This window comes from Neophocaena asiaeorientalis, unplaced genomic scaffold, assembly GCF_003031525.2.
Source record: "Neophocaena asiaeorientalis asiaeorientalis breed wild unplaced genomic scaffold, Neophocaena_asiaeorientalis_V1.1 scaffold136, whole genome shotgun sequence".
In the NCBI taxonomy this organism is placed as follows: domain Eukaryota; kingdom Metazoa; phylum Chordata; class Mammalia; order Artiodactyla; family Phocoenidae; genus Neophocaena; species Neophocaena asiaeorientalis.
The window spans coordinates 1622955-1694872 of NW_020185333.1; the positions used below are offsets into that span (position 1 = coordinate 1622955).

The 71918-nt window shown below is 41.6% G+C and overlaps 2 protein-coding genes across 7 annotated transcripts in view; one reads left to right on the forward strand and one right to left on the reverse strand.

Annotated features, from left to right (window-relative positions):
• Nucleotides 1-4180: 4180 nt before the first annotated feature.
• Nucleotides 4181-28492, forward strand: USF3 (upstream transcription factor family member 3). Of its 2 annotated transcripts, none has more exons than XM_024735378.1 (6): nt 4181-4306; nt 5725-5789; nt 7521-7549; nt 9653-9735; nt 17455-17551; nt 20161-28492. In XM_024735378.1, exons 2-6 carry the CDS (start codon nt 5743-5745, stop codon nt 26589-26591), a joined length of 6687 nt encoding a protein of 2228 aa, XP_024591146.1. In that variant the 5' UTR covers nt 4181-4306; nt 5725-5742; the 3' UTR covers nt 26592-28492. The 2 variants fall into 2 exon arrangements, with proteins under 2 accessions (XP_024591146.1, XP_024591144.1); XM_024735376.1 differs by having other exon boundaries at nt 4182-4297.
• A 19232-nt stretch (nt 28493-47724) lies between these two features.
• The window catches only part of SIDT1 (SID1 transmembrane family member 1), an 84641-nt gene continuing 60447 nt past the window's right edge, over nt 47725-71918 (reverse strand). For 3 of the 5 annotated variants that reach the window (XM_024735349.1, XM_024735347.1, XM_024735346.1), the window contains 14 exons: nt 71900-71918; nt 70424-70490; nt 68640-68713; nt 67533-67656; nt 67208-67325; nt 64754-64890; nt 64012-64123; nt 61119-61133; nt 60147-60223; nt 56966-57012; nt 52493-52598; nt 52298-52408; nt 50966-51079; nt 47725-47842 (listed from right to left, as the gene is read on the reverse strand). The exon at nt 71900-71918 is cut by the window's right edge and continues 55 nt beyond it. In XM_024735349.1, the coding sequence (XP_024591117.1) occupies nt 47780-47842; nt 50966-51079; nt 52298-52408; nt 52493-52598; nt 56966-57012; nt 60147-60223; nt 61119-61133; nt 64012-64123; nt 64754-64890; nt 67208-67325; nt 67533-67656; nt 68640-68713; nt 70424-70490; nt 71900-71918 (1184 nt within the window). In that variant the 3' untranslated portion in view covers nt 47725-47779. Of the gene's footprint in view, nt 47843-50965; nt 51080-52297; nt 52409-52492; nt 52599-56965; nt 57013-60146; nt 60227-61118; nt 61134-64011; nt 64124-64753; nt 64891-67207; nt 67326-67532; nt 67657-68639; nt 68714-70423; nt 70491-71899 lie in introns of all 5 variants that reach the window. The other 2 variants (XM_024735345.1, XM_024735344.1) reach the window with 2 other exon arrangements.

Consider the following 71918-nt stretch of genomic DNA (forward strand, 5'->3'; position numbering starts at 1 on the left):
ATAAAATGGAATATAGCTATTGAGTAGCAAATCTGAGACAGAGCTCAGGTTTCCTAAATCCAGGTTCACTGGTCTTTCCAAGTGGACCCTAATGTGTAAGCTCACCAATTTGTATCAGTTTTAGAGGAAGGAGTGTTAAAGTAATGTAATACTTTCTAACTTTGGGGTGTATAAGAATCAACAGGAAGCTTGTTAGAACTGCATATTCCTGGACCTCTCCCTCCCCTGATTCTGATACATTAGGTCTGGGGTGGGGTGTAGGAATCTATATTTTAAACATAAGCTTAATCAAGACTGTGTGGTGATAATATAAGGATAGATCAGAATATAGAGCAACAGAATAGAGAGCCTAGAAACAGAACTGCACTGTTACAGATATTTGACTTTTAACAAAGATGCCATTGAAGAAAGGAAATCTTTTCGAGCAATGGTGTTGGAACAACTTAAATATCCGTATGAAAAACAAAGAACTTTGACCCCTACCTCATGCCGTAAATAATATGGATCATTGACCTAAATATTATAATTAATTAGTAATTAATTTATAATTATAAACTTTCTAGAAGCAACCATAGGAGAATATCTTTGGGATGGGTAAAGGTTTTTTGGACAGGACACAAAAAGAAATAATCATAAAAGAAAAAATTGAGGGGCTTCCCTGGTGGCGCAGTGGTTGAGAGTCCGCCTGCCAATGCAGGGGACACGGGTTTGTGCCCTGGTCCGGGAGGATCCCACATGCCGTGGAGCGGCTGGGTCCGTGAGCCATGGCCACTGGGCCTGCGCGTCCGGAGCCTGTGCTCCGCAGTGGGAGAGGCCACAGCAGTGAGAGGCCCGCGTACCGCAAAAAAAAAAAAAAAAAGATGAGAAAAAGTGATGTTATATTTCATCAAGAATTATGCTCACCAAAAGGCACATTTAAGAAAATACATAGGCAGGGACTTCCCTGGCAGTCTAGTGGTTAAGACTCCTTGCTTCCTGTGCAGGGGGCGCAGGTTCCATCCCTGGGTGGGGAACTAAGGTCCCATGTGCCCTGAGGTGGAGCCAAAAAATCAATCAAATCAAATCAAATCAGAGAATCAATGAACTTGAAGAGAGAAAAAAAGAAAATAAGAAAAAGCATAGGCAAGCCACGTAATAGGAGAAAGTGTTTGCAAAATATATTTCAGACAAAGGACAGGTGTCCAGAAGATATATCAGTTAATAACTCAGAATATATAAAGACTTCCTATAAATCAATAATAAAAAGATAAACAGTCCAATTAAAAAACTGGTTAAAGATATGAACACACAAAAGAAGATCTACAAATGGTCTTAATAGGCACATAAAAAAGCATTCAAGGGAATTCCGTGGCGGTCCAGTGGTTCGGACTCTACGCTTCCACTGCTGGAGGCATGGGCTGGATCCCTGGTTGGGGAACTAAGATGCCGCAAGCTGCGTGATGCAGCAAAAAAAAAAAAAAGCATTCAATATCATTAGTCATGAAGAAGTGCAAATTAAACTATAATGGGATACCGCTATATACTCACCAGCATGGCTAAAATTAACAGGCTGACAAAACCCAGTACTGGCGAGGCTGTGGAGCAACGAGCAATTCTTCTACATCGTGGGTGGTGCAAAATGGTACTACCACTCTGGAGAAAGCGTGACATCTCTTGGGTAAATATCTAGGAGTGGAACTTAAGGGGACGTGATAAACAATTATACTTGTAGGTATTTACCAAGAGAAATGAAAGACTATATCCACAAAGAGACTTACACAACAGTGTTCTTGGGTAGCAGCTTTATTCATAGTAGCCAAAACATGGAAACAATCCAGGTGGCCATGAACAGAAAAATGAATGAACAAATTGGGTTATAAATTCACACACAATTATATATTCATACTCAGGAGTAAAGAGGAACAAACTACAAATGAATTTTAACATGTTGAGTAAAAGTTTTAAACAGTAGCATTCTCAGTTAATACATTATAAAGCTCTATGGTGAAAAAAATGAGAAGGCTGGTCACCTCTCTGGGAGTAGGGGGAAGGCACTGATTAGGAAGGGTCATGAGAGAACTTTCTCTGATGATAATAATCCGTACCTTGCTAGGGGTTGTGTTACACAGGTGTGTGCATTTGTCAGAACTCTCTAAATGTTACACTAAAATCTGTGCATTTGACTAATATGTAAGCTTTACCCTGAGGGGGAGAAAAGTTTTAAAAGATGTAATTTTGATGCAGGTGATCTGAAGGCCACACTTTGAGAACCACTGGGTTTGACTGATTTCAGAAATAATTCTTTCTTACCGTGAAAAATAGTAATCCATAGATTACTAATATAACATTTTGACAATTTTCAAAAATTCATGGCACTTTAAAATTTTAAAGGGTATATTTGTATTTAGTTACATAAATATTGTATTAAAAGTGCCATTTCCTTATTAGTAGGTTAATTAATAAGTGGACAAGGATTTATGACAATATTATATAGTTCTTCATTCCAGTAAATGTTCTTTTTCAGTGTCAGGAATGCAATTTTAATATCAGGAGGTAATGGACATGGAAATAATTTTGCACTGAATTAGATTAATTGAATTGGTTAAAATGTGCTTTGAGATGGATATTTATAGTGACATTTGGTAAACTGGATGATTTTGATTTGCCGTTATATTCCTCTTTCAGTAAACTACTGGCTTTCACCACAGTGAAATTTATTGAATGTGTTTACTTATGTGATAGGCCTCTAGTGTCATTTACTTTAAGATTCTAGATGTTAAAAAAAATTAAAACTTTTACTTCATGTATCTTAATTGTAACATGAATCTGTAGACTTGCAAAAGGGCTACAGGGGAACAACTGGAACTGTGATATTAATGACCAAATGCTGACTCATGTGGGTATGAGGCAAATCTGACCTTACTGGTTTATAGGTAAAATTATCTGGTCAACTCTCATACCACATCCCAAACAATCTCTCCTATAGTAGAGTATTGGTCAGGTCCCTGAAATTTCACCAAGATACCTGCCTGTGCTTTCAAATTGTCCTGATAAGAACCACCTGGGGGCACTCATTAAATTTCAGATTCCTCCATCAGAGATTTGAATTCCTTCCTTAGAGATTGATTCAGTGGGTCTGGGATGGACTATTTTTAAACTAGTACCTTCAGATGATCAGGAATGTTTAGGAAATATTGCCCTAAAGAGGAGCTAAGTTTGTCCAAAAAAAAAAAGAGAAGGGCTTCCCTGGGGGGGCGGGGGTTGAGGGTCGGCCTGCCGATACAGGGGACCCGGGTACGGGCCCCGGTCCGGGAAGATCCCCCATGCTGCGGAGCGGCTGGGCCCGTGAGGCATGGCCCGCGTACTGCACAAAAAAAAAAAAGAGAAGGGCTTCCCTGGGGGGGCGGGGGTTGAGGGTCGGCCTGCCGATACAGGGGACCCGGGTACGGGCCCCGGTCCGGGAAGATCCCCCATGCTGCGGAGCGGCTGGGCCCGTGAGGCATGGCCCGCGTACTGCAAAAAAAAAAAAAGAAGAAAAGAAAAAAATCACCCAGAGACCTTGTTGAAAATACAGATTCCTGGGCCCCACCTAGCACTTCTCATTTGTCTGGGATGAAGCCCCCATATGTCTGCTTTTTTTTTTTTGCCGTGCTGCAAGGCTTGTGGGCTCTTTGTTCCCCGGCCAGGGACTGAACCCAGGCCCTGGCAGTGAAAGTGCTGAGTCCTAACCACTGGATCACCAGGGAATTCCCCCCCCCATATTTGCATTTTTTAAGAGCGTAGACAATGCGCAGATCTGAGGGCTGTCTTCCTGGTGCCTTAGTGGTAGGTTCTTGAGTAAGTTTTCAATCATTCACACAAGAGAGAATGGGGAAGTAGGAGATTGAAGGAAAGATAATTTTAGAATTGAGGACAGCAGAGGGCAAGGAAAACTGAGCATGCATGAGAAAGGGGAGAATCACCTCCTGGAGACTGTCCAATGGCTGCTGTGCTACCATCTTTGTGCAGGGTGGAGCACTCGTAACCCACGGGGAAGTGACTTTTGAAAGCAACCAGGTTCATTAACTTTTGAGAGGTGGGGAGAATTCAGGATCATTCTGTATGCCACAGAAAATCTGCCTGCCTGCTCTAGGTTGCTAGTCCTTGTTTTCCATGCTGCTAATGGAAACCTATAAACATTCACTGATTTTTCTCTTGTGTAGTAAGAAGAAAACATAACTTATAGACCATCTTCTGGCAGAAGATGATAGATTTGGATCAGAAACGGGAGGCGTTGGAAGCCAGGAATCAAAAGTGAAGAAATTCTTCAAGCCCTTGGGTGAGAAAGGTGACGGGGATTGATTTATTTACTCACGTGTCCCGCATTGTCAGTCTGTGGTTATCTAACGTGAACTTGTTTTTTAGGCTGATCTGGACCTTCATAAATGTTAGGGAGAAGGTTGGAATAAGCTGCTGGAAATGGGTCTAGAGCACACATTTCTCCTTAGGCTGCTTCAGTTAGTACTTTTCTGTCAGCACCTTGTCTGCATCTACTTCCTTCTTTCCCAGGACCTTCCCCCTCCTTTCTAGAGCTAAAGCCTTAACCTGAAATACCTCATTAATATCCATGGCCAATGTTGATTAAATTCTTACTCCAGCTAGGCACCATGCTGTTGTCCTCTCCCTGCATTATTTCATCATTCCTTTCTTGAAACAGCCCAATAATCTAGATACTGTGATTACGATCCACTTTCGAGATGAAGCATCTGAGGTTCCAAGACGTTACATAACTTGCCCAGGACCTCACAGCTAGGGAATGGCAGAACCAGATTTTAAACTCACGCTGACTTCGGTTCCTTACTTGCTGCCTTCTTTTTCTCTCAAAGAGAAAATAGGAAACTGCTCTTGCAGCCTCCTCCAGTGTATCAGAACAGGTATCCCAACTTGACAGACCTCTTTTGAAAAGTTGTCAATCCCTGGGATTTAAAAGCATTAAAGTTGTCATTACAAAATTCTGAAAAATCAGAAAAGAGAAAGAAGTCACCTATAATATTCCTGGCCTTATATAACTGTGATTAATATTTTAATGTATTTGCTTTCAGGCTTTTTTGGCATAGGTGTATATTTCCATATTGTACATATATTCTTTAGTATCATGGTATTTTAAATATAAATAGAATTTTCAAACTCAGATTTTTAACGATTCTCAAGTGGTAATGTTTAAGACTTCTAGCAGTTTGAAATGAAAGAAGCCTGGCAAATGAGTGAATGAATAAATGAATGAATGCTTGCTTCCATGTATGGAATATTATTTATTTGTGTACTTGTCACTTTTGTTTTTTCTGCATTCAGAGAGGAGGACCATTGTTTTAAATTTTGTGTCATGAACAAACAGTATCATGAACAAAGAACATACTCTCCCAACAAGTGTGTTTTACCTGTCTTTCCAGGTCTTGCTCAAATCTACACCCCCCTTTAGGCTTTTCTTGATTTCCAAACCTATAATGACCTTTCTCTCCTCCAATCTTCTCAAGCACTTTCTGGCTATACCTCACATTTGACATTCACCATGTTCTCCACCTGCTGGTTATAATATTTTTTGTCCTATCTTCTTATACTTATCTACAACACCTAATCCAGTGCTTTTTCATGATGTCACTTTTATTTCTTAGCGTCTTGGTATTCAAACCAAATTGCTATTAATCAGTTTCTCCAAGATACTAGAATGCCTTTAGACTTTCTGACATGTCTTTCCATGCCTTGTAGGTTCCTATCACTGTAACCATGCCAGAAATGTCAGAGAATGAGACTCCTACAAAAAAGCAGCACAGGTATGAAGACACAATCCAAAAATAATATAGTTTGGCAGATAAGAGGCAGAATTAGTCCCCACTTTGCTAAATAGTAGTCCTTTAGGGAACTTTCATTTGGATGCCTAGAAAACCATTACTCTTCAAAAATAGGTGTGGATAAATACAAATAGATTTACTGAAAGGGGTGCATAATTAAGATTTACCTGTCCTTTAAATTCTACTAGGAGTGTAAGAAATAAAATGACTATCAGTAGTTAAAATAGTGTAATACCTAATCTATGCTAAATGTTTAGTTTCTCCTGAAAGTTTTACTTGCATTCAATATTAGTCTTTGTGGTGGATACTAAGTTCACTTAGGCTGCAGTCAGTTTCAACAGACATTTTGTGACATGACAAACCATTAATGCCAATATGCACATTAGTACAGTATTAGTTCTGGTTCTTTGTATAATACCTCCTTCAAAATTTCTAGCTCTTTGGGCAATGTTTCTGCTTAGAATTGCATGGCCAATGCTTCCATTATTAAATATTGAAATCATTATTTTCTTTCCTTACCAAATAGCTATTAGAGAATTCTTATATATTGAGTAATTGTACATAAAAGGGAAAATTGGTGTTTTTAGTAGATCAGCTTTTAAGAAAATGTAAGAGTTTGGATAACCTAAGGTACATAAATGCAAAAGATGGCTCAGATGCCAGTCACTAGTGCGTGAGTGCTAGTGACTACCACACTTCCCTCCCTGGGGATTACAAGTTTCTTCTGTACCATTGCTTGTTTTCTGTACATACTCATCCCTACCCCTGGCCAGGTGCCAGAGCAAACATCAGAAATCACCTACAGGGACTTTCCTGGTGGTGTAGTTGTTAAGAATCCACCTGCCAATGCAGGGAACATGGGTTCAAGCCCTGGTCTGGGAAGATCCCATATGCCCCAGAGCAACTAAGTCCGTGCACCACAACTACTGAGCCTGCGCTCTAGAGCCTGTGAGCCACAACTGCTGAGCCCGCGAGCCACAACTACTGAAGCCTGCGCACCTAGAGCCTGTGCTCCGCAACAAGAGAAGCCACTGCAATGAGAAGCCCATGCACTGCAACAGAGTAGCCCCTGCTCACTGCAACTAGAAAAAGCCTGCGTGCAGCAATGAAGAGCCAATGCAGACAAAAATAAATTTAAAAAAATAAAATAAATTTATAAAAAAAAAGAAATCACCGACAATTGACCCTTGAACAGCGTGTAGCTAGGGGTATAGCCAGACTTCCTGTTCACAGTTCTCCACATCCATGGTTCTATATCCATGGATTCAACCAACTGTGGATCCTGTGGTACTGTAGTATTTACTATTGAAGAAAATACAAGTATAAGTGGATCCGTGTAGTTCAAACCCATGTTGTTCAAGGAGCAGCTGTACTTGACACATCACTTAGAGAGCTGACTAGCCCCTTAAGTACATTTTTCAAATAGGTAAGATTTTCAATGATTGACTTACTTCCAAACCAATGACTTCTGGGTATGGAAAAATGGAGAATTGTAGTTACTTTGAGAAAATTGTGAATTCTAACTTTATATTGATGTATCTGCAGTTAGGTTTTTATACCATAATATATTATTAAGAAAATTTTCCTTCAAATGGTTTCTCATTGATACAACAAATACAAATTCATAAAATTAATTTTTATGGTTCTCAAAATATAACATAAAATGTTTTCTTATTATTTTCATGTTCCTTTTATCTGTACTTTTTGTTTCAGAAAGAAAAATCGGGAGACACACAATGCAGGTAGAAACAGCAATTTAAGTTTTATTTGTTAGCACTTTTTGCATTCAAAATGAAATTATACTGCAGTTGATTGTGTTTTTATGTTATAAGCACAGAATCATTATTCATTACATTTTAGGAAAGTGTTCCTTTATTGTTTGGGTTATTTTTTATTTTTGCATTTTTTATATTGAAGTATACTTGTGCAATGTTATATAAATTACAGGTGTACGACATAGTGATTCAAACTTTTAAAGGTTATATTCCATTTATAGTTATTATAAAATATTGACTGTATTCCCTGTGTTGTACAATACACCCTTGTATCTTACTTATTTAATACAAAATAATTTGTTCTATATTGTTTTTAGTTGACAAAATACTCCCTAAGTCTCATGAAGATGGCTTATCATTTTCTGATTCACAGTCTATTAAATAATTTAAGGATTAATATACCCCTGGAGCTAGTGTTTTAAGTGATTTCACCCACTGAGGAATTCCAGATATACTCCTCCTGAAAAGAGTGAAGAGTATGTACCTCTGCAGAAATTCTAGAGTGGGCTAGCTGCCTACAGGAGTAGGGAAGAAATGGGGAGCAGCTGTAAATCTTAAAGGTACTTGAAATGTGAACAGTCTTAAATTAAGCTGTGGAGTTCTCAATTATAAGAAGAAATGTAGAAAAAAATATTTGATTTTTATCTCAAACGTCAAAATTATAGGCCACAGCCAGGTAAACATTTATAGAAGTAATTGTGCATACATTGACAATTTGGTACATTTTTAACATTTTATTTTCCATCAGGGACTACAGTCAGATCTAAAAATATATATTTTAGACTCAATTTCTATTACTCTGTAAATAATCTCTTCCCTTCCCTAAGGAAAGGACCCTGGGCAAAACTTTATCTATGGAAAGTTGTGTTGAACACTGGTAGGACATTGCTGTTCCCCAGAATGGGAGTTTACTACCTTTGAATTCCCTTTTATCATTGTGGATAGAGTCTTAATGTTGTTGTTCTTGTGGTTTTATCTACACACATTAAAAAATATGCTCTTAGATAGCAGCAAATACTATTGTTAGAGAATTCAGAAGAAAGGTGAGCCATAGTTTATTGCTTTGTGGGGTTTTTTTTTTTTTGGCCACATCAATAAATCTAATTTTTTTGGCCATATGAACTAAATCTTTTTATTAGAATCAAATGTCACATGGGACCATAAATATGTCCTGATAGTAATTTATTAAGAGAGAGTAAATGGATGTCATTGAAAGGATGTTCTTACTGCTAGATTATGAAGCAAAAAGTATATATTTTGAAAAACAAGACCTACTTATGCTATATCTGAAAGATCATCCTCTTAGAAGCGCTGAAGTCCTTTGTAAAAAGGAAGGTTTTAGAAAACTAACAGAAAGTAGACTGATTTTCCTATTTACAGTGTCTTATAGAAAAATTATTTAGATCATCGCTTGTATCTTCTTGCCCCTTTCATACAACTTTTAAAGTTGTAGCACGTAAGCCTGGAACATTGCTCAGTTAATTGAGAAGTTGTCAGTTGTTCAGCTTCTTAGATGGGCCAAAGTGAACAGCACAGGCCCCATAGAAAAAAATAAACCAGTGCCTTTTCTTGTCTATTTTAAGTCACAACTAATAGCGTTTCTATTCCAAAAATGCCTTCTAGTCAGCCTAAAAGGTGTGTTAAAGTTCTTTAATCTGTCTAGAAAGGTCTAATTTGCCCATTTGCTATAAAGAAGCAGCTTTCTAGTAACATAGCTAGTGGGTTCTTGTAATTTAGTTATCATTAGAATCTCTAATAATTACTTGAAATATAATAATGGCCTAAGAGTAATGTAGTATTAGCACATTGTGTTTATAATTTGAATTTAATTATTATAGATTCCATTATTTTAAATCCTAATAAATGGTATGGCTTATATTGATTTCCATAACACTAAACCTAGAATATGACATTCTTAGAAATCTTATTGTAGTTATGTGTATTCAGTAGATACTATTTGATAAGACTTTCTTAGGTATTTCTTTACCTAAAATTTCTTTACCCAGGGAGAATGAGACACTTTGGCAGTAGTATTGTAAGGTTTGATAAATGAATTTTTCCTCTATCTAGTGGAGAGGCATAGAAAGAAGAAAATCAATGCTGGGATAAACAGAATAGGAGAGCTGATCCCATGCTCCCCTGCGCTGAAACAGGTAAGAAATCCACTCATACTTTCACCAATTGCTTGTGATCAGATAATTCCCTAAGTTGTTTCTGTGCTCAGAATGATTATTTTTGTTCCCTGCCATTAATGGTTTTTTAGAGTTAATAATTGCCTCATTGTTTTTCATTTGCTCAATTTTCTATATACCTGCCTATCTTTAATTCTTTCCACACCTCCAACAGTCTCTTACTACAGTTTCTATATGGTCAAATTGCCACATAATTTCCATGTTTCCAATTTTTCCTTTGAACCTCTACTTCTGGAACCCTCTACCCTTCCTTTTCAATCTCAATTAGTTGGTTTCTTTCAACTCTTCTGTTTTTAATTTCAGCTCTTATATTTTTAATTTCCAAGTCTTTTTTTCTTATTCTCTTTGTTCCTTTTCATACATGTTTTTTTATGGATATAATATCATCTCAGCTTTGAGAATATTATATAGGGTTTTGGTTTTTTTAAATGTTTCTTCTATTTTCTATATTGTCTTTGTTTCTTCTGATTTCCTTTTCCCCTCCTCTGTTTTGATGTTTTGTCTTTCTTTTTGGAGACATTCCTTAAATGTTCAATGATACTTAGCTGTCTTTTTCATATTTGAGAACGAGGCATTAAAAAGCTGATTGAACAGGCTTGTGGTTTGGTGGTCCTAACTGTCCGGTGCTTGGCTAGTGAGCTGATGTTGTTGTTATTGTTGCTGAACTAAACAATATCAGTATTTGTAGATTTCTTCTTTTGGGGTTAGCTATTAATTTTTATTTTCCGGAGAAGGATCCTTCAGCACCCTACCTAGGAGTGGGAATGGTGGGAAAAGAGCTATAAGGCTCATTGCCATTTTGTTGGGAGCTGGGATGGGGAAGGGGTGCTGGAGAGTCTCATGCTTTAGAAGGCAGGATTTTACTGTACCTCCCTGTTTTCATTTAGGAGCCTCATCTTGTCCACTTCTGTGCCAAGTAAGTATCCTTGAGGCTGAAATCTTCTGGTTCAAATTTCACAGAAAATAAACTTGTCTCCTGTGGTTGGGGAAGAGGGGAAGTCATCCAGCTGCATAGGATATGTGTGTGTGTGTGTGTGTGTGTGTGTGTGTGTGTGTGAGTGCGTGTGGTTCTTATTACTGCAAAAGAAGAATCTTTCTATCAGTCCCCTCGGTTTTAACCCACGCCTCACCCCACCTTCTGGGGTAGCTGGAGCTTCCCAGTCCCAAACCATCCCAGGCTTTTGGTGGGGAGGGCCAGATCAATGTGTTCACTTCACAACACTGTCTCCCTCAGCAAGGTCTTACAATTCAGTTTCTTTTCATTCTCCCCTACAAGATGGTACCTAGTCTTGCATAAATGTGCTTTTTAGTCTTTTTAAAAAGGTACTTTCTGTTTCCTTAACACACAGGCAAACTTAAGGGCAGGTACTATGTCTTCTGATTGTTTTTCTTTCTCCACATATCAATGTATAGTAGCTGCTCACTAAGCACTGGTGTTTGCCCAATAAAATGTTCCTCCCCTTGGCTTTCATTCCTGCAAGTTTATCCGAAAGGAAACCATAATCATTTCTCTTTCTTGGTGCCCTAGAATGTGCAATGGAAGTCAGTATTTGGTCTCCAGAAGCTGAATAGATTTAGATTTTCTTAACTATTGCCGCATGTCCCCACCCCCATCTGCAGTAGAGAAGCAGTAGGTGGGCATTATCAGGTTCTGCCTTTGTCTCGACATTTGCTTTAAGAAAGGACACTATCTTAGTTTTTTTCTCTAAAGTACGGTGTTTCCTGGGTTATACTGGATTTCTGATGGGACCCAGCCTAAGGGACCCAAAATTGTAACTTGCTGAACCAAAGCCCTAAATCACCAACTCCTACATGAAGAGAGCTATCAGATAAAGTACTGGAGATATTTAATAGTATAAATACTGGGTAGAGCTTAAACATTCACTGTAACATTTTTTAAAAGCTGAAGAATAAAAAAAAAACGAAATTCCTCTTTCATAGCTTAAGTATTTATCAGTAATAGACTGGTAAACAAAATAAATACAGCCTTTAGAAAGCATAGCGTAGGTTTAGATATATGCACACATATCACATCTCATTTATCCATTCATCTATTGATGAGGACTTAGGTTGTTTCCATATCTTGGCTATTGTAAATAATGCTGCAATGAACATAGGGATGCATATATCTTTAGGAATTCGTGTTTTTGTTTTCTTTGGATAAATATCCAGGAGTGGAATTGCTTGATTTTATGGTCATTCTATGTTTAATTTTTTGAGGAGTTTCCATACTGTTTTCCATAGTGACTGCACCAATTTACATTTTCACCAACAGGACATGCAGGTTCCCTTTTCTTCCCATCCTCGCCAACACTTCTTATTTGTTGTTTTTGGGTTCTGTTTGTTTGTTTTTTCTGTTTTTTAAAATGTATTTATTTATTTATTTGGTCGCTCCAGGTCTTAGTTGCGGCACACGGGATCTTCGTTGTGGCATGCGTGATCTTTAGTTGTGGCATGCTTACTCTTAGTTGTGGCATGCATGCGGGATCTAGTTCCCCAACCAGGGATCGAACCCAGACCCCTGCACTGGGAGCACGGAGTTTTACCCAGTGGACTACCAGGGAAGTCCCTGTTGTCTTTTTGATAACAGACATTCTGAAAGGTGGGAGGTGATATCTCATTGTAGTTTTGATTTGCATTTCCCTCATGATACTGATGTTGAGCATCTTTTCATGTGCCTGTTGGCCATCTGCATTTCCTCTTTGGAAAAATGTCTATTCAGATCCTCTGCCCATTTTTTAATTGGGTTGTTTGGTTTTTGATATTTAGTTGTATGAGTTCTTTGTATATTTGGATATTAACTCCTTATTGGATATATCATTTGCAAATATCTTCTCCCATTCAGTAGGCAGCCTTTTTGTTTTGTTGATAGTTTCATTCACTGTGCAGTAGGTGGGCATTATCAGGTTCTGCCTTTGTCTCAACTTTTGCTTTATGAAAGGACACTGTCTTAGTTTTTGTTTGATGTAGTCCCTTTCGTTTATTTTTGTTATTGTCTCCCTTGCCTGAGGAGACAGATCCAAAAAAATATTGCTACAATTTATGTCAGAGTGTTCTGTCTATATTTTCTTCTAGGAGTTTTATGGTTTTCAGTCTTACATTTAGGTCTTTAATCCATTTTGAGTTTATTTTTGTATATGGTCTGAGAAAATGTTTTAATTTCATTCTCGTACATGTAGCTGTCCAGTTTTCCCAGCACCACCTAATAAAGAGATTGTCTTTTTCCCAAAAGCATCCTTGCCTCCTTTGTCATAGGTTAATTGGCCATAAGTGCATAGGTTTATTTCTGGGCTGTCTATTCTATTTCATTGCTCTGTGTGTCTGTTTTTATGATAGTGCCATACTGTTTGTTTGTTTATTTGTTTTTTTTTTTCATGCCGCACGGCATGTGGGATCTTAGTTCCCCGACCAGGGATTGAACCCACATCCCCTGCATTGGAAGCATGGAGTCTTAACCACTGGACCACCAGGAAAGTCCCAGTACCATACTGTTTTGATTACTGTAGCTTTGTAGTATAATTTGAAATCACGCATGATACCTCCCGCTTTGTTCTTCTTTTTCAAGATTGTTCTAGTTATTTGGGGTCTTTTGTGTTTCCATACAAATATTAAAATTATTTGTTCTAGTTCTGTGAAAAAAGCCATTGGTATTTTGATAGGGATTGCATTGAATCTGTAGATTACCTTGGGTAGTATGCTCATTTTAACAATATTAGTCCTTCCAATCCATGAGCACAAAAATTACAGGCCAGTATCACTGATGAACATAGATGCAAAAATCCTCAACAAAATGTTAGCAAGTTGAATTCAACAGTACATTAAAAGGATCATAAACAATGATCAAGAAGGATTTATCCCTGGGATCCAAGGGTGGTTCACTATCTGCAGAGCAATCAGTGTGTTACACCATATTAACCAATTGAAGAATAAAAATCATATAATCATCTCAATAGATGCAGAAAAAGCTTTTGACAAAATTCAACATCCACTTAAGATCAAAACTCTCAAAGTGGGTTTAGAGAAAACATACCTCAGCATAATAAAGCCATATATGACAGCCCACAGCTACCATCGTATTCAATGGTAAGAATCTGAAAGTATTTCCTCTAAGAAGACAAGAATGCCCACTCTTGCCACTTTTACTCATCATAGTACTGGAAGTGCTAGCCACAGAAATCAGATAAGAAAAGCAAATAGAAAGAATCCAAATTGGAAAGGAAGAAGTAAAACTGTCACTGTTTGCAGAAGACATGGTACTCTTCATAGAAAATCCTAATGATGCCACCAGGAAACTACTAGAACTCATTAATGAATTTAGTAAAGTTGCAGGATACAAATTAATATACAGAAATCTGTTACGTTTCTATACACTAACAGCAAACTATCTGAAAAAGAAATTAAGAAAACAATCCCATTTATAGTCGTATCAAAAAGAATAAAATACCTAGGAATAAATCTAACTAAGGAGGTAAAAGACCTGTACCTGGAAAATTTTAAGACACTGATGAAGGAAATTAAAGACAACACAAACAGATGGAAAGATATACCATGCTCAAGAATTTGAAGATCCATAAAATGACCGTACCATCCAAGATATATAAATATATTTTTTAAATTAATTAATTCATTTTATTTTTGGCTGCACAGGGTCTTTGTTGCTGCACGTGGGCTTTCTCTAGTTGCAGCAAACGGTGGTTACTCCTTGTTGCGGTGCGCAGGCTTCTCACTGCGGTGGCTTCTCTTGTTGTGGAGCATGGGCTCTGGGCATGCGGGCTTCAGTAGTTGTGGCACGTGGACTCTAGAGCACAGGCTTAGTAGTTGTGGCGCACGGGCTTAGTTGCTCCATGGCACGTAGGATCTTCCCCGACCAGGGATCGAACCCATTTCCCTGCATTGGCAGGCAGATTCTTAACCATGCACCACCAGGGAAGTCCCCAAAATATATTTTTGAAAATTAAAACAAAATAATGTAACATACTTAAAATTTCTTTTTGTTGAAGTACAGTTGACTTACACTGTTGTGACAATCTCTGCAGTATAGCAAAGTGACTCAGTTATACACATATATACATTCTTTTTTTTAAAATATTCTTGGGCTTCCCTGGTGGCACAGTGGTTGGGAGTCCGCCTGCCGATGCAGGGGACGCGGGTTCGTGCCCTGGTCCGGGAAGATCCCACATGCCGTGGAGTGGCTGGGCCCGTGAGCCATGGCCGCTGAGCCTGCGCATCCGGAGCCTGTGCTCCACAGCGGAAGAGGCCACAGCAGTGAGAGGCCCACATACCGCAATTAAAAAAAAAAAAAAGAGAAACACTAAAAAAAAAAATAAAATAAAATATTCTTTTCCATTATGGTTTATCCCAGGAGATTGAATATAGTTCCCTGTGCTGTACAGTAGGACGTTATTGTTTATCCATTCTAAATATAATAGTTTGCATCTACCAACCCCAAACTCCCAGTCCATCCCTCTCCCTCCCCGCCTCCCCCTTGGCAACCACAAGTCTGATCTCTATGTCTGTGAGTCTCTTTCTGTTTCATGGATAGGTTCATTTGTGGTGTATTTTAGATTCCACATATAAGTGATATCATATGGTATTTGTCTTTCTCTTTTTTACCTCAGTTAGTATGATAATCTCTAGTTGCATCCATGTAACATACTGTTTATAGTATCCTTCTATCTGGGTTTTTAAAAAAAGATTTATATATATATATACATACATATACATATATATGTATATATATATATACATATACATATATATGTATTGGCATAGAATATTTCTGGAAAGATACATAAGTAACTTACAGTTGTTGACTCCGGAAAGGGGTTTGGAGGGCTAAAGTCAAAAGGAATGTACTTTTCATTATATATCTCTTCATATTATTTACTTTTTTTTTGCCATATGCATATATTATATTTTCAATTTTAAAAATTTAAGTAAAGAATACAGGAACTTTGACATAAAATACGATCATTTTGAGAAAGCTTAGGAATGGAATATATTGGGACCATGACACCAAAACTCAATCAAGTGACATTGTTACCTCAACCTACTATTTAGAATAGTTTGTAGTTGTGGTTGACAGAGTAAAGAATAACATTAAAATCTAAAATCTTTCCATGGTCTTGAAGGCTCTCTCTGGCCTCTCTCCTCTTACTGTTCTCAATATACTTGACTCTAGTCTCACTCACTTCCTTACTATTCCTCCAACATGCCAAACTCAGCGCCCCCCGCCTGAGGACCTTTGTCCTTGCTGATCCTGATACCTGAGCCTTCTTCCTCCACATATCCACAGGGCATAATTTCTTGTACTCCCTTCAGATTTTTGCTTAAATATCACCTTACAGAGAGGCCTTCCCCAGCCTCCCTATATTAAATAGATTGTAGCAGAATGTCTTGGTCAGTTTGGGTTGCTATAAGAAAATTACCATAGACTGGGTGGCTTAAATAACAAAAATGTATTTCTCACAGTTCTGGAGGCTGAAAGTCCAAGATCAGGGTGTCACCGGGTTCGGTTCCTGATGTGGGCTTTCTTCTTGGTTGTGTCCTCACATGACAGAGAGAATGATCACCTCTCTCATGTCTTTTCTTCTAAGGGCAGTGATCTCATCCATGAGGGATCTACCCTCATGACCTAATTACCTCCCAAAGGCCCCACCTTCAAATACCATCACATCAGGGATTAGGGCTTCAACATGAATTGTAGGGGGACACACACATTCAGTCCACAGCACAGAGTAACCTCTGCCATCTCTCTGGCCCCCTCCTTACCCTACTTTACTATTATTTTTTTAATATCTTACAACTTTATTTGTCAATTATACCTCAATAAAGCTGAACAAATAAGGAAAAACAATATAGTTCTTCTAATGAGTCCAAGAAATAATGCATTTGACGTACTTAACATAGGACCTGACAAACAGTAGCTACAAGAAGCTAGCAATTATTAAGCACTTTCCATACCCCACTAACTGTGTTCTCAGAGTGTTACATGCTCTCTCTAATTAAAGACTTTAATCCTTACCACACACTTCAAGGTACGTACTTTTATTATCCCCATTTTACAAATGAAAAACTGAGGTTTAGAAAGACTAAGTAACTTTCCCCAGTTACAGAAATGCTAAGTGGGGAATCTGCGCTCCCATCCATTATGCTCTTCTGTGATCTGGAATAATAAAGCACACAGTAAATATCATAGTAAGAGGGGAATAATACCTGCCGTCTAGCCAAGGAAATATAGAGTTCTAGAACAGAGAGGCCCAGGGAAGAGTTCCTAGAGAAAGATGCATCTAAACTCAAACCTAGACCGGGCAAGGGAGGTGACTAGATTGACAGAGTGAAGTACCCTACTTGCTTTTTCTTCATAATATTTATCACCACCTGATTTTATTTATAAATATAAATAGATATTAATATATAATAGTTCCTCATAAATAAATAATATTCCTCAAGGTCAGGAACTTTGTCCCTTTAGTTTATTATGTCCCCAGTGCCTAGAACAGAGCCTCAATAAATACTTACCAAATGAAAGAGGAGCAGTAGAAGTTTTGAATATGGTGGCAGTTTTAAATTTTGAAAAGATACGTATCACATATATGTGATAAAACCAAAGCTTTAACTTTCTTCTGGCAAGTTCTTACCCTTCAGTGAAACTTTTAAATGGTTGATTTTCTTTGGCAGAGCAAGAATATGATCCTGGACCAAGCCTTTAAGTATATAACAGAATTGAAAAGGCAAAACGATGAACTCCTGCTTAATGGAGGAAACAATGAACAAGGTAAAGATTTTAAGATTCTTACTTTCTGTTGCTTTTTCAATGTTCAGGCCTTTGTGTCACAGTGCAACTTATATTAGGATACAGAAGGCTTCTTTGCCTCAGTACATTAAGATCATGCATTGGGTGGGCCTGTGAGAATAGTGTTGCAAATAAATTCAACCTAGTTGACCTCTTTTCCCCCTTCTTTGAGCAACTCTAACCTTGTAGGCATACACAATTTTGATTTTTTACTCTTCTTGTACTTCATGTTTGCTAAACTCATCATGCAAATAATACTGGATCTCCTTCCTTCCAGGTGTATCTTCCAGCTAGGGGAATCCCATAAGAGGATGCAGCGGGAGTCCTGCTCAGTGTAACTTAATAAAGATATGCCTGTGCCAGGACTTAACTAGGAGTTAACTCCGAAGGCCAAAACATTCAGTTCATAATTGTTTATACTGCATGTAATGTGTGCATGAGACTGCCTGGTCATTTAATAACATTTGATTTTTAGAGGTGACTTTTTAATGCTATCAGATGAGTTCTCTTTTCCCATTTGCATTGGAGAGAAGGTTTCCTTGTAACAGCTAAAAAGAAAAATGAGAATCTCCTGTGACAACTCAGTAGGTCACCTTAAAAGGAGACAAACCTCAGAATTTGCTGATGTGGGAGCAATGCTGGGCTGTGTTTATTGTAAGAAGTGCTGGAAAGCACATCCAGAAGGTCGGCATTCTGAATTCTTGTTTACTTTCAGTTAGCTGACAACTTATCCCTCCCCTCAGTCAGGTGTCTTTTGTGGTCCAGGTCCTGTTTTATGATGCTGTCAGGCAATGAGATACATAATCAATATTTGGTAACCATTTTGAGGCACCCACAAAAGGGATAGTAAGGCTAGAGTGATGTATAGGCTTTTCTAATGAGGGCTCCTCTGGTTTCACAGCCCAGCATGAGGCAATCGAGTTACCCTAGGGAAAAGGGAAACTTGAAGAAATACAAGTTGCAGGCGGTTCAGGAAGAGCTGAACAGCCAGGCCAGGGGTTGGGGCAGCACCCGAGCCCCCTTAAGTCCGACCGTGTTGTCATCGCGGTCGTGATCCTTTCTTTGGTTCTGTTTTGTATCTGCTCTCTCTTCTTTTCCCAGCAGCTTTCTCCACATACTCACTGTCCACGTGACAGTCTTGCACAGTGGCCACAGCAGTGCTCTTGGGAGTCAGGCCCACCTGGGTTTGAGCCTTGACTTCCTTTGCTCACTCAGTACCTTTGGCCAGTTACTTAACCTCTCCAAGTGTCAGTTTCCCTGTCTTAAAATGAGGATAATCATAGCATCTATCTAGTCGACTTTAGGCAAATTATATAGCTACTCTGAACCTGTTTCTTACAGCTAAAAGTGATGATGACAAAGGTGTTTGTCCCATCTCGTGGTTGTTATGAGGATTAAAAGAGCTAACACAGGTAAAGCACTTAAAGCGCAGCACAAGAGCAAATGCTTGATAAATGTTACCTGTTGTTGTTGTTATCATTAAATGAGACAGTGAATGAAAAGTGCCAGGCATAGAGTAAGCGCACAATAAGTGAGAACCATCTTCTTTATTCTTTGGTCCATGATAATTGTCCTTTAATTTCTAACGTCCGTAGCACATTGGCATCTTTCTCCTGTGGCTTTCTTTAAATAGCTGAGAAAAACAGTCTGATAGTCTCAGCTCCTCCTTGTTGGAACAGAACTTGTTACTTCAGGCTACCTCATAAGGTACTGGCCTTGAGGATCGGCTGCCTTTGGCGGAGGGAATGGGGGAGAATACCTACTATGGCACGGCAGGTGGGGATGTACAGGGTCACAGAGCATACATACCAACAGCCAAGGCTGACCCTTAGTATCCGTGGTTGAGGCTGTCTCCTTTAAAACAGTGTAGGGCATCACGGACATCTTCATTACTCACTAGCATACACACATTGGCCCTACCAAGGAAAAAGCAAGTTTCACTGGTGGTGCTTTCTTCAGCACTCTCCCATCTTACTTCTTACATGTTCTGCTTGGTCTCTGTCGTTTCAAAGGGTAAAATAGAACCAGTTTAAAGCCATTTATAAAAGAGACTGTCGGGAGTTCCCTGGTGGCCTAGTGGTTAGGATTCTGGGCTTTCACTGCCGTGGTCCCAGGTTAAGTCCCTTGTTGGGGAACTGAGATCCTGAAAGCCATGCAGAGGGGCCAAAAAACAAAAAAACAAAACTCTCTGTTACCACCATAAAGTAATGTTAGTTATTACAACATTTAAATTCTATTATATTGATATTCAGTGTTATTTTCCTAGCATGTTACCATGACATCAGTATGTCTTTCCTTGCTGCCCTATTCTGAATTTTGGAATTTTGAGATTTCTACATTATGAGTAATTTCTGACCTTTGAATTGTTGACCTTTAAAGATACATACTTTTCAAAGGATTAGGATAGAGATTTGAGATACCATTCTAAAAAGAAGAAAGAACTTATATTAGAAAAGAGTTGAAGATTCTCAATTGAGGTATTTAGAATGCTAAAATTAGTATTCAGTAGTTTAGTATACAGCTGTTTCTTAAATTATTATAAATATTGACACTTAGAGGTAATTTTTTCATTTTTGTTTTTGATATTGTAGCTGAAGAAATTAAAAAGCTACGTAAACAACTGGAAGAAATTCAAAAAGAAAATGGCCGATACATTGAATTACTAAAAGCAAATGACATATGTTTATATGACGACCCCACAATCCACTGGAAAGGAAATCTTAAAAACTCAAAGGTCTCTGTTGTTATTCCCAGTGACCAGGTTCAAAAGAATATCATTGTTTATTCCAGCGGGAGTCAGCCTGGTGGAAATAGCCAGGGAACAGCTGTTCAGGGGATAACCTTTAACGTTGGTCATAATTTACAGAAGCAAACTGCCAATGTGGTGCCAGTACAGAGGACTTGCAATCTTGTGACTCCTGTGTCTATTTCTGGAGTTTACCCTTCTGAAAACAAGCCATGGCATCAGACCACGGTTTCTGCATTGGCTGCCAACCAGCCTGTTCCTCTTTGTCTTCCTGCTACCATTTCTGCTCAAAATATTCTTGAGGTTTCCACCTCTGAAAGCGAGTCGAGTGTACTTGGTGCCAGCAGTGGCTCACTGATGACTGTCCCTGTCGGGCCTGTACCACCCCAGCATCATTCATTGCACGCATGTCTAAAGGATCAGAATTCTTCTGAAAATAAGAATGGGCAAGAGAGCCCCAAATTATTGAAGAAAACAGTCCCTTGTGCCACAAGCATCTCCTCCAGCTGCTCAGCAACTGCCACTAAAGGACACCAAGGAAGCAAGTCCTGCTTGAGCGTACAGGAGTGCAGAAGTGACTTTCAAACCACCTTTGTTGTTTCCGTTGCCACGACAGTCTGCTCCCAGCCTCCAAGATCTGCAGGTGATTCTTGTCCAGCGAGCATTAGCAAGGGTGCAGACTTGACAAGTGTTACCGCGGTGGTGGCCCCATCTGCCCCTGGAGGAGGGGAGACCACCACCCCCGTGAGCACCCTTTCTGCAAACCCTGTGGACAGTGGTTGGACTCTTTCTTGTTCTTTGCCTTCTTCAGCTGTTAGTGCTTCAGATTTGAAAAACATTAATAGCCTTACCCGAATTTCCTCAGCTGGAAACACGCAGACGACGTGGACTACTTTGCAACTGGCGGGAAACACTATTCAGCCCTTAAGCCAGACACCATCTTCTGCTGTGACTCCGGTATTAAATGAGTCTGGTACTAGCCCCACCACGGCCAACCACAGTAGATGTGTGGCTACAGGCGTCAACTTGAATAATTCCTTTCCAGCAGATGGGCAGCCAGTTGAGCAAGTAGTTGTAACCTTGCCTTCTTGTCCATCTTTACCTATGCAGTCACTGATTGCCCAGCCACAAGTTAAATCTCAGCCTCCAAAAAGTATCCTTCCATTGAATTCAGCAATGCAAGTGATTCAGATGGCTCAGCCAGTTGGGTCGGCTGTTAACGCAGCTCCTGCAAATCAAAATGTTATCATTCTTCAGCCACCCAGCACCACCCCGTGCCCAGCAGTGATGAGGGCAGAGGTTCCCAACCAAACAGTAGGTCAACAGATAGTAATCATACAGGCAGCTAATCAGAACCCTTTGCCACTCCTCTCCGCTCCACCTCCTGGTTCTGTTCGACTCCCTGTCAATGGAGCCAGTGCTATCATAGGGTCTAACAATTCAGTGCAAAATGTTTCGACCCCACAGAGTTTTGGAGGAAAGCACCTTGTCCACATATTACCAAGACCTTCATCTTTATCAGCATCTAATTCAACACAAACTTTTTCTGTAACCATGTCAAACCAACAACAGCCTCAGACGATTTCTTTAAATGGACAGCTCTTTGCTTTGCAGCCTGTGATGTCTTCATCAGGAACTACAAGTCAAACCCCTATGCAAATTATTCAACCCACCACCAGCGAAGATCCAAATACCAATGTTGCCCTGAATACATTTGGCGCTTTGGCCAGCCTCAATCAAAGCATATCGCAGATGGCTGGGCAAAGCTGTGTACAACTGTCTGTTAGCCAGCCTGCCAATCCTCAAACTGCTGCAAATAGTCAAACCACCCCAGCTAACTGTGTTTCATTATCAACAGCTGTAGCATCTCCCATGACAACGGAGAATTCAGCCACACTACCCAGTACGTATAATCTAGTGACTACTCCCTCAATGAACACTGTAGCTTGTTTGCCTAACATGAAGCCCAAAAGGCTGAATAAGAAGCCGAGTGTCAAGAAACACGTAGCCACTAATAAGTCAGCCTGCACCCTGAATCCAGCCAGAGATGTGGGTAAGTTAGACTGCCCCAGCACCGAAGGCTCCACAGAGCCATCGTGTAATGATGGACTTCTGGACAGCCTCCCTGGCGTGTTACCGTCGGTCACTATGTCCCAGGTAAATAGTGTGAGTGTTTCTGGCTCACATTCTTTGGATGTTCTGAATTCTGAATCAGTGATACCTGAGTCCATACCCAAATCTAAGTCAGCAGAAGAGTCTAGCTCATCCTCCCAAGAATCTGTAACAAGTGAACATTTTACAATGGCCCCAGCAAAATCCAAAGATTCTCTCCCCGTTTTCCAACGAGAGACATCTCAGGATAAGCCACCAACTAGTTTGGCACTGCCAGATGCTGCCAAATCCTGCACTTCAGCCAACGTGTTGATTTCGTCTGCGAACGATCCCCACGTTTTGGTTTCTCAGGTTTCTGATTTGTCGTCTGCCACGAGCACTGCAAGTACTGACTGTGTTTCTGAGGTAGAAGTCATTGCGGAACCTTGCAGGGCTGAGCAAGATTCATCGGCTACAGTGCAAACCACAGGTCTCTTAAAGGGGCAGGGTTTAACTGCACTGCTATCCGGTCTTGCTAAAGAAAAAGACCCTCAGAAATCACCTCTTTCAGTCCAGGTGGACCATCCCGACTTTTCTTCAGAAAATTCTAAAATAGTCCATTCAAGTGTTGATTTACATCCCAAACAGGAGCTATTACTGATGAGCAGTGATGACAGAGATCCAGGACAGCAGCATTCCTGCATCTCTGATCAGGAGGTTATTAATGGTTCTTTGCTCACCAGTAGGCAGGCTGACTCCCCCATGTCGACCAGCTCTGGCAGTAGTCGTAGTTTCTCAGTTGCATCCATGCTTCCTGAAACAACTAGAGAGGATGTCACCAGCAGTGCAACGACTAATACATGTGACAGCTGTACCTTTGTAGAGCAAACTGATATAGTTGCTCTTGCAGCAAGAGCTATTTTTGACCAGGAGAACCTTGAGAAGGGAAGAGCTGGCGCCCAGGCTGATATAAGGGAGGTTCCTTCAAAGCCTTCTGAAGCATCCTCTTTAGAGGGAGACCAGCCTTTCAAAACCCAGATATCTAAAGAGAATGGCCCAGGACAGGCAGAAGCGACACCAAACGAATTTAATTCTCAGGATTCCATTGAAGCAACTGTGGGTCGGCCCCTTGAAAAACCAAGTTGTTCTATAGGGATGAAAACATCAAATGCCTCTTTACAGGTTTCGACTTCTCAGCCACCGAGCATCGCCAGTTTAAGTGTGAATAATCTTATCCATCAGAGCAGCATCAGCCATCCTCTGGTCAGCTGCGCTGGTTTATCCCAAACTTCAGAGCAAACAGCTGTTCCCGCAACGGTGAATCTGACGGTTTCATCTAGCTCCTATGGCGGTCAGCCTCCTGGCCCATCTCTGATGACCGAATACTCCCAAGAACAGCTCAGTACTATGGCTGGTACCATACCAAATCCACAGATTCAAGAGCCACTCTTAAAGCCAAGTCATGAAAGCCGTAAAAACTCTGCTAAGCGTGCTGTCCAAGATGACCTTTTACTGTCTTCAGCTAAACGTCAAAAGCATTGTCCGCCGGCTCCCCTCCGGCTGGAAGGTCTGTCCCTGATGAGCCAAACTCCAGACAGCATTTCCGATCAAGCTCAAGTGATGGTTAGTCAGATCCCTCCCAACTCGTCAAACTCAGTTGTGCCTATTAGCCACCCAGCACATGGAGACGGCCTTACGCGGTTATTCCCACCTGGTCACAACTTTGCGGCCCCCGCGTTGAGGCAAACTGAGGTTCAGTGCAATTCGCAGCCTTCCGTGGCTGAGCAGCAGCAAACGCAGGCCAGCCAACATCTGCAGGCCCTGCAGCAGCATGTGCCGCCTCAAGGGGCGCCTCACCTGCACAGCAACCATGTGTACTTGAAGCAGCAGCAGCAGCAAGCGGGGCAGCTAAGAGAGAGGCATCACTTATATCAGCTGCAGCATCACGTACCTCACGCCGAGAGCTCTGTCCACTCTCAGCCCCACGTCCACCAACAGAGAGCCCTGCAACAGGAAGTCCAGATGCAGAAAAAGAGGACTCTGGTTCAGGGCACTCAGGCCTCTCAGCTTTCTCTACAACCCAAGCACCATGGAACCGACCAATCCCGACCCAAGAGCGGTCAGCCACACCCCCACCATCAGCAGATGCAGCAACAGATGCAGCAACACTTTGGAAGCTCCCAGCCGGAGAAGAGCCGTGAAAATCCTTCCACGAGCCGCACTCACCATAACCATCTCAGTCAAGACATCATGCACCAGCAGGAGGTGGGAAGCCGGCAGCAAGGTGCGGGGCTTTCTTCTGAACACGTATCTGGGCATAATCCAATGCAGAGGCTTCTGACATCGAGAGGCATAGAGCAGCAAATGGTGTCCCAACCGAGTATCGTGACGAGACCTTCAGACATGACTTGTACTCCACACAGGCCAGAGAGAAATAGAGTTTCAAGTTACTCTGCGGAGGCACTCATTGGAAAGACATCTTCCAATTCAGAGCAGAGAATGGGTATATCGATTCAGGGTTCCAGAATTTCAGATCAGCTTGAAATGAGAAGCTACCTTGATGTTCCCAGAAATAAGAGTTTGGCCATTCATAATATGCAGGGTCGTGTGGACCATACCGTTACCTCAGATATCCGCCTTTCTGACTGTCAGACATTTAAGCCCAGCGGAGCCAGTCAGCAGCCCCAGAGTAATTTTGAAGTACAGTCTTCAAGAAATAATGAAATAGGTAACCCTGTGTCATCCTTGAGGAGTATGCAGTCCCAGGCTTTTCGAATTAGTCAAAACCCTGGTCCACCACCAATTGACCGCCAAAAGAGATTACCTTACCCACCAGTTCAGAGCATCCCAACAGGAAATGCTGTCCCACCAAGGGACAGTGAAAATACATGTCACCAAAGTTTCATGCAGAGTTTACTTGCCCCTCACCTGGGTGATCAGGTCATTGGGAGCCAGAGATCACTGCCAGAGCATCAGAGGAATACACAGTGTGGTCCCACCTCTGCAATCGAATATAATTGTCCCCCAACTCATGAAAGTGTCCATATTAGAAGAGAGAGTGAGAGTCAGAATAGGGAGAGTTGTGACATGTCCCTGGGTGCAATTAACACCAGGAACAGCACTTTGAATATTCCGTTTTCGAGTTCTTCTTCCTCAGGAGATATTCAAGGTCGAAACACAAGTCCCAACGTTTCTGTACAGAAGTCCAATCCCATGAGGATTACTGACAGTCAGGGGACCAAGGGCCACATGAACCCTCCAGTCACAACCAACATGCATGGGGTGGCAAGGCCAGGTTTGCTGCATCCGTCTGTGTCTCACGGAAATGCTGACCAAGGGCCTCCTGTACGTCAAACTAGTTCTTCAGTTCCCCAGCGATCAAGGCATCCCTTGCAAGACAGCAGCGGTTCCAAAATTCGTCAACCTGAAAGGAATCGCTCTGGAAACCAAAGACACAGTAATGTCTTTGATCCAAGTCTTCCCCATCTTCCTCTGTCTACTAGTGGCAGTATGATTCTCGGTCGCCAACAACCCACTACAGAAAAGAGAGGAAGTATTGTTCGTTTCATGCCTGATGGCCCACAAGTACCTAATGATAATTCAGCGCCTGACCAGCATACCCTATCACAAAATTTTGGTTTTCCGTTTATTCCTGAGGGTGGCATGAATCCACCAATAAATGCGAATACTTCTTTCATTCCACAGGTTACTCAGCCTAGTGCCACTCGAACTCCAGCCCTCATCCCTGTAGATCCCCAAAATACTCTCCCCTCCTTCTATCCCCCGTACTCTCCTGCTCATCCTACACTGTCCAATGATATTTCAATCCCCTATTTTTCTAATCAAATGTTCTCGAATCCTAGCACAGAGAAGGTAAACAGTGGAAGTTTGAATAACCGATTTGGATCAATTTTATCGCCTCCCAGACCTGTTGGTTTTGCTCAACCAAGTTTTCCTCTTCTCCCTGACATGCCCCCAATGCACATGACCAACTCTCACTTATCCAATTTTAATATGACATCTTTGTTTCCAGAAATAGCTACAGCTCTCCCTGACGGCTCAGCAATGTCACCTTTGCTTACGATAGCAAACTCCTCTGCCTCGGACTCTTCCAAGCAGTCCTCAAACAGACCTGCCCACAACATAAGCCATATTTTAGGTCATGATTGCAGTTCAGCTGTTTAAATACTGACTGACTATACATAAATGTAATGGGTGAGATTACAAATGTATTTGTGTGTGTATTCACACATGTGCACAGGAAGAGAGAGAGTGTGTGAGTGTATCTCCTTGTGTTTGTATAATCAACTGTCAGTTATCTTCTGAATGTAGGGAAGCCGTGTCAGAGATGAGGCAAATACTGGGTCGTCGAAAACAAATTATCTTTCATTTTTAACTGCATGGTGTACTTTTTAAATTTTCCAAGCAGATTTACATTTTCAAGTTTGATCTGTAATCTGACATTCCCTAGATATTAATCGGCTGGAAGTTGAGGGAGATCATCTTGGTGTGTCCTGGGTGGTAGGAAGGAACCTAGATTTTTAAACTTGATTGTTGATAATTTGTAAAATAGTTGAGCTGATTGAGTTGCTTTCCAAAAATACAGACAGTTCGATATAACACCATGGCTCATAACCAAGTACGGGCCAGTGTCAGCATCTAGAACAGTTTCTTACCCATGGCAGGTGTTGAATTAATGTAGAATGAATGTCCATGATTCAAGTCAAGCAGTTAGCAAATAAATGAGTTGTTTGATCAACCTGTGTTCCCAAGGTTTGGTTTAGGTAGAGGCTTCTTTCTTAATTATAACAATTCATAAATTATCTGAATGTCATGTCTTGTTCTCCAAATTAGGGAGCCGTGTTATCCTTTAATGTGCCAAGATCCTGTAAAAGCAAAGGTCTTCCTTAAACAAGTAGCCTTAAAAGTGGAAAGCTAAAAAGCAAAGTACATAGATGTTCTCCATTTTGTACTTGCATTTTGCATCAGGCCATAAGGATAAAAGCAGTTGTATTGTGGAGTTTTGCATGTGTTCAGTTAAAGATTGTTTGATCCATTGAGTTTTGTTGTAGAATTCTCTCCTATTTATTTGATCTCGAAATAAGTTCTTTTATATTTGTTTAATCATTAGGGACTGATCAGTAAATAGCGCGTTTGGAACCTACACAGTTATTTGAGCCTTACTTTTAAAATATTTCTGAACAGAGTCTTAAGCTCTGTCAGTATTTTCATTACTGATATTTATATTTAAAATATGGCATTGTATATTGCATTATTACCCTTCATAGTAGAATTACAATGAGAAGATGAATTTGTTCATTATTTTTCCTGATGGTAGATGTGAAATGGTGCTTCAAAACATTGTCTTTGCATATGTCCATGTGTGTGTGAGCGTGTGTGTACTCGGACATAGATTTTAAAGTATAAACTGGCTCTTTAAAAATAGGCCTGCCATCTGAAAATGAGGAATTGGGACCTGAGACCTGCTGAAGTGTAGAAGAACTTGATGTAGCGTTTTTTAAAAGCCCCGCTGAAGTTAATAATGAATTTTAAAAATATATTCAAAATTCATGAATTGAATTTTGAAAATTTAATTAAAAATTAAGAAAACATATGTACTCACATTCTCAAGTCCATTAATTTTTGTTGTTGTTATAGTCTGCCAAAAATGGGATGGAGTGGGAGATATAAACTGTTCTGTCTACTCTGTTAGCAAAGTGAGCCCACGGACCAGAATTTTGTGTTTTTTTCCTTAAAAAAGACCTCCTAAGGCTCGGTTAGAGCAGTTAACTCCAGTGAATACCTCTATTAAAGACTCAGCAAAAGGGTCATCTGTGCCTCTTCAACTGTTCTCACCAAATTTTCCCGTCTCTTCCTGCTGCCAGCTGAGGCAGCCTCCTGGGGGCAAAAAAAATAAGAAAAATGTATTTTCTCCCTTCAAAACGCTCACGGGGAGGAATAGGAGAGCATCGTGAATTAGTTACTTAAACAAGACATCAGATAAACACAGTAGTCAATTGAGAAAAAACGTGAGGTTTATAACTTAAAAAAAAAACTAACTGGGGCTTCCCTGGTGGCGCAGTGGTTGAGGGTCCGTCTGTCGATGCAGGGGACGCGGGTTCGTGCCCTGGTCCGGGAGGATCCCACGTGCCGTGGAGCGGCTGGGCCCGTGAGCCATGGCCGCTGAGCCTGCGCGTCCGGAGCCTGTGCTCCACAACGGGAGAGGCCACAACAGTGAGAGGCCCGCGTACCGCAAAAAAAAAAAAAGAAAAAAAAAAAACTGAGTTTTAAGCTTTAACATTCAAGTTTTTCTTTGTTCTTGAAAGGTCCAGTCTGCTAATTGCAAGGACTGGTTTCAATGTGTTCAGCTATTCATTCTCCCTCCCTCCCTTCTTCCCTCTCTCTTTCTCACCTTGTCTTTGTCTATCTGTCTCCCCCCTCCTCCTCCTGTACCCGCCAACACACACACAGTGGCTGTTGAGTTCTGAAGAACTGGGGATTGTTAGAATTGGAACTAAGGTAACAGGCTAAGAAGAAGCTCGATTTGAACATTCAGTGGAAATGCCCCAAGCCTGGTACTTGCAGATATTTCTCTGTTGCCTCGATTGTATTTTTCTGCTCAGCTCTGTTCAGAGGTAGCATTTACATTCCTCAGAGCTTTCATTCCAGGAATATAACACTTTGATCCCGAAAGAGTCTCTACCCGCTAAGTAAGGCTTATTTGACCATTGGAGGAAAGATATGACCATCTGCAAATAATTTGGCTCCTGCTTACATGTAGCTCTAATTATCTTACAGACATGTATGTATGTAAGAGATCATTTTATACACAAACTCAATTCTGAAAGTGTTCAGAGCACAGTAATCTTACTTGATTTATAAGCATGAGTATATGAGGTTTTTGTTTTTTTTTTTTCAGTACGCGGGCCTCTCACTGTTGTGACCTCTCCCATTGCGGAGCACAGGCTCCGGACGCGCAGGCTCAGCGGCCATGGCTCACGGGCCTAGCCGCTCCGGGGCACGTGGGATCCTCCCAGACCAGGGCACGAACCCATGTCCCCTGCATCGGCAGGCGAACTCTCAACCACTGCGCCACCAGGGAAGCCCGAGTATATGAGATTTACCAGCAGTATTAAGTATTTGATAATTAGAGCTACATGATCTGGGGGAGGAAATTTATTATTTAATATCTAATGAGCTCTGGATATAATTTTTGGCAAAGGAATGGCAGAGAACATAGTCAATTTTTGTTATAGTAAATTTAATGTTATTCATGGCTTGCTAATACATGTCTATAGAATGTAAAACCATTTCCACAGATAAATTTGTAATTTCTAGAAATACACTAAGTTAGGTAGGAGTCATAAGTGAGAGTCATTGATTAAATTGTTTCTCTCTCTTGTAGTGTCATTGATCACATAGAATCAGTTTCAGAAAGTGGTTGATTCCTCTAGACATTTTACACAGCAACTTCTGATGAGGTGAAAATTTTCAGATTTCTCATCATGTAAAAACTTCTAATGTGTCAATCATGGATAAAAGAAATCAACTTTGATGTCATTTTTTTTTTTTTTTGGTACATACAGATTGTTTCGGGGTGTTTTATACTGCTCCAGGAAGTTTATTTTTAAGACCTTTGGGGTGTACTAGAGATGGCACCCTTTTCCTAAGTAAGGAATGCAAATTGCAGAGTGATCATACTTTATAAAATGTAATGTATCAGAACTTTGGGAAGAGAAGAACGAGGAAGGAATGTTCTTTTTCAGTGATTTTCAGTCACATATCAGGGTGAACTGCAATGAGGATCAACTTTTAAAAATCAGGCTTCTTAATATACAAAATTATTTAAACATTTAAACAAATAATTCATTTGCCTTGCTCTCGCCTTCTAACATTGGCCATTTCATGGAGAGGCTAAGATTTATACTCCCAAAAAATGTAGAAATACATTTTAATGGGAGTGAAGTTTTTAAAATTTGAGAAAGGGTAAAGACTCACTAATATGCATCTTCTTAGCTTTATCCTTCCTTTGATACCTGAGTACTTAGGCTCTTATTTTCTTCCGTCTGCTCCATGTCAAACAGGTGGCAGGGAATCTGGTCATTTCCTTAGAAGGATGATTACTCCTCTGCCTTGAAACATTTATTGAGTCCAGTGTCTATTGGATCGGTGTGTGATAGGGACTCATACTTCCAAATCAGTGATTCCCAAAGGCCTGCCTTTGGAAACCATTATATCTCCTATTCTATTGAGGGGCAACAAGAATTTCTCAAAACAAAAGTAGTTCACGACCGACTGAAAATGTTTAATGTGCCATATAGTTCTGTCCCTTGTTTGGGAGAGTTTTTTTTGTTTCCCCCCATGGAGGAGTAAAGAAAGGGCAAATGTGGTACCAAAATCAGACGGCTTTGGGTTGATATCCTTCGGAACCTGGAAGTCGTTGTTCTAATTCTGTTGTCTCTCTAAATCTGCCTTTGCCCAGAGATAATGACCTATGGCTGTGTATTTCCAGAGGGCAATAATAAATGATGATTTTATGATACCTTTATGCAAATTAATGGCCAGAAATTAGTTTCTTCTCCGATACCTTTTTGGCTGAAGGATACCATTTCTCCTTCCTCCAGAGTTCAACAGAAAGGGGTCCTTTTTTTACTTAACAATATCCTCCCTGCATTCTACACTTCCTGTGTGAACCTAAGAGTGTTTCTACTAGAGTCTGTGGGGGACATAAGGTTCAGATTGAGGCCATCCAGGTGTTCTGGGAAGAAGTGTTGAGGAACTTCTTGGACACAGAGCTTCTTAGTTGTGCCCACATGCCACTACCCTGAGACTGCACTTTACCTGCAACTGTGCCTCTGGTCCTAGGACCAGCCATTGGGACATACTGCTCACTCACTCCTCTGTTACAGCAAAGGACCGGCCGGGATGGTCCATGCTGTGTAATCAAACACCTAGACGACAAGTACAGCTGATGTTTCTCACTGTTGCCTTATCATTCTCTGAGCCATCTTTAAAGCCGATCTTGTAAAACACTTAGTAGTTAGATGCAAGACGCCTTTTAAACTCAGAGCTTGTATGTGGTGGCCATTCATTCTTCTTTCTAGATTTGCACAAACCCTGTCAACTGTAATCATTTTCTGGCGCATGCCTGTGTTCAGATGCTTCATAAACGTGAGCCAACCTGGGTTGAAAATATTGGGGATAGTATCCAAATTGGTGTTATTTTGAATGACCGCATAACCTGTCACTAGGGATCTCATGAGACATAGAAGACAACTCTTCATTGGTTAACACTTTTTTGAAAAGATGATTAATTTTTTTCCCTCAGTTGTGTGTACAGCTATACACCATACTATGTCATAGGAACTTAAAGTTTACTCCATGTCAGTCCCCTCTTCACTTTTCTGGACCTCTGTTCCTCCATCCCCTAAGTCTTAAAACCGTTTTTCATCTGTGAGGCACTGGACATGACTATATTGGTAACTTTTAGGGGGAGTTGAACTGTTGATCTTCCAAGAAGAAAGGGACCAGACAGTGTTGCTTAAAATGCTGCAGTTGTGTTACTGTGAAGAAAAGATTTGCTTCCACTTTCAACAGGAGATTATATATATATACACACACACACACACACACACACACACACACACATATATTCATTTCAGTAAAAGTGGGTGGAAAAATCTGAGAACATAGTTACCTTCACAAATTATTTATAGATACACTGGGTGAGAAGCTTACTGTAGGGCAGTCACCAGAAAAAAATCTAACTGTAGTGCTTTCAGTAGTGTATGTAATATTTGTAACTATTCTCACGCCAGCAATATCTGCTGTGCACTGTGTCCTATTACTGTAAATTACCTGGTTTATAATCCTAATGGGAACTAATTTGTTTTGTAATAGAATCCAGAGCAGATATGTATAATATGGTCAGGATTGTCCTACAGTTGTAAATAAGAATAGGTCCTGTTTATTTTGACATCTTTTTACAAATGCATTGTATTAGGGTGTGAATATTCTGAACCATGCTCTTGTTTAAAGTTTTGAAATTTTTATTGGTAAATGTAACATTTTAATGGTTGTAATAATTATTTGTATAGATATGAATATAGTATTTTATTTAAGAAAATAAACTTTGCATTTTTGCATTGTGAATTCTGCCTTTTCTCATCATTGCCCGTGTGCCGCTTCAAACCTGGCATTAAAATGATTCGTCTTACATACTGAAGGTTCATGTTCAGGTAATCTTTAAATTTTGCCAGAATGTCTGAAAATGATACCATGACACATTTCCCATGGGGTTGTGTTTCTGATCAACGAGTCAACCTCAGATAAATCATAATTATGATCAGCGCTCTATTTTTGGAGTAAACTGTACACCTCTATATTTATTGTAAAAAGTAGAATTTCAGATCTGGAGAGAATTGATAGATGATTCAATTTAAACTCTCCTCCTTGTGTATTTGTAGTGGCAGAAACTGAAGCACAAAACTTTGGGACAAGAATTAGGTCTTTCATTACAACTACCCACATCAACTTGTCACATCTCACAAGCATGAAGTTGGAGGGAAAACATAGGTTGCCGAGGATCTTGTGCAGTATAAAGCTATGTAAAGTTTAAACACCTTTACAGCAAACAGTTTATTCTTTGGGGATAGCCTACAGATGTGGGAAAAATTACAAATTGAGGGCAAATTCCCCGGCAGTCCAGTGGTTAGGACTCTGCACTTTCACTGCTGAGGGCCTAGGTTTGATCCCTGGTCAGAGAACTAAGATTCCACAAGCCACATGGTGTGGCCAAAAAACAAACTACAAAAATTATAAATTGAGGAAATGAGAAACCCAAAATTCAGGATAATAATGGATACTTCTTAAGAAAGGAGGGAGGGAGAAGGTATCAAGAGAGGTACTTCAAAAACACTGGTAGGGGACTTCCCTGGTGGCACAGTGGTTAAGAATCCGCCTGCCAATACAAGGGACACAGGTTCAAGCCCTGGTCAGGGAAGATCCCACATGCCGCGGAGCAACTAAGCCCGTGCACCACAACTACTGAGCCCGCGCTCTAGAGCCTGCGAGCCACAACTACCGAGCCCATGTGGTGCAACTACTGAAGACCGCGCGCCTAGAGCCCGTGCTCCGCAACAAGAGACGCCATTATAATGAGAAGCCCGTGCACCGCAACGAAGAGTAGCCCCTGCTCGCTGCAACTAGAGAAAGCCCGCACACAGCAACGAAGACCCAATGCAGCCAGAAATAAATAAATAAATTTATACAAAGAAACCCCCAAAACATTGGTAGGTTCTATTGAATCTGAAAGCAGATGCTCAGGTGTTCATCTCACTTACACCTGACATTTTTGTCTTATGAATGAGTAAAACATGTCCTAATATTAAAACAGGTAAAATGAGGACTTTAGAGAGCATTTATTTCACATGTTCTCCGGGAAATTAGTGCTCACTGTATTTTCCTGGTCTAGCTTTTTGCGAGTTCAGGTTAAAGCTCAGTATTCTATCGAGGGTTTAGTGTTCTTTCTGCTATTGCCCACTGCCTCTCATATGATAATAGATGTATCATATATTTCGGTTATACAAGGAACCCTAATATGCTGTAAAGTGCATACAACCTATAATAGTGCAACCACTGTGCACGGATTCAATATCCCTAAATGAATGTGCAAGTTATAACAGCCATACAGTTAACGTTTTGTTAGCTTTCCAGTTTAGTTAGATGTTTGAGGGAAAGTGATTTTAGTAACTTATGTCTCTTTAAAAAGCTATCCAGGGAATTTTCACTTTTGGATAGAATGTAATAGCTAGTGGCATGTTATCGATCCCACTGCACCACTAGAACAAAGAATAAATTAGAAAATTATGTTTAAAAAGATACTAAAACCCATCAAAATAAGAGGACAAAATTCCTCTGACTATATAAATAGATCTGAACAAAACAGAGAGAAAAGGCCTCCCTAGGTGAGGTGAGACCTCTGGCCTTTCTATTTATCCCCTGGGGACATTGGATGAGTATGGGTTGAAAAGGCAGAGTGAAAGCTCCCACAGTTTTATGAAGCTTAGGAGACAAATGCCTGCTAGATGAAGCAGTCTCACCTTCAAGACGCTGAAAACCAGAAGCGAACTGCCTCTAACTACAGCTGCATCCCCGTTCTCACCCAGCTCAGCTCTCTAACAGAGGAAAAGTGTGATTCCCTTCTGGTGAAAAATAACACAACTTCAATCTTTGCTGTTCGTTTATGTACAATATCCAGGAAATATATACAATGTCCAGAAAAATGTGACCGATAAAAAGAAGAAAAGGCAGACATATGATAGAGAAAATCAGCAAACCCAAAAGTTGATTTTTGGAAAAGATTAAAAAGAAAACAAAAGAGCTCCTAAGAAAGACTGATCAGGGAAAAAAAAGAAAATATAAATTACCAATAAAATGAATAGAAAAGGGACTTCACAAAAGATCATACAAAAATTAAAATCATAAAAATATCACTTACAACATTATGCCAATATTATTGACAACTGAGATGAAACGGACAAAATTCCTGAAAAATATGATTTACCAAAAGGAACACAAGAAGAAATAGAAAATCTTTATACCTCTATACCTGCTGGCCAAATTGAATCTATAATTAAAAACCTTCCTACTAGGTATTATATAATTCCATTTCTATGAAATGTTCAGAATAGGCAGATCTAAAGAAACAGAAAGTGGATTTGTGGTTACCTAGGGTTGGGGAGTTTGGGAGAAAGTGAGAGGTGGCTGATAGTGTGTGTGGGGTTTTTGATGGGGGGATGATGAAAATGTTCTAAAATTGATTGTGGTGATGGCTGTACAGCTCTGTGAATACACTAAAAACTGTTGAATTGTACACTTTAAATGAGGGAATTCTATGGTATGTGAATTATATCTCAATAGCTGTTTTGATTTTTTTAAAGGTCTTCCCACAAAAAACCCTCAAGCCCAAGAGATCTTAGTGGGGAATTCCTCTAAATGTTAAAGGAAGAAGTGATACCAATCTACCCAAATTCATGAGTAAGAGGGATCATTTTCAAACCTGTTTTAAGAAGTTAATATAACCTTGATACCAAATCTGTCACAACATTATAGTAAAAGAAAATTATAGCCCAATATCCCTAATAAACATAGTTGTGAAAATTCTTCTTTTTTTTCTTTTCTGGCTGCTTCATGGCTTGCGGGCCAGAGTTCCCAAAGAGGGGTGGAACCCAGGCCCACACAGTGAAAGTGCAGAGTTCTAACCACCGGGCCCCCAGGGAATTCCCTGAAAATTCTAAACAAAATGTCAGCAAATCAAATCTAGAGATATAAGAAAAGAATAGTACATCGTGACCAAATGTGGTTTATTTCAGGAATGCAAAGCTGTTTTAACATTTTAAAATCAATTTATGCAGTTCATTGTATTGACAGAATAAAAGATTAAAAAAATATGGTAACTCAATTACCATATTTTTTAAATATGGTAACTTTTTAGTTGATAAAATTCAGCATCCATTTATGGTAAAAATTCTAAACAAAAGAGGAAGAGAAGGGAGCATTCTCAATCTGATAAAGCATTTCTGCCAAAAAGTCCCCAGTAAACAAAACTACAGCTAATATCATACTTAATAATTTCTCCCAAGTTGGGATCAAGACAAACATGATCAGTGGCAATTGCCACTGAAATCACTGCAGGGATTTTTTTTTGGGGGGGGGTTGGAAATTGACAACCAGATTCTTAAATTTATATAGTATTTAATATAATAATTATATAAATGTGAAAGTCCTCGAATAGTCTAGACTATCTTACAAACAAAGTTAGAAGACTTAAACCACCAGATTTCAAAACTACTCTAGTAGGGTAGATCTTAAATCCTCATCACAAGAAAAGAAATTTTTTGTAATTATGTATGGTAGCAGATGTTAACTAGACTTGTGATGATGGCTTCACAATATATACAAATATCAAATCATTCTGTTGTACACCTGAAACCAATATAATGTTATATGCAAATTATACATCAATAAAAATTTTTTTAAATTACTATAAAGCTCCAATAATTAAAACAGTGTGATATTGGCACAAGGATGGACAGTAGACCAATGGAAGGGAACAGAAAATTCAGAAATAGATTAGACACATATAGTCAAATTGATTGATGATAAAGGTGCCAATTCCATTTCAGTGAGTAAAGGATGGTCTTTTCTGTAAATGGGCTGGAGCAAGTGGATATCAGTACGGAAGGGGAAGAAGCCCTAGACACCTGCTCCCCGCCGCCACCTCACATGATAAACAAATATTAATTTGAGTCGGGTCAAAGACCTAAATGTAAAAGGTAAAACACTAAAGCTTCTAGAGTAGTGCTTGTTAAAATGTAGTCTCCAGCCTCCCTGGGTTTCTCTGAGACCCTTTTAGGGAATCTGTGAGGTCAAAATTATTTTTATGATAGAACCAAGATGTGACATGCCTATATACTGTGTCGACGTATGCACTGATGGTGCAAAAGCAATGGTGGGTAAAACTGCTGGTACTTTAGCACAAATCAAGGCAGTGGCACTGACTACTACGCTAGTAGTAATAGTCACTGTGTTTTTTTTTTTTTTTTGCGGTATGTGGGACTCTCACTGTTGTGGCCTCTCCCGTTGCGGAGCGCAGGCTCAGCGGCCATGGCTCACGAGCCCAGCCGCTCCGCGGGATGTGAGATCTTCCCAGACCAGGGCACTGAACCCGTGTTCCCCGCATCGGCAGGCGGACTCTCAACCACTGCGCCACCAGGGAAGCCCATGTATTTTTAATCATCATAAAGTCATAGTAAAAAAAAAAAAAAACCAAAACAACGTAGTTTAGAATCTCCCTGATGAAGCAACAGAAATTAACAATTTCATTCAATCTTAACCTTTGAGTATGCTTCCTTTTAATATCCTTTTTAAATATTGTGTGAGCACATGGGAAGCAAACATAAAGCACTTCTGCTGCAAGCCAGAGGATGGTGGTTTTCACAAGGAAAAGCACTGGTGTTAAATTACAGAATGAACTCCTGGTTCTCTTTATGGAACACTATTTTTAGCTGAGAGAATGACTAAAATCTATAGTTATTCAGACTTGGGTATTTGGCAGACATTTTCTCAAAAATGAATGAAATGTACATGCACTGTTTCCACTACTGTGAGCTTGACAGGTTCCCATTAAGACCTCTCTGATGAGATCAGTAGTGATCTAAATGAATAGTATATGTATACACATGTATATAATTAATAATTCTATAATTAAATTTGTAATATTTGAAAGGTTTGCACAATTCAGTGAGACAATATTTTCCAAGTGACTGAGGCATGCTGTTACAAAACCATGCGTGGGAAAAAAGATCCATTCGAATTGAAAGATAGACCAATGGATTTTAACATTACAAAACATGAAAAGTTCACTGATATGGTTTTGGATTCCACATTGCAACCAATTTTGGGAAACTACCATGTGTTGAGTTTTGGTATAGTATCAAAGAGAATATCTACAATTATCTAGAACGGCTGCTCCCTTTTCCAACTATGTATTGCTGTAGGGCTAGATTTTCTTCGTATGCTTCAAGCAAAACACATACTGCAGAAGAGTGAAGGCAGAAACCAATATGAGAATCTAACTACCTTCTATTAAGCCAGATGTTAAATGGATTTACACGAATGTGAAACACACTCTTCTCACAATTTTTTTTGCTTTGGAAAATATAGTTATTTTTCATAAAAGGTGTTACAGTTGGCCCTCAGTATCCTCGGGTTCCGTATCTGAGGTTTCAACCAATTGTGGATTGAAACTATTTGGGACAAAAATTCCAGAAAGTTCCAAAAAGCAAAACTTGAATTTGATGCATGCTGGGAACAATTTACATAGCATTTACATTGTACTAAGTATTATAAGTAATCTAGAGATGATTTAAAGTATCCAGGAGGATGTGCATATTTTATATGCAAACACGATGCCACTTTTATATAAGGGGCTTGAGTATCTGTGGATTTTGGTACAAGGGGGTCCTGAAACCAATTCCGCTCAGATACCAGGGGAGGACTGTATTTGTGTTATGTAATGAGTTTATTATTATCTTTAAATGAATTAATAAAATTTGTAAACTTTCCATATTTCTAATATGGTAAATATTAATAGATATTAACTCACATAAACATAATAGATATTAACTCACAAACAAATTAATAGATATTAACTCACATAAACTCACATATTAACTCACATAAACAATAGATATTAACTCACATAAACTCTGGGGGGTCCTCAACAATCTTTGGGAGTGTAAATAGGTCCCAAGACCAAAAAATGAGAACTAGTGTTCTAGAAGAAACCACAGGAAATATCATCTGACTATAACATAAAAGAAAAAAATAAGTTAGATTGATTTCATTAAAATCACGAATGTCTCTTCAACAAGTCACAGACTAGCGAAGATTATATATATCAGAAAGAAAAAGACTCAGCCAATTTAAAAAATGGGAAAAGAACTTGAAAAAGTCCTTTACATAAATGGCCAAGAATTCTATATAAAAAGGTGCTCAACATCAGTAGTTATCAAAGAAATGCAAAATAAAATACAATGAAATACCATTACACCTCACCCAGAAAGTCTAAAATTGAACGAGCTGACAAATGCCGAGTGTTGGCAAACGTGGAATAACTGGGACTCTCATATGATGCTGATGAGAGTGTAAACTGATACAACCACCTTGGAAAACAGTTGGTAGTATCCTGGAAAACTAAAAACTTATCCCATGACTCAGCAATTCCATAGTGTACTGTGTATATACTCTGGGGAAAATGTATGTATAAGTTCACCAAAAGAAATGTATAAGAATGTTCATAGAAGCTTTCTTTACAGGTGGCCCAAAACTGAAAACAACCCAAACATCCATCAATAGGAGAATGAATAAGTGAAATGTCATATATTCACACAATGAAGCTACTGGTTCCCACAGACAACTCTCACAGACATTACGCTGAGTGAAAGAAGCCAGACGAAAAGGAGTACATACTGCATAATTCCATTTATATAAAGTTCAGGAGCAGGCGAAATTCATCTAGGAGGAGAAAAGTCAGAATAGTGGTTATCTCTGGGGAGGGATGAACTTGGAACAGTCACAGTGATGCTGGAAATGTTTTCTTTCTTAATGTGGGTGGTGGTTACAATGGAGTGTGTGTGTATGTGTGTGTAAATATATCTGTAAAATATATGTAAAAATTTACACATCAGTATACACTTATGATTAGTGCACATTTTGTACATTACTGAATATATATTTTATGCCTAAATAAAAAGGTTAAGAAAAAACTATGGAAGTCTGATCTGATGATGTTGGTTTTCTCATGATAAATTTCTTGAGTCAGCCAAACCTAAAAGTTATTTTACTGTCATTCTTCAGCAAAAGAAAAGGCCAAGGCACTATTTTGTATCTGGCTCCTGTTGCCTGGCTATGTGACTTTGAGCAAGTGGCATAACTTCTTTGCATCTTAATTTATTTGCTGGTGCGTTATCTGTCCTGTCCAGACCACAGGGTTGTTGTGAAGGACAAATGAGGTTTTATATCTGAAGAGGTTTCACATCGTTGCAAAGGAATATTTAAATGTAAAGTGGCGATTTCTTTCCATGACATTCCTCATTTCTGTTGCCCTACATGGGAGACTGAAATGCAGGGCTCCACTAGCATGTGGTTTGTTGGTCAGTATCAATACCTCTTTTGACCTTTTCGTCTTCCTGTGAGAAATTAAGGACACAATTCCAATTTGCTACCTACATAAGTTCAGAAGTCAGGTAGGTTGCTTACCTAGTATCAATGTGCCACTTAATTTTTCACATGACCATATAAACTACCGATTTGGGGAAGATGTGAAAATCCAGGTTTTAACTAAGTGTGTGCTGTGCAGGTCTGGTTTGGGTGGTGTTTTCTTACATTGCTTTATCACATTCAAATCTGTGGTTTGGAAAGAGACTGAAGCCTAATAGTAGTGGTAGAGAACTTACTGCTGGAGGGACGTTTCCTTCTGGGAACTTGTGATTCAATTAGGTTAAATCCCATTTCAAAAAAGAAATGCTGCTGAGTGGCAAATATGCAAATTCACATTAATTTTTTTTTTTTTTAAGCCTAAGAGACAGCTTAGTATAGGAGAAGAAAATTGGCTAGTATGTTGGTGTTTCAAATGAAGTCGTATTGGTTTTTTTTTTTTTGTCTTACTTCTGGACAATTTAGAAAATTTTATCTCCATTATCATTGTACCCCCAATTGAAGAATTATGATTTCCCAGTTCAACGCAGGCTCGTTCCTCTGCCTCAGTTTGGTGGAATGGAAATACTCCCAGCCACCAGGAACAAAGATGGTTCAGCCATTGATGGGAGTCATAGATTCTGCCTGACCTATTGGACCAGGCATAGACTGGTTTCAGAGGCAGCTTTGGAGGACTTTAGGACTCTTGACAGTATTTTGAGTCTCTGAACATGTTTCAGGAAATTTAAAAACCCACTTATTCCAGGGACTTCCCTGGTGGTCCAGTGGTAAAGAATCCGCCTTCCAATGCAGGGGACGCAGGTTCGATCCCTGGTCAGGGAACTAAGATCCCACATGCTGCAGGGCAACTGAGCCCACGCAGCACAACCACTGAGCTCACAGGCCTTGACTAGAGAGCCTGCATGCTGCAAACTACAGAGCCCACAAGCTCTGGAGCCCACGAGCTCTGGAGCCCACGCCACAACTAGAAAGAAGCCCGCCCACCACAATGAAAGATCCCACACACCTCAACAAAAGTTCCCGCATGCCTCAACAAAAGATCCCGCACGCCGAAGCTAAGAGCCAATGCAGATAAAAAACAAAACCAAACCGAAAAAACCACATTTCTTATGCCTGTGCTTTCTCTCCACTGTTAATTTTGTTTCTGAACCAACAGGTTCCCAGTAGAAACCTGACACCTTATGCTACATATATTTCAATTTAAAATGAATCTTTGGGTCTACAGCCCTTTGCCAAATGCAGTCATTGAATGTATAAAAAGGACTTTGGTCCTTAACTTTACAAGCTTAGAAACTGAAACAAGAGTCCTCTGAATCCTGCTGTTCCAGTTTAAAGAGCCAAAATGATCCACAGCTGCAGTTTTATTGGTTGACTTTCCTAAAGCACGATAGGTTTCACTGTCACTCAGGTTCATATAACAGACACATCTTCTGAATTTTGGAAAAACCTTTTCTTTTTGTTAATATGTTCAAGGGTTATAGAATTCTAGGCTGTGTGTTTTGCATATATAGATACATGAACAAATAAGGGCTGCAACACCATCCACCTTCCCTGTCTCTGTTCTTGTTACCTGAACCACCCATTCCTGACTCTTAATCCAGGCTTCTGCACCTTTCACTTCATCTAGTGGACATCGACTTCTCTAAGTTTCAGTTTCTCTGTCTGGCAAATGGGGATGATAGTAATAATACCGACTTCATGGGGTTGTTGGTGGTGAGTGTTTCAGGATCCAGCATGGAATGTATATAAAACCCTTGGCAGAATGTCCGATGACAAATGTTTGCTGTTTTAATAATCGGTTCTAGGGGCAGCAACTTAGGGGCCTCACATCTAGGGATAAAAATTGCTGATAATTACTTGGACTTCCTTTGCGTCTGTACCTAGTAAGATTCTTCTAAGGCCATTCTCTTCTTGGAGCTCTTTGCCCACTTATAATGAACAAGTTACTTGTTTCATGCATCTCTCCCCTTTTGGACCATAGACCCCGTGATTGAAGAGACTGGGTGTTTTGCCCATTGCTTTGCCCAGTTCCTCACAGTGCTTGGCCCAGATATTTCTTGACTGACCATTGACTGAAGCAGTATTTCTGACTCTATGTAAATGAACAGAGAAATGGTGAGGAAGGAGAGGATAAAGGGGAAATGGACCTCCTAAAAAGCAGGTTACTTTACAAGGTATCCCACACTGAGACAGAAGCCTAAACCTTAGGCCTGAATTTGTCCTCTTCCTCAAAGGGACCTGCCTAGAAATGGGTACTGAGCCTTGTGAAACTCTCAGATAAGCAATGTAATAAAAATCATAAAATGCAGGACTCACCTGGTGGCACAATGGATAAGACTCCGTGCTCCCAATGCAGGGGGCCCGGGTTTGATCCCTGGTCAGGGAACTAGATCTCACATGCATGCTGCAACTAAGAGTTCTCATGCCACGACTAAGAAGCCCATATACCACAACTAAGGAGCCCATGTACTGCAACTAAGGAGCCCGCTTGCCGCAGCTAAGACCTGGTGCAACCAAATAATTAATTAATTAATTTTTTAAAAAGTGTACTTATAAAAATAAATCATAAAACTCAAATCAACATTTTTCTGTGTTGGCAACATTAGAGCACCTTAAAAGAGAGAGCTTTTGAATTATTATGGATAGTCTTCTGTTTAAAGGACTTAGAGTCCTAATTCACAAAGAATGTCAAGAGTTTAAAAAAAAATATCAAGAGTTACAGGGTTAGAGGAAATTAGGGGCCCAGGAGCCAACCATAGTGGGATTGCACGTTCTGGGATGAGAAATGAGACACCCAGACATTAGCATGACTGAAATGTGATATAACTTCAAGGCTATTCTATGACGGTTAGCTATTTTTCATCTCCAATGAAAAGGATAAGGCTTAGATGACAGGGAATGAAAAAAAGGTAGGATAAAACCATGGGGTTTTAAAAAATTTAGTTCAGGAAAAATCATGAAAACTTCTAATGTAGAGATATTCAGAAAGAACGCAGAGCTCCATTTCCCTAAGACTGGAGGAGCAAAGGGTAATTCTTTGTCAACATTGGTCACCACTTAGCCCTCCTTGTACTTTAATAAGAATAGTAAGACCCTACTTCAGGAAAACCATATGATGAACTGCAAACCCCGCCCCCCTTGGAGTTCACAGGGGTCAAAAAAGTCTAAAAATCGGTTTCTTTTTGCAGAGGAATCCCGTCCAAGTGAAAACTCTATTACTATGGCCTTTTAGAAACTCATTGAAAAAGGCTGATCCATGACCCTTGCCAAGCTTATTTGAATTCATGTGTGTTAAGGCCTAAGATTCAGCAGGTCATTAACCTTATTGACGATGGTGCCTTAATATTGAGGAGACATTTGAACTTAGCCACAGAACTATATCTTGTCCCCACCAAAACCGTGGGTAATTAGTCAAATCCATTTCCCCTGCCTTCACCAATCAATGTCATTTTAAGGCTTGCCTGTTCTCCAAGAAGCACAAGGCCCAAACAAGAAACTGCCTGAGTTGCTTTCCAGGAATTTGGAGCAGGTTGTATCTAGCTCAGCTGAGCTTGTTGAAACTAGGCCGGACCACTGACCTTCCAACTGGGCATGCGCGAGTGTCCACCCGTGACCTTTGGAACGTGCAGAGGCCCGTAGCCTAGCTAAGTCTGCGCAGCATGGTGATGACGGCACGTTTTCCCAATCACCTTTCCCCGCCTCCCCGGCTTCGCACGCTCGCGTGCCTCAGAGCAGCCTGCTTCTTCATTCCTCGTCCCATAAATACCCCCGCCTCCTCCCTTCGGGGTGGAGGGTTTGAGATTTGTTCTCGCGTTTTCTCCCTTGGCTGCCTTGCGGATAAGCCCTGTCTTTGCTGCAGACGTCAGTGTCTCCGCGTTTTGGTTGCGGTGCTTCAGGTAAAATGAACCCGGTTCCCTAACACCAGCATTTAAAAACAAAGCAAAAAAATGACTGTAAGCTGGGCAAAATTATGGTAAACATAATTTTGGGTTTTACGTTGCTTCAGGCAGAAGCTAGTTGTATCTTTACTCATAACGCTTTTCCTCAGTTTCACCAGGGGACATTAGAATCATTTCAAAACCAGAGCGACCCTCCCAGGCTTCCTCTGGGACCTGTTTTGTCACCCGCAGGCTGAAGTCCCTCTTCATCCAGGCTTTCCCTACGGAACATTTGGTGATAAGGGTCGGGGGAAACGTTTGCACCTGGCATCCCCTGGACTGTAGTAGCTATAGATGCTGGAGAGAGGAGAAAGTCTAGGTTTTCTTTGAGATTCCCAGAGTAGAACTGGCAGTAACGAGGTGTGACTTTATACACAGCCAGACTTTCCACTTGGCCCCAGCTTTGGCAGCAATTTTTCATCTGCGTTGGAGTATTAACGGCCAAAGATGATGAAATGCAGCAATTAAAGGGCAAGGAGGGGGGCTGGGAGGTGTGATAATTCTGGGCAGTTTCTCTGAAGGTAAAGAGACCTCCCAGCCCCTTCAGGGCCTCCTGGAACTGAGGACAGGAAACAGCATAGCTGGTTTCAATGAGGGGCCCCCTTGGGCGAGAGGTGCCAGCCCAGCAGGGAGACCTGCTCTGGCCCTGCCACCCTGCAGGATTCGAGAGGTGCAGGTGAGGACTCTCTCTGCGGGCACCGCTCCAGGTGCTCTACCTTCATGTCACCTTCTTGTCACCTTCATGTCGCGTCATGTAGATGTGGCAATAAAGATCAGAGAGTTCCAGAAGATTGCACAAGGTCACACAGCAAGCAGGTGAACATATGTGGACTAAAGTCTGATTCAAGAGTTTTTCTCGGATTCAACTGTTCCTTCTATGAAGAATGTTTCTCTTTGTTTTTCCCTTTTTCCCAAGTTTTAGACAGAGAGACTGTCTCCCAGGAGGAGAAACATTTGGGTATTATTTGTTTCCCCGACACATGCATTTTGCGACCCCACGGGACATTCTGGTGGCAGCTTGGAGCTACAAAAGAAGAAGCTGCCACTCTCTTTACCCCAGGAGCTGACTCGGTGATCTCCTTCAACCATGGAAAGTCCCTTCCCCAGATAGACTCTGGTTTTCCACTGGCTTCTCCTGCTGCTAAAATAAAACCGGGCTAATCCCTCAGCCATCCAGTGTTAACAGGTGGGGCTGCCTCCCCAGCATTTGTCAGAGGTGTGAAGAGGCCTTTTTTATGTGTGGTTTTGCCCCTCTGGCTGCCACACCTCTGTCCTCCAAGGGAGCTGCTCTTATTACCCTGGGCCTCTCTGCCAAGAGCCTCTTCTCAGTGGCTGGCTGGCTCCCGTTACCCTCCTGTTGGACTCAGCTTTCAGAGTTGCCTTCCCTTCTCTTGTGAAGAGAGAAGTCCATGAGGACAGACAAAAGTCACACAGGCCTGTGCTACATGTGGATGAGGGACCACTGTGAGTAACTGTGGCTGCCTCCTCCACCCCGAGTTCCTATCAACCCTACAGACGCAGCTGAGTGACTTTCTTGTTGCCTCCAACCATGCACAAATCAGCACTATAGAAAAAGCTAGCAACAGGTACATTTAGAATTGATATTTATAAGAGCAGGCTTGGTCTGGGTTTTTCGTCCTGCTGCAGAGAACAAAACTGACCACAACGTGTAAGTTTGTAGCACAAGACAGACTTTGTCAGAAAACGGTCAAGAATACAGCAGCAGAGTCCATCCATTTCTCTGGGGCCCCTTCCCCATTTCCATGGACATATTTCCCAGACAAGCTACCGAACGGGTAATGTGTCCTACAATTTATTCACTTCAGGCCACAGGGCTGCTTGAACAGACTTTGTCGTTTGCATTCTGCACCACCCCACACCCCCGCTTTTTTTTGGATTTGAAAACTTTTAGTGCATTAAAAATAAAAGAATTAGGTCAAATCAGCCAAGTTAAACAGGTTCGAAATTTATTTTAAATGTTAGATTGATACAACCATTTAATAGGTGGCCTTCATATGGCCTATGGAAGCCAACAATTTTTAAGGAATAAAGAATAACAACACCAATTATGAATCTGGGGGCATTTTAGAAAAAAATCATAATGTTTCATTGAAAGCATCTTTGTGTTCTTAAAATCAGGGAAAGTTTGCCATTCAAACTTCCAAAATGTGTTTTTGAACATTATTTTAGAGAAAATTATATATATATATTTTAAAAAGAATGAAGGATCCTTCTAATGAAGGATCAAGAAAGCAGAGGTGAGAAGGTGACTTCAATTTCACAGGCAAATATATCTGTGTATGCACATTTGCATGTAAATTTTCTGATGACGTCATATCGCAGGTAATACAGGAGTTTGGTCAAAATGGGACTTCCTGGGGGCAGAGCTGCTGGACAGTGAGAGAGTGAAGTGGGACACTGAGTGTTTCAATACCATCCTGAGGAGTGAATGTGAATCAGGTGTGTCAGAGAGACAACCGCCCCGCCCCCAAACCGGCTGAGCTCTTTGCAACTGGAGAGGAGGAGTGAGATGTGTTCACCCTGAGACTGGCCTCCAGAGAAACTCAGGAGAAAGTCTAAAGCCCCTGATCTGCATAAAGCAGCAGAGGAGGGGCTTGGCCGGTTGTACAGGAGCCCGAGAGCAGTGCCCCTGCTTAGAACACTTATTTCTTCCCCAAGGGTGATGCAGGCACAGAATGGAGCTATTTGACTTGGAGGCCTAATTGCCTTCACTGAATGTACTCCAGGAGCCCAAGTCCTTAACGTGAGGCCTGAGTGCTTGATGCTGATGTCACCAGTCTCCTAGTGCTGTCGGTCATTCCTCTGGTGCCTCCTGCTGCTGGAAGAGTTTTCCCATTTCCCCTTCCGCCTTGGAGCTGGTCTGTGGAGAAGTGGCCTTCCCAAGAAGGTAGAGCCTGAGTCAGGGGGTCAACACACAGAGGTGAGATGAAGACACCAAGGAACAGGGAAGCACCCACACCTTGGTCTCAGGGACAGTTACCTGCCAGGAACGGGTGACCCAGCCTGATGTAAGAGTCCTCCTAACGTGGTCAGGAACCTGGGGGAAGCGTACAGCATTCCTTTGGTGGAGGTGACGAGCTGGTGCTACAAAACATCTATCCCAATTGGGTAGGGCCTTGGGGCCACCCCTCTACCAGACTCTAAGGAATCACATCATTCCAGGACTTCGGAGAAGTGGGCTGGTGTTTTGGGATGTCTAGAGCAGCAGATGTTACAGAGGTGCATGGGGGCCACCCTGGAGTTTCTGGGCGGGGAGGCAGCTGGAGGGTGGAGAGCAGCATGGTCTCCCCATGGCTGGCGAATATCAGGTGAGGGTGGGAGTGGTCCCAAGGTCAACTTCGATGCAGCTTTTGTCCATGTCTAACTCAGAGTAGTGACAGAAGGGGATGGTGGGTGTTTTTCGACTCTGAAGGGCTTGACTCTGTCCACAGTTGCCGCCTCCCTTCTGCTTCCCTTCTTGCAGGTTTGGGTCCCCCTGTATCTCCTCTCCTCCCTGCAGGAATGTGTACAGAGCCAACCCAACAGAGGGTGAGTGGAGCATTTGGCAGTGGTTATTTTGCTGCAGTCCCTGTATTTTTCATGAAACAGCACCAAGATTGGTTGCTCTCTCTCCCTGCTCTCCATGCTGGAGGCTTAAAAGACAGGGATCTGGTCTCTCCGAACCACATCCAGGTCATCATCCAGGGTTAACAAAACCTGAAATGATAGAGGCAGAGAAATGAGAGGAACCCACAGTTGCAATAAATCCCTATTTTCTCCCAAAGACTCACAAGTGCCCTTATTTGTTTTCATGTCTTCTGCAGCTTTCTGCAACACCGTGCTCTTAACAGGCACTTGTCATAATTACATAGTTCATTTATTAATTCAAATATTTATCAAGGGTCTATTAAGTGCTATTCCACGTGCTAGAGATATGGCTTAGAACAAAAGAGACAAAAATCCCTACCCTGGTGGGGCTTACATTTGAGAGAGGGCTTCAGACGTGAAGTAAACGCATGAGCAAAGTCAAGTACGTTAGCTAGTAATATGTACCAAGAATAATAATTAAACTGTGGTGGGGATATAGGAAGTATGGGATGGGGCGAGGTAAAAAAAAGTTTTTGGTTAAAATTTTATTTTTCTAAATTTTGTATTTTTATTTTATATTGGAGTATAGTTGGTTAACAATGTTGTGATAGTTTCAGGCATACAGCAAAGTGATTCAGTTGTATATGTATAAAATTTTGTTTTTCATTGGGTGGCCAGGGACATCATTACCACTTAGGAGGGGACATTTGGGTCGGGACCTAAACGGAATGAAATCTTGTTGCATAGAATATTGCCATATAAGAATTGTACCCTAATCCTCCATTTTTAGTTTCCTCTACCATCACTGTCTCCACATGGAACCCTTAGCTCTACTTTTGTTGTCTCTGTCTCTCTAGAGAAGGTGACTATCAAAGATAAAAGCCTTCAGGAATGATGTTTATACAGACTGGTTAAACTTCCCCAACTGGCCACAAGGGGGTAGCCCTGCTCCACTCTTGAGGTTACATGGAGAAGACTAAAGTAAGTGGGCAGCGTGAAACCAGGAGGCCTAATATTGGGCTGGCCAAAAGGTTCGTTCGGGTTTTTCCGTGAGATGGCCCTAGTAGCACTGAGTTGTCCAAACTTCATTTGGAACAATTTTGTTAGATTGTGTGTGACAGCTGTCCTATCAGCGTGCATTTAAAAAGAGACCTATCAAAATTGGCGAGTTTTTGTGTAGCCATTTTAATATTGAAGACGGAAGAAAAACAACATTTTTGGCATATTATGCTTTATTATTTCAAGAAAGGTAAAAACAACTGAAACGCAAAAAAAAGATTTGTGTAGTGTATGGAGAAGGTGCTGTGACTGATCGAACGTGTCAAAAGTGGTTTGTGAAGTTTCGTGCTGGAGAATTCTCGCTGGACGATGCTCCACAGTCGGGTAGACCAATTGAAGTTGATAGCGATCAAATCGAGACATTAATCGAGAACGATCAACGTTATACCACACGGGAGATAGCCGACATACTCAAAATATCTAAATCAAGCGCTGAAAATCATTTGCACCAGCTTGGTTATGTGAATCACTTTGATGTTTGGGTTTCACATTGAGTTAAGCGAAAAAAACCTTCTTGACTGTATTTCCACATGTGATTCTCTACTTAAACGTAATGAAAACGTTCTGGTTTTGGGCTTCCCTGGTGGTGCAGTGGTTAAGAATCTGCCTGCTAATGCAGGGGACACGGGTTTGATCCCTGGACTGGGAAGATCCCACATGCCTCAGAGCAACTAAGCCTGTGCGCCACAACTACTGAGCCTGCGCGCCACAACTACTGAAGCCCGTGCACCTAGAACCCATGCTCCGCAACAAGAGAAGCCACTGCAATGAGAAGCTCGTGCACTGCAACAAAGAGTAGCCCCCGCTCGCCACAACTAGAGAAAGCCCGTGCACAGCAACGAAGACCCAACACGGCCAAAAATAAAAAACAAACATAAAAAGTTCCGTTTTTAAAACAAATTGTGACAGGCAATGAAAAGTGGATACTGTACAATAAAGTGGAATGGAAGAGACTGTGGGGCAAGCGAAATGAACCACCACCAACCACACCAAAGGTCGGTCTTCATCCAAAGAAGGTGATGCTGTGTATATGGTGGGATTGGAAGGGAGTCCTCTATCATGAGCTAATTCCAGAAAACCAAATGATTAATTCCAACCAGTTCTGCTCCCAATCAGACCAACTGAAAGCAGCACTCGACGAAAAGCATCCAGAATTAGTCAACAGAAAATGCATCATCTTCCATCAAGATAACACAAGACCACATGTTTCTTTGATGACCAGGCAAAAACTATTACAGCTTGGCTGGGAAGTTCTGATTCATCTGCTGTATTCAGCAGACTTTGCACCTTCGGATTTCCATTTATTTTGGTCTTTACAAAATTCTCTTAATGGAAAAAAATTCAATTCCCTGGAAGACTCTAAAAGGCACCTGGAACAGTTCTTTGCTCAAAAAGATAAAAAGTTTTGGGAAGATGGAATTATGAAGTTGCCTGAAAAGTGGCAGAAGGTAGTGGAACAAAAGGGTGAATACGTTGTTCAATAAAGTTCTTGGTGAAAATGAAAAATGTCCTTTATTTTTACTTAAAAACTGAAGGCACTTTTTGGCCAACCCAGTGTTATTTGTTAAATGACCTTGTGTACAGGCACCATGGGCTTTTATTTTGGAAAAGTCAAAATTAAGATGGAAGTAGGCTGGGAGTTCTCCTCCTGGGTTGTTATAATATGCATGGCTTCTGGAAAGGTGTTTGGGCAAAAAATGGAGGGACTACAGGAGAGATTTGGAAGAGACTGGTTAGAAGGCAAAAAGAGGCCTGCCTGCTATCCTGAGCCACTCCAAGAACTTGTGAAATGTTTGTAAGACATGCAGTGAGACTGGAAGAGGGGGAGGAATGTGAGTATAGCACAAGAAGGAATAACCTAGTGTGGCTGAGATTGTAGCCAATGCCAAAAGTGGTTCCCGGGGGATTTGGGCATGTGAGTTCTAATCAACAATTCAGTCCAAACATTGCACAACTGAAGGAAAATTATTTTATCACTCTGTGTCTTAAAGTATTGAAGAGTAAAAGGAGAATGAAAATAAAGATCTAACCTAAGGATACAGTGTAAAAAAGAAATTCTGTACATTGAATTATAATGAAGACTTGGAAAGGGAAATTAAAAATACAAAAGGGGATGTAAGAAAGAGGGGAAGAGAAAAAAAGGGGTACAGGATGTAAAGCAAGAAGAAATGAAAAAAGTTTTTATAAACTCACCAAGAATGAGAAAAACAGGGCAGTAGCAGAGAGGAAGTGCCAGATGTCATGGTCATCAAAGAAATCCAGCAGGATACACTCTCGATTCTTCTCTCGGGATTCGGCTGGCGTTCCCTGGAAGAAGGTGAGGCAGGATGTAGTGGGGGCATTCCCACAGTTCAACTTCTTAGAGGGCTGAGTATCCAGAAACCTAAAAAGTCACTACTAGATGCCTGGGTCAAAAAGTTAGCTTCCGGACTTCCCTGGTGGCGCAGTGGTTGAGAGTCCGCCTGCCGATGCAGGGGACACGGGTTCGTGCCCTGGTCCGGGAAGATCCCACATGCTGCGGAGCGGCTGGGCCCGTGAGCCATGGCCGCTGAGCCTGCGCGTCCGGAGCCTGTGCTCCGCAGTGGGAGAGGCCACAACAATGAGAGGCCCGAGGGGCCACAAAAGGGGGGGGCCCGCGTCCCCCAAAAAAAAAAAAAAAAAAAAAAAGTTAGCTTCCAAGAAAACATACGTCCACACAAAACTTGACCACAGTTGTTCACAGCAGCAGCATTCATAAAAGCCAAGAAGCGGAAACAACTTAAATGTCGATAGACTGCTGAACGGGTAGATAAAATGAGGTATATCCATACAATGGAATATTCAGCAATAAAAACATGAAGTACTGATAACATCTACACATGGGTGGACCTAGGAACCATTAGGAAGAGAAGCCAAAGACCACATGTAATGTGATTCCATTGATATGAAATGTCCAGAATAGGTAGATCTGTAGAGACAAAAGATAGATTGGTGATTGCCTAAGGCTAAGGGGTTAGGGAGAAATGGTGATTGACTGCTAACGGATGCGGGTTTTTTCCTGGGGTGATAAAAATGTTCTAAAGTTGCCTGTGGTGATTATGGTGATGGAGAGCTAAGACTTCTTCCCTGTTCTGTGCCTCAGATACATCACCAGTTTCCTAGGCCTCAGCTTTCCTATCTGTGAAATGGATTTATAAACACCTGCACCTGTCTATTTGTTTATGGTGACTATGATAAGGTGGAGAAGATACACTAAGCAAGGTTCCTGTACGTATTAAACATCCACTGGGAACACATAATGAAGATCACGTTTGCAGTGTTGGTAGAGCTTGGTTTTTAAGAGGTGCCACCCTTATAATGATGACGTGCCATTTATTGAGCAGTCACGTGTGGATATTGAAAACCATCCCCTTTAGAGAAAGCATTCATGTCAGAGAACATAAAAAAGATAAACAGCAACAAACACATGAAGAGAGGGAGGTAGGAAGGTCAGAAAGGCAAGATGGAGAGAGAATGTCATCCTGGAAAAGAAAACTGCCCTCTTACCTCCCAGCTGCTGAGATTCTGGAAGAAGAAATACAAGGCAGCGGCCCACACCGCAGCGGTGGCAACGATGCAGAAGAGCGGGATCAGGAGGATCTTCTCGGAGCTGCGAAGCTGTGGGTGAGAAGCGCTGCTGCCAAGCTGCATGCATCACCCAAGGAGGGCCCGCGGTGCCCGGCTCCCAGCCGCCAATCTTACCTTCATGATGACGTAAAAGGCCAGGTAGAGCAGCAGGTTACAGATGAAGATGCCCAGCATGTAGGAGGCAAAGTCCCTGGGTCGATAGATCAGTCCAAAGAGGGCACTGAGCACACAGAGGAATTATTTTGTAGCTATGAAGGTGGACTTGTAACATTATTGGCTTTTTCACTCCCACACCCCCATTTCTGGTGGGAGGGGAATTTAAAAATGTTGTAAGTAACTTTCAATTCATTACGTCTTCCTCAGAACATTCATTTTTAACGATTGTGAGGTTCCTATCAGTGGATGTACCATAAGCAATCATCCTACCTCTCTAGTGGAAATGAAGAGTTTTCTCTTCGTCCTTCAGTTGTGCACTATTATTAAAAACTGCAACAATAAATACCTTCCGACATATTGTGCTTTCGTTTTCTTTTTGCATTTAAGATGGTTAGAATAGATTACTAGACATAGAATTATCTCAATACCTGGCTTGACACACATTACCAAATTTTTGCTAGCTGTCTAAATTAATACTGAAGTTTATTTTGGTTGGGGTTTGGCCTTAATTTTGCTCCAAATTTCTATTCCGTTCTAACAAAAGTCTTTATTATACAGCCCTTTCTTATCTCCTGGTTTTGAAAGCTTATGTTTAATACAGACACACCATGCACATATATATATATAGTTGGATTTCTGGCCTCTTCATCCTGATTCACTAATTTATAATTTCTAGTTTTGGAGCAGTGGCTCATCGTGTTATTGTTGTTTTATAATATGTTTTATAATATGTTCTAACAAAGGTTAGGCTAGCTTGCACTATCCAATGTGGTAACCACATGTGGCTATTTAAATAAAAATTAATAAAAATTAAAAAAAATTGAAAATTCATTTCCTCAGTCACACCACGTTTCAAGTGCTCAATAACCGCACGTGGCTAATAAACACATCATTCCAGAAAGTTCCGTTGAATAATGCTGGGCTGTCCTCTGCCCCTCCTTTCTCCGGTTAACCTTTTGCAGAGACCTTTGACAATTTTGTCTAACTAGGTAAATAATTTCAGAATAAAATCCTATTAACTTCATTCCATTTCTAATTCTAAATTTACACATTAACTTGAGAATTGTTATCTTTACAATAGTTAATCTTCTCACCCAGGGCATGCCATCTTTCTTCATTTAGCTAAGTTTTCTTCTATCTCTCCTGATAAGGTAATTAAATTTTCTGCAGAAAGATCCCATACATCTTTCAAAGTTTATTCCTAAGTATTTCAAGTGGAAAGCTGTTATTAATGGAGTGTTTTTGTTCATTTTTTTAAAAATTTATTTTTTATTGAAGTATAGTTGATTTACAATGTTATGTTAATTTCTTCTGTACAGCAAAGTGACTCAGTTATACACATCTATACATTCTTTTTAATATTCTTGTCCATTATGATTTGTCCCAGGGTATTGAGTATAGTTCCCTGTGCTATACAGTATGACCTTGTTGTTTATCCATTCTGTATGTAATAGTTTGCATCTACTAACCCCAAACTCCCAGTCCATCCCTCCCCCGCCCCCCTATACTTGGCAACTACAAGCCAGTTCTCTATGTCTGAATCTGTTTCTGTTTCGTGAATAGGTCCATTTGTGCCATATTTTAGATTCCACATGTAAGTGATATCATATGATATTTGTCTTCCTCTTTCTGACTGACTTACTTAGTATGATAATCTCTAGTTGTATCCATATTGCTGCAAATGGCATTATTTCAGTTTTTCTGGCTGAGTAGTATTCCATTGTATATATGTACCACAACTTCTTTATTTATTCATCTGTCAATAAACATTTAGATTGTTTCCATGTCTTGGCTATTGTGAGTAGTGCTTCTATGAACATTGGGGTGCATGTATCTTTTTGAATTATAGTTTTCTCTGGATATATGCCCAGGAGTGGGATTGCTGGATCATACGGTAATTCTATTTTTAGTTTTCTGAGGAACCTCCATACAGTTTTCCATAGTGGCTGAACCAACTTACATTCCCACCAACAGTGTAGAGGGTTCACTTTTCTCCATACCCTCTCTAGCATTACTTATTTGTAGACGTTTTAATTATGGCCATTCTGACCATTGTGAGGTAGTTTTGATTTGCATTTCTCTAATAACTAGTGATGCTGAGCACCTTTTCATGTGCCTATTGGCCATCAGTATGTCTTCTTTGGAGAAAAGTCTATTTAGGTCTTCTGCCCATTTTTTGATTGAGTTGTCTTTTTGTTATTGAGTTGTACGAGCTGTTTATATACTTTGGAAATTAAGCCCTTTTGGGTCACATTGTTTGCAAATATTTTCTCCCATTCCATAGGTTGTCTTTTTGTTTATGGTTTCTCTTGCTGTGCAAAAGCTTGTAAGTTTGATTAGGTCCCATTTGTTTATTTTTGTTTTTATTTCTATTGCCTTGGGAGACTGACCTAAGAAACTTTGGTATGATTTATACCAGAGAATGTTTTGCCTATAATCTTTTCTAGGAGTTTTATGGTGTCATATCTTATGTTTAAGTCTTTAAGCCATTTTCAGTTTATGTTTGTGTATGGTGTGAGGATGTGTTCTAACTTCATTGATTTACATGTGGCTATCCAGCTTTCCCAACACCACTTACTGAGAGACTGTCTTTTACCCATTGTATATTTTTGCCTCCTTTGTCAAAGATTGATTGACCGTAGGTGTGTGGGTTTATTTCTGGGCTCTCTGTTCTGTTCCGTTGATTCATATGTCTGTTTTTGTGCCAGTACCCCACTGTTTTGATTGCTGTAACTTTGTAGTATTGTCTGAAGTCTGGGAGGGTTATGCCTCCTGCTTTGTTCTTTTTCCTCAGGATTGCTTTGGCAGTTCTGGGTATTTTATGGTTCCATATGAATTTTAGGATTATTCTAGTTCTGTGAAAAATGTCATGGGTAATTTGATAGGGATCACATTAAATCTGTAGATTGATTTGGGTAGTATGGCCATTTTAACAACATTAATTCTTCCAATCCAAGAGCATGGAATATCTTTCCATTGATTGTTAAATCTGATTGTAGACTTGGGTCTGATTTTAGTTCTACTAGAGGCAGGGACCAGCTAGGTGATTCTGACCCTGCAGACACTATCATCAGTTGTTCAGTATCGTATCTCCTTTCAACACCCTCCATCCTGTCTTACAGAGTCGCCAGGACTGTGGGGTCTTCCCTAAAAGGGTGGCCGAGAGAGCATCGCAGGTGACCACGGCCAAGAATCATCCATCCTGACGTGTCCCTGAGTAAAGGACAGTCCTTCACAGGTATGGACCTTCCCCAAGGTAAACCCTGGGGCAACAATATTGTGGGAAGTTTCTTCCAGAAGCATGTGGCCCTGAAATAAGATTCAAATTCTCATGACTTGATTCTGGCTTATCCCTGATGGTGTGCTTATTTCTTTGCATCTCTTTTTTTTTTTTTTTTCGATACGTGGGCCTCTCACTGCTGTGGCCTCTCCCGTTGCGGAGCACAGGCTCCAGACGCGCAGGCTCAGCGACCATAGCTCACGGGCCCAGCCGCTCCGCAGCGTGTGGGATCTTCCCGGACCGGGACATGAACCCGTGTTCCCTGCATCGGCAGGTGGACTCTCAACCACTGCGCCACCGGGGAAGCCCTGCATCTGGTATCTTAAAGGGAGGAGGAGTAGGGTGTCACCTTTCTATCAAAGGTCACTGACCCAGAGGAGCACATCAGCTAAGAACCACTAATAAAAGCAGCTCAACATACTTATTTTTTGAGGGATCAATAAAACATCTCACTCATTCACATTTGTAAGTTAAGAATAAGTTGCAAAAAATAGATACATAAAATACAGCTAGCATAATTGTACTTCTTTTGCGCTGTTCTACTTAGAGGTCATTTGAGGAAACAAGACCAAGGTGATAATGAGGGAAAAGAAAAGGAAGAAAAATGATATAGGCAGAGTAAGAAGATTGAGACCTGGAGGGAAAGAACGAAATGAGAAAGACACACACACACACACACACACACACACACACACACACACACACCCCTAGTAAGAAAGAGAAATGCCTACTGGGTAGCCTTTATGGAAAGTTCTAAAAAGAGTTTAAAACTGTTGCATTTTTGCTGCTTCTGGCATAAGTAGTCTCTCTTTATATATATGTGTGTATGTGTGTATATGCATGTATATCTAATCTAATTTATCCACCTAGATATAGCAAATTTGATGTTTGTCTTGTTGAACAAATGAGCTCAAGGCATCAGTGTGTTGAACTCATTGCTTTAAGGGAGGCAACTATTGGTACACAAGAGCTTCCTAGTGCATTCTTTGCAGGACGAAAAATAGCTTTCTTTCAAGTCACTAGAACAAGCACAGTCCTATGCTCTCCTTAATTTAAGACTTCTTTATAAAATTGACAGCCAAGGAAAGCTAAACCACGGTGTTACAGAGAAATTAATAAAGAGAAAAACGTGTTTTCCTAAGACTACTTACAAGGACCAGTTAACCAGATTCCCCACGATGAGCAATACCATTCTGTCCTGGAAAGGAGGAAAGAAAACATCAAATGAGGGGCCGCACATACTGCTTTTTAAAAAACTTACCATAGGGGAAGCATCAATTATGGGAAAACAATTGCCTTGGTGGAAACAATTTTTCTGTAGTTTTAAGAGAGCTGTGCCTATGACTGGAAAGTCCTCTACGAGGACTAAATGGCAAAGCCTCTGACTGCAAACAGACGTGACCTCGTCCCTGTAAAAGAAAGCCTGGTGAATAAAGCAGAAGTCTTGCTGTTTTCTCCCCAGTTTTTAAAGGAGCTGGGCGCCTGGGCCCACCTCTTGGCGGGAAGGCTGGTGGTATGTGCTGATTACTCAGTAGTTAAAAGAATTCTGCCACCACTGTTCTGTAACCAAGGACTCTTTCCCTGGGTTGTGTTAACTGGTGGGCCCTAAGGCAGCTCTTGGGATGCACCTGGAATTAGTTTCATTATTCTGGCTCCAAGGAGGTCCTGCAGCTCCCAGGCTCCTGGTTTCTAAACACATGGCCTTATTAAGATTAAAGTTATTGGGGCTTCCCTGGTGACGCAGTGGTTGAGAGTCCGCCTGTCGATGCAGGAGACACGGGTTCGTGACCCGGTCAGGGAAGATCCCACATGCAGCGGAGTGGCTGGGCCCGTGAGCCATGGTAGCTGAGTCTGTGCGTCCAGAGCCTGTGCTCCTCAACGGGAGAGGCCACAACAGTGAGAGACCCGCGTACCGCAAAAAAAATAAATAAATAAAAATTTTAAAAAAGATTAAAGTTATTGGTAGGGGAGAAAATAGAGAGGTAAGGTCCGTCTCAAAGGACAGTTACTCTGATAGAAATTTATTCACAATCCATTCCTGCTCCTTTGCCTACTACTTACAACTGTTAGGTACTATCTAATTATACTTTAATTTGCATGGCCACTCATCTGTTTAAAAGAAGTGATTCTCTTTGTGGGTGATCCATTATATTTGAAGGAAATAGCTTCCTTTTAAAAAAACGAATTCACCTATTAGAAAAGCCAAAATCCAAAACACTAACAACACCAGTTGCTCGTGAGGATGTGGAACTCTCATTCGTGGCTGGTGGGAACGCAGAATGGTCCAACCATTTCGGAAGGCAGTTTGGTTGGCAGTTTCCTAGAAAACTAAACATACTTTTACCGTATGATCCAGCAGTTGTGCTCCTTGGTACTTACCCAAAGGAGCTGAAAACATGCCTATACAAAAACCTGCCCACAAAATTTTATAGCAGCTTTATTCATAATTGCCAAAACTTGGAAGCAACCAAGATGTCCTTCAACAGGTGAACGGATAAATAAACTGTAGCACATCCAGACAGTGGAATATTAGTCAGGACTAAAAAGAAATGAGGGCTTCCCTGGTGGAGCGGTGGTTGAGAGTCCGCCTGCCGATGCAGGGGACATGGGTTCGTGACCCGGTCCGGTAAGATCCCACATGCAGCGGAGCGGCTGGGCCCGTGAGCCATGGCTGCTGAGCCTGCGCGTCCGGAGCCTGTGCTCCGCAATGGGAGAGGCCACAGCAGTGAGAGGCCCACGTACCAAAAAAAAAAAAAAAAAAAAAAGAAATGAGCTAGCAAGCCATGAAAAAACATGGAGAAAACATAAGTGCATATTATTTCAGCCAATCTGGAAAGGCTGCATACTATATTATTCCAAAGATATGACGTTCTGGAAAAGGTAAGACTAAGGAGACACTAAAAAAGATCAGTGGCTGCCAGGGGTTGGGGAGGAGGGGCAGGTGGAAAGAATAGGTGGAGCACAGAGGATTTTTAGGGCAGGAAAACTACCTTCTTTGATACTATAATGATGAATATATGTCATCACAAACTCGTCAAGAAAACCATAGAATGTACAACACCAGGAGTGAATTGTAATGTAAAGTATAGACTTTGAGTGATTATGATGTGTTAACATAGGTTCACTGACTAGCAAATGCACCTCTCTGGTGAGGGTGTTGATATGGGGAAGCTGTGTCTGTGTGGCAGAGGGGCATACGGGAAATCTCTGTATTTTCTTCTCAATTTTTCGGTGAACCTAAAAAAACTAAAAACTCTTAAAATGCCCTAAAAATAGTCTGTTTAAAAAAACAAAGACAGCCTGCATCAATTAATGTAAAAAACACCAGAAACACTAATTTCCCCTTATGGTTCACAGCTGAGGCATTCTTATCTCTCCTAATACTCACAGGTCCTAATGGGCTTTTTTTAAGTTCTCCCCTGAGTAAAACCCTCCAGCTTCAATTCAATTTTTAGTGCCTATAGCTCCTGCCCAAGCTCTACCGGGCTTAAAACATTCCCAGGCTCCTTTATGTAAAAATCCTTCTGATTATAAACTATCAGCAGGAATTTAGTGAATGCCTGTGTGCCAGGCCCAAACGGCATCACTAGTTATGATCACAGCACGGGGTAAAGGTTGGGGCAGTGGCTCAGAGGAGGTATGTAGCCTTCCCAAGGTCACTGGCCAGCAAGCCAAGGCAGCTGGGAGCAGGGCTGATCCCAGCTCAGTGTAGAAACTACACTGATCCCTCCGCTCGGTGTAGAAATGTGTAATATATTGAAAACCATACGGTAGAATTTTTAAAAGTGTATTTCTGCCATCAAGCAATAGCTATAATTTTGAAAAAGCATTCGTGCTCATTGTAAAAGTCAAACAATGTATAAAAAGCAAACAAATGTATAATGTGGAAAGTTCCTAATGAAAGTGATTGGAGTGATCGTATGTCCCTAGTTTGCTTGGGACAGTCCAGGTATCATTATTAATTGTGCCCTCTCTTCACTTTCATAAGTGAAATAATATACCTCTTTGGATGATTATTTATAGGGACACCCTATCTTGATCCTCCCTCCTCCAGCAATCATCACTTTAATAGTTTTGTGTGTGTATATACATACATATGTTCTTTCTATACTAGCAATTTTTCATGTACAAAAAAGGAACCATCCCAGCGTGTCTTTTAAGAGTGAGAAGGGGAAGCAAGATGCCTCTTCCCTCACTAACTGGACTTCAGCCACGCTAGGCCATCTGGCCCTCTTGGTTTGGGGAGCCTTGTGTGACTACCCCGAGCCTGCCCCTCCTGCTGTCCTCCTGTTGTCTGGGAGAAGGCCAAGGCACGCAGGAACACACACTTACCATATAGAGAGGCCGGCTGCACTGCTGGATGCAGTCTGTGTAGAACACCATAGCGGCCCGTCGGAAAATTCCCAAATCTGCTGATGACACAATCGCATGGTGAGAAGGCTTGATCAGAGATAATCCACAACACTCCCCTTTGGCCCAAGCTTTTGCGGCCAGGATGATGTCACCTCATAAAAGCCATGCTTTGTCCCTAATAGGTCAGCAATAAATGTTTGCTTTAAAAAACGCCACCCACAGCTTCCTGGGCTTTCGTGGCAGGTGTGCTCTATCCATGCAGCATCCCGCAGAAAGGCAGGCAAAATGGACACAAGGAGCAAGCACTCGCAAACCATTTGGGGGGCTGGCCAACCCTCCTATGGTCTCCTTCAGCTAAGTTTCCCTCTGTTGATGGTTTAGTGTTTTCATTACAGCAGAGATGTATGGGGACTCTCAAAAGTCACCTTAAAACATCTGCTCTCTCTAGACCATGGGAAATCTTAGCTTGTAAAAATTCGAATCTGTGTTTCTCAGTGTGGTTATAAGTCAGTAAGAATTGGACCAGGGGACAGTGGGGTCTACTAAGCATGTTCAGGAAGCCTGTACGTATGATGATTGTTATATGAGCAGGGTCAGGGCGAGGCTGGGGTCTTCCCGAAGTGAGCATTTCAGTAAGGGTGGACCCCAGCTCTGCTGTGCTGCTGTTCCTCTTCAAGGCTACCCCTGGGGTCAATTTAAGCAGCGTTCACTAGACTAGCTACACTGTGGGGTGGGGGCGCGGGCGTGTCCATGCACTAGCCCAGAAGAGGCGCGTTGCGGGCTGGGTTGGGGTGCATCCCTGCCTCTGAGCCTCTCTCCAAACCCCCTGCCCACCAAATCCTGCCCAATCTGGAAGAAGTGTTCAGAAAACAGAGTTGGCAGGTCAGTCAGGCAGGTTGCTTTGTTAAGGAAACAATGTAGAAAACCCTGGGGAGGGTGGCTGAACGTTACCTGTGTCAGACACATCTGAATCAGTGGGAAGCAGAGAATTGAGGAGAGAAAAAAAGATTTGTAAAAAGGTAGCCAAACAGGTAAACTACTCGTCATTTTATTTTTCTCTCGAAACAGATGACTTTAATTTTGTTTTCTGATTACAAAAGTAATGTCTTCTCGTAAAGAACACAGACTCCTTCTGCCTGTCTCAAACGTTCAGAAGTTCAGTATTCTTCAAAGCGTGAATCAGACTTTCCTCTCTCCCTGTGTACTTTTGTGCACCACTTGCAACTTATAATCCATCCTCTGCCTGTGGTCCTTTTCGGGAAACAAGAGGTGATCTGGGCAAGTAGCTCTGCAGTTTTCTGTCCTGCTTATGAAATGCTCTGCCTCATTGCTACTGCCTTTCCTCGTGTCCACATTAATTTTCCTGTGTGGCCCGAGGGCCCCAGAGAAAGGAGTCTGTGATTTGAGAAAGCAAAGGCAGCTTATGGAACGGGCAGAGAGGTTGGTGTTGCTTGAACCACTGTCCACTATCCCGACTTCCTGCCTTTGGACTAAAGGTAGATGCAATTGTCACAATGTTTTCCTTTTGACTTTGGTAAATCCGTAACCACTTGGGGGAGACTCCCTAGGTACAGAAATTTTAAATGTTGGGTTAAGTTGTGTGAAGGTTATCTTCCCTTTGCCCCTCTAGACTCACCTGCCATGTCTCTCTGTCCTCACCACGCCCGGGGAGGCTGACTGCAGGGACCACTCAATGGGTTCCCTCGCTCCCCTTGGATTTGGACAATGAGAAATGCCAGCAGGAGACTGGAGGGACAGAGGAAGGAGAGTGAGCCCAGAGTACTATCTGCCTGGTGCCTTGCCTGTGAGGTTGCCTGTCTGTTAGCCAAAGGTCACTGCTCCACGCTCATGGAGGAAGGTGACTTTCTCTCCATGATGACTTCCTTCCATGTTTTGGTAACCACTTCCTCTATGCCCTTTTGGGCTTGTGGGTAGTAAAAGCTTCTCTGCTACTAACCCCAGGTTACTGTGCTACCCCTTTCATTCTTCCCCACCCCACCCCTGTCCTATGAAGAGTCCCTCTGTGAATAAATCTTTTGTCTTTGTATGTGATAGCTTTTTCCTGTTGGGACCCTGACAAACTAGTACATGGTTATAATAGACTACATTCAATTTCTCCTTTTTTAAAAAGGTAAATTAATTCAGTATTGCAAAGTTGCATGGGGCCAAGGTGGTATAAACATATTAAAAGCTCCTCTATGTGTTAATGGTCACTACCATTACATATATCTGTATTCAAGTTTATTTTTCCAACTTGCAAAACCCAGAGGAACAGTGCCTAACTTATGTTCCTTTTGAGAGTTTAGTTTGTATGACTTCATTCACCTTTGAGTGTGGAGGATGGAGCATGAACAGAGTGCTGTACCAAATGTTCTACCCGACCAGCTATTGATGCTTTCACTGGGGGAGGGAGCTGGAGGTATACCGGCTATGTTAACACCAAGGGTTAATCTACTGACCATGCCAAAAGGAAAAACTAAACTGCCAAAATGAGAGATTGTTTTATTTGGTCTTCTAGTCTTAAAGCCACTTGTTTATGTAGAATCGCTCTTAGATCTGGGCAACAGGGGTGCCATATTTTAAAGGCCCTCATTCCCCGATGACTGAGGAGTCTGCAGGGCAAGGGGACTGCTTCTTCTAGGCCACATTCTGAATTCCTGGACCCAAGAATTCCCTGTCCTGATGTCCTTGAGCCCGCTCTCAGAGCCTGCATAGGTCCTTTCCCTGGTTTGTCTTCCTGAGGGCAGATAGCACCACTAGAGTATGCACTTCTAGTGGCAAGGAATGGCCAATTGGATGTTAGACAAGGGTGTCCATATGCATACCTGTGAGACCCCTTAAGATGCAGGACAGAGCCAGAGGTGAGAAGAAAAGAGGGGCAGGGCTTGGGGACCAGCTCTCCTGTATAGCTATGTTCTGGAGTACTCTTCCATGCACCTAAGAATTTTAAATTTGAACTTGTACCTTGTAGGTTGTAATGAAGGTATATTTATCAGCTTCTTGGTCTTCCTTCTTTCTTCCTTCCTTTCTTCCACATATTTAATACTTCTTTACTCTGCTTTATAACTTAAACATTTTTATACATATGGTAAGTGGGCTTTTATTTACAATCTTGCCTTGGGCTCTGCAAACATTAGGGATGGGCCTAGTTTATATATATATATATTGGTTTTTCTTGAAATATACAAATGAATCTTTGAGTCTGACTTCCCGGACTTTAAAATGATGGGTGAAATTTAGATGCTCTAAAATGACTTGCACCTGCTCAAATGTGTGCTGGCTGACCAAGAGCAGATCAGAAGCTGATTTCCACAGAACACTTGGTGATCTAACGTGATACGTTCATGCCGTCAGAGGGCGTTCGGCAGGTGTCCTGCCTCTAAGATTGGCAAGTTGGTCTCCAAAACTTCCAGCCCCAGAATTTGAAAATAATATAGAATTTATTCTTGTTAACCATTTAGGATGGTTAGAGAAATGCTCCTTTTAAGCGCTATGAACTGAAAAACATTCTTCTCGGTGGAACTAGCGGTGTGATGATCGTACTGTTCTACAAACGCACTTTCAAAGTTTGGTGAATTGAAAACCTTTGGGGACTTGGAGTTGGGAGGACGCCTCAGCTCTGAGCTAGCTTAGTGTCTCAGTTGAAAACAGAACTAGTGATAGTAGATTGTTGCTGTCTTATACAGGAGAGGAAGCTCTTGGAGAGAATATATGCTGTTAAACACACAGAATTCAGAGCAAGCGTTCACGGTGACAAGTAACACTTCCGTTTAGGATAGGCAAGACAATCCTTTCTTAGGGTGAGTTAATCAGCATGTTTAGTATAGAGTAACAGGTGACTCACCTATCTTGAAACGACCCATGTAGTAGATCTGGGTGCTGAGGGCCAGAGAAGCCAGAATATGGATTGCAGAGAAGATGACCCAGAACAACCACAGGTCATTTTTCCCAAACACCTAGGAGTAAAGATGGAAGTTACCTTCATCTGGGTTTTTTTTTTCCCCCCAGAGAACTTATTAAAATTGTTTCATCTCTCGTGTATGCATAAGCTGTCAAAAACCTAGCTGTGTGTGAATTTTGGGTTTTCTCCCTTCTCTGATCTCACAGGGACCTTACTGCAGCCAGGGCGGGAAAAAGAATGGCTACCTGGCCAAATGAAAAAGAAAGAAATGGAAAAGGGAAGCAATGGGTGAGGCAGCTGAACAGCAGGTGAAGAGGCAGTAGGTCTAAAGCTGGGAGCTAATGCTCTTCAAATAACAGAAGACGACTGACGCATGTGCACGCACATTTAGAAAGTGGTTTTTGTCCTTTCAAGTCAGTCTCTCTCCCATCAGCCTGTACATCTCTATTCCAGTCTCACCCGAGTCAGGTCTCAGCTTTGTATTAACACTGTCCAGGGGCAGTGTTCCAGGGGCCTGTTACATTATTAAAAATTCTAGCTCAGTAACTAAGATGCTATGAACGGACCAGTGATGAGAGTGTGTCATGAGCCAAGGATTATGATTAGTTAAACCTGTTCACCTGGGGTCCAAAAAACAAAATACAAAGCCTCCCAAGAGGGCTGCCAGCTGTGGGGAGGGACGCACCACTCCAAGGACGGTGAGCGTGATGACCAGGGCGAAGGAGATGTAAGCAGCGTAGGCACTGGCGTTGATGTCTGGGTGGCGGGTCTGATAGAGCTTCAGCATGCAGAGGCCGGCGATTATGTACATGAAGGAGGTGTCTGAGGAGAAGCCGAGACAATGGAGATCCAGTAGGTGGCAGACAGACCTCTCTTCAGCCTCAGAGAACCCCTCCCTTCAGGCCTTGGAGTATTTGCTGCCCTCAGCCTGTGTGGTGACTTCCAACACGCCAGCCTCTCCAGGCACATTCTAGGTAAACCCTACACGCTCCACCTCTCACCCCCTCCAAGAGGGGCATTCCTAGCTCACAGAAGAAAAGTATCAGATGATATGATGAATAATTGCCTATCCCCACTCGCAGGGCTATGTGTGTATAAATGCTCCTGTCCAACAACAACAAAAGAATCCCTAATGGGAACAGGGCAGTGTGACAATAAAGAGAACCCTACGTGGGTGCAGGAGGTCCTTCTCAGTATACTGAAACATAACCACATTGATTACTGCTCATATACAAGGCTTTCTAGCCTAGGGATAGAAGACAGCTAGAAATTCCATGTGGCTTAGCTGCATGGGGGTTAAGGAAATGCAAATTAAAACAGCCATGCAATGTCCCATGTTACTAAAAAATTGGCAAAAGTGTAAATGTCTAATAATAACACATGTTAGTGATGATACGGGGGAAGTGGAAACTCTCACTCAGCCAGTGGGAGTGGGAATTAATATTCTGGGGAGAAAGTTGGCTGTTTTTGGTAAAATGGAAGATGCATCAACCAGGACCATGTGACCCCAAAATTCTACTTCTAGGTATTCCTGGGAACCTCTCTCACATGTGCGCAACAGGCACAGATGAGGCTAGTCATTGTAGCACTGTCTGTACTAGCAGAATATTGGCAACCTCTAAGTGTTGTTCAATAGAGGAATTGATAAGTGTGGTATATTTTTATTACAGAATGACAATCTTTAAAAATGAATGAACTGGATATCCTTGATTTAATACCAATAAATCTCGAAAACATTGTTGAATGAAAAAAGAAGGATGCCGAACAAAGTGTGATAAATTAATATTAATTTGTTACAAATGAAGAAAAACTATAAAAACAAACTGGAAGGATAAATATAAAATTAATCACAGTTGTTGCTTCTAAGGAAGGGGAGAGTTGATAAGTTTAGAAAACAGTTCAAAATGGGACCTCAACTTTACACAATGTTTTATTTCTTAAAGTAGATTTAAGGCAAATATTTTAAAGTGTTGGCATTTGTTCCTTCTGAGTGGTGAATGATATTATTCTCTATAGTTTTCCTCTATTAAAAATGTCTTCTAATTTAAACAAACTAAAACGTGATGGAGAATTTCTGTGGTGTTGTGAGTTAACAGCCAGAGGCTAGAGCACAAACACAAAATAACTGTTTTTAAAAACCTCATCCTTGAGTGTGGAGGACATTGTTAATTGCCTTCTTCCAGCATCAGCTATTGCCTTTCTCCATCCTAACAGCATCTCGATACCAACTCAAATATCTCAGCCCCATTTTCTATTCAGAAATGCACACCCTCCCAGACCACTTGCTTTAGGAAAGCGAACCGCACCCCTGGTTCCAGGGAAGGGTCTCATTGGTCTAAAGGTAACCTCACCTCCTTTGCCACCGTGACTGGTGTAGCAATGCTGTCCCGAGCTAACCCTCACACAGAGAAAGATTCTGGAGTGAGCTCAGGGCTGTGTAAGCTGTTGAGGCGTGAGGGGCTGTTATCTGGGGAGTTTGGGGAAAAGAAGTTTCCTGCTCTCAAATGAAGGCTCCTGGAAGCCAGCTCGCTGCTTTCTCTAGACATCATGGCGCGGAGACAGGAAGCCAAGACCTGCTGTAGCTATTTCTGCCACCACGAGGGAAGGCAGCCTGGGGAGACCACCAGTGTGCAGGCTGGGTGCAACCAAGGGGATCACAGAGAAGCGGAGCCAGAGCCACCAGACAAACTACCCACAAGGCCATTCCACCTCTGTACGTTCGGCTGGTGCACTGGTGAGTGTACCTATTATTTAATCCAATTCGAATTGGGTTTCCTATTACTTTCAACCCAAAACAGGCAAACTGCTAAATTAAGCCAAGCTACACTGAGGGAGATTTCTAGATGTCTGTTGGTGGTTTCTACCTGACCTGCTGCCTGACACTTAGCCCATTGCCCACCTGCAGATCTAGCCATGAGATCAGTACCCAGTGTTCACTCTTTTGTAGTCTACAAACGGTGGTCAGAGAGGAAAAAACGGTACAATGTGGGGAAGCCATGCCCTGTGGTGAGGTGCCCTCAGATCACTTCATGTAAAATGTCATTTAATTCTTGCAAGCATGACCTTGGCATTTCTGAGAGGGTCCCAGGATAAGACTCCTATAACTCAAATCTGTGTAGCTGATGTAAATTCTAATTACCGAATTGGAAGTTGGAGTAATTAGGGCAGACATGGTAACAAGCACTGAGCACCCCTTCCGTCATCAGTGCGATGCCCATAGCATAGAAGAGACCGAAGTGTTTGGGAATCCCATACTCCTGAAAAAGCAGAAAGCTTGGTCAGTGGAAAGATACTCCTTAGTGACTCAGCCACAGAACCGGGACGCCCGTGCTCTGGCCTTGTGTGGTCCATTACATGTGATCCATCGTCACACCGTCTAGCCAGATGTCCCTCCTCTTTGCAGATCCCGTTTGGAACCATAACCCTTCCTAGCTCTCACCTCCCTCATCCCACCCTCCCCTCACCATGGCAAAGATGTCCTTGGCCTCCAGGGCTCTTCGATGGAGAATGTCCCGGCGCAAGACTATCAGCAGGAAGAGGCAGCCCAGGAGCATGTGACCCAGGTTACTGAGAATGTTGTTGAAGGCACTAAGGGGATGACAGAGAGACCATGAGAGAGTCAAGGTATCAAAGAGCTTTAGAGACTGAATGAAGGCATGGATGAGCGAGTGAAATCAGCATTCAGTGTTTTCCACTGCTTAACCTTTCCATAAGATCTCAGGACCGAGATCATCAGAAAGCATCTTTAACCTAATGCCACGTTAGGACGCTTAGCCTGTGATAATGTGCCCGTTTCCTCTCAGGGATGCCTGCTTAGCTTCCCTAACACCCACTCAATCCTCCCTTGTGCTGATGGCAGTGGCGGGGAATGAATCCTAGGAAAGAGAGTCGCTCCACAGATGGGCAGTTGGGCCAAGAGTTTCAGCTACAATGTGAGAGTGAATTCGCATAGATGGATGGACCCACGCTATGTGTCCATACTCAGCTCTGTAACCATGAATTTCAGGATAAGTGTCAACTGGTCACAGCCAACAGATTTATTTAAGGAAACTGAGACTAGTTCAGTTCTGGATCGAGAAGCCAGGCTCGCAACTCCCAGGCAAATGCTCTCTCCACTTCGCCATGTTCTGGAGGCTGGAGCATGGCCTTGGAGGCGGCAGACCCCGGTGTGAGTCTCAACATCACTAACAAGCTGAGGGACCTTCCGCAAGTCCTTACCTTTCTAACTGAGCCTTAACATCTTCATCTAAAAACGGGGGTAATAATAATCCTATCTATCTCATGAGGTTGTTTAACGGATTGAATGTACTAGTAGCTCATGCCCATGGATGAGGGTCATCACAGCTAGGGACCTGGTATTTTCAAACATATCTCTGCCTTCTCCTCAGGACTGTTTCCTGAGGCCCCCATACAGGAATGGAAGAGGCATACCTGATCTCAACTTCCTGATTTCATTCCTCTTTACCCTTGATTGGGGTGCTTTTCCACAATTGTTTCTAGTATTTTTAAAAACTGAAATCGTCACATTACACAGAAAGGCATCTCTCATTGCCTCAGAGGACTGGGCTTACCTCAGGACACCCCAGGGGTGAGCGCAGAGGAAGTTGTAGTAGCAGATGTCCTGGTTACCAGTGACATTGACTATCTGTAAAACCAAGAGTGAAAAGAGGAGATGCTGTTTTCCTCCACCCCCTGAGCCTGAAATCACAAAAAGTGGACAGTGTTCACAGCGATCAACTGTCAGTGATCAACAGTGTAACCAGCGCCCCTTCTCAGCAGGGGATGGGTCGTTATCTTCAGCCTTTACACAGTATAGACACATTTCCTTTCAATGCTGCCATCTTGCTTTGAATTGAAATATTACGTGTCCCTCATTATGTGGCCTCACGGCAGAATGCAACTGAGTATGTTTCCTTTGTTCTCATTATAAAAGGATTTTGAGAGGATGCTAACATTGGGACCTGCCTATTAGGACGGTCATGGTACATCCTATTTTCTAGATGAATCCTGGGAGGGTAAGGAGCTGTTCCATCCTCTGTGTGGAAATGGTAACCACAGGGCAGGTGGACATAAGGAGATGTGTGATCGGTTGTCCATAGTTATCACTATCGCTATCGTTAAGAACCTTCCTAGATCACAGCACAGCTGTATCTTCTGACAGCACCAAAGTATTCAGAGAATATTTAGATTATAAATGGTGGTGCTGAAGCTTTATAAAGTCCTCATCATGTATTAAGTATGGAATTGGTAAAATATTATTAAACTCCTGGCTCTCAAACTTGGCTGTACACTGGAATCACTGGGAGTTTCATCAATACTGATGCCTGGGGCTGCCCTGGTGGCGCAGTGGTTGAGAATCTGCCTGCCAATGCAGGGGACACGGGTTCGAGCCCTGGTCTGGGAGGATCCCACATGCCGCGGAGCGACTGGCCCCATGAGCCACAACTACTGAGCCTGCATGTCTGGACCCTGTGCTCCGCAACAGGAGAGGCCGCGATGGTGAGAGGCCCGCGCACAGCGATGATGAGTGGCCCCTGCTTGCCGCAACTAGAGAAAGCCCTCGCACAGAAACGAAGACCCAACACAGCAAAAATAAATTAATTAATTAATAAACTCCTACCCCCAACATCTAAAAAAAAAAAAAAAACTCATGCCTGATTCCACTCTGATCTAACTGGTGTGGGGTACAGCTTGGACACTGGGATTTTTAAAAGTCCCCCAGATGATTTTAATGCAAAGTTTGAGAACCATTGCATTAGAAACACCTTTAGCCTGGTGCTATTCTAAATGGGCTTTGTATGTGTAATAGATCCCAGACAGGATCACTTAAGTGACCTGGACCCTAGGGTTCTGTGAAGGTGCAGTGGGGATTCTCAAGCTATTTTAATTATTGTTTTTGTTTGTTTTTTATGTATTTTATATTTTCTTTTAATATTTCATTAGTACTGTGAAGCTGTTTTTACTTTTACAAAACATATTTACCCTCAATGACAGGACACAGGCTAAATTAGACATCAGGTTTCTTTGTTTAGGTCTGGAACTTTACTCATCATCCCATGATGATCAAAAGTGCAGACTGGTAAAAAAATAGACATAGTTGATAGATCCCAAGACTAAATGAGTGCAAGGTAATAATTTCAGATTGGTAGTCAAAATAATACAAGAGGTCTGTGATACAACAATTGGGAACTAGATTTAAAGGCCAAAGACGAACCAGTGGAGAAATCCAGTGGGAACCCAAACGGGGAATTAATTCTTGGATGGAGCTCAAGTTATACCTTTCTCTGTAATTCGCAGCAAATATCTTTCCCTGAAGTATGAAAGGTGGGATTTTGGAGTTCAGGGCAGCACTTACTGTCTGGTAGGTGATAACCAGCTGGATCACAGGCAGCGCATAAAACACAGCAATGGTAATGATGTTCCTACACAGGCAAAGAATCAGAAATGCTTATTTCCAAAATAACCATGGAAACTTTGCCCTTTTTTTTTAAAAAAAAGAATCTTTCCACCCCATAACTCCCTAGTTAACTCACAAACGCGATTAGAAACTGATTATGTGGTTCCTGTTTCTCCAATCTTCCTCTCATACAGTTACTTGTAAAACAGTGTAAATAATACTTGCTTCTGGTTTAACCAATTATTAATGAGGGCCTATCTATTTAGGATATTGTTAGATTAAACGTGATCAGAGAGGGACTTCCCTGGGGGTGCAGTGGTTAAGAATCCGCCTGCCAATGCAAGGGACACAGGTTTGATCCCTGGTCCGGGAAGATCCCACATGCTGAAGAGCAACTAAGCCCGTGCACCACAACTACTGAGCTTGTGCTCTAGAGCTCGCGATCCACAACTGCTGAGCTCGCGATCCACAACTGCTGAGCCCGTGTGCCACAACTACTGAAGCCCGTGAGCCTAGAGCCTGTGCTCCGCAACAAGAGAAGCCCACCACAGTGAGAAGCCTGCACACCACAGTGAAGAGTAGCTCCTGCTCGACGCAACTGGAGAAAGCCTGCACACAGCAACAAAGACCCAACGCGACCAAAAATAAATAAATTAAAAAAATAAAAATAAGTTGGTGACTTAAAAATTAAAAAGAAAAGTGATCTGAGAGTAGGTAATGGGTGATGGATCTCACAAAGGGATGTGGCTCTTTTAGATATCTCTTAGTTCCAAAATGATGGTCCTAGTATGGAATTCCATGTGGTCCCCACTGGCCCTTGTTTTCCTCTAATATCTGTATCCCAGTAAAAGGGTATCCTTCCAGAAAAAAGAATGGGAAGGGCTATCACAAGTGTCAGCTGGGGATTTCTGAGAGGAAGGAGGGGACCCTGCCAGGCACCTCAGACTCTCTGCTTGTAGGAAGACTGCATCTGTGTCTGACCGTCGCAGGTCTATTTATCATTGGCTGATGGTATCATCTTCACTCAGGGAGGTTTCTAGCTACTATGAGATGCTCTAGGCATCTCATCCCTTTAATCACTGGCTCTTCCAAGAGCAAGTCCTGGTGAGGAGAAGAGGGAAGGTGGTGACATTAATGTTATCGTTACTGTATTTTCCTAGAAAAGGATTTAGTGTCTCCCTATGGGATTCCACTACCATTCTTACTTAATACTTCGTATTTATTTAATTTAGGGCTGGTTGCCTTTGGTAGTTCATTTTTGTCTTTCCTATCGAATGTGGCATGAATCCTTTAAACACCTATACCTGTGCCTCATTAAACACTGAAACCTGTGATTTGATTCACTTATATGAATCTCATAAGTGATTGTGGCTTTTACAAGGAAAACTTTAATTTTACTAAAGAGAACCATAGACCTCCTGGTCATCTACTCACCAAAAATAAATCTTGTATT

Excerpts from the sequence above, each read along its gene's own strand:
- USF3 (XM_024735378.1), top strand. The coding sequence starts at position 5,743 with ATGCCAGAAATGTCAGAGAATGAGACTCCTACAAAAAAGCAGCACAG. Across the intron at positions 5,790-7,520 it reads CCTACAAAAAAGCAGCACAG|AAAGAAAAATCGGGAGACAC; the intron begins GTATGAAGACAC and ends TTTTTGTTTCAG. Across the intron at positions 17,552-20,160 it reads TGGAGGAAACAATGAACAAG|CTGAAGAAATTAAAAAGCTA; the intron begins GTAAAGATTTTA and ends TTGATATTGTAG.